At 39.7% G+C, this 72,089-nt stretch overlaps 1 long non-coding RNA gene across 3 annotated transcripts; it reads right to left on the bottom strand.

Annotated features, from left to right (window-relative positions):
* Positions 1-18,006: 18,006 nt before the first annotated feature.
* LOC134478499 (uncharacterized) lies at positions 18,007-63,076 on the bottom strand. 3 transcript variants are annotated; one of them, XR_010051144.1, is made up of 9 exons: positions 62,797-63,076; positions 29,717-30,182; positions 28,158-28,867; positions 27,231-27,361; positions 25,436-26,010; positions 24,494-24,598; positions 23,057-23,220; positions 22,034-22,216; positions 18,007-18,295 (listed from the first exon to the last, which is right to left on the bottom strand). It is a non-coding gene; the product is annotated as an uncharacterized LOC134478499 (long non-coding RNA). The 3 variants fall into 3 exon arrangements; XR_010051143.1 differs by having other exon boundaries at positions 28,158-30,182; XR_010051145.1 differs by having other exon boundaries at positions 23,057-23,171; positions 28,158-30,182.
* Positions 63,077-72,089: the final 9,013 nt, after the last annotated feature.

Here is a 72,089-nt window from a genome sequence, read left to right as displayed (position 1 = left end):
CATCTCTCTTCTCTGTTCATTTCCAAAGCCACTGCTTTCATGCAAGTGCTCCTCAGGCCTGTTCAGCCAGTCATCAAGCATGCATTTAATGCATAACACCTTAGCCAGCATTATGCTATGAGTTGAGGATGGAAGAAGAAAAGAAGATTCCCAACTCACACAGCTTGCATCCTACACAGACATTACTCAAATTCATATAAAGTGTTGGGTAGTAATTAGTATTGGGAAGAAAAATTAAGCAAGGGATGGGGAAAGAAAATAGCAAGGGGTGTTCTGGGGAAGTTTGTATGCAAACCAATCATAATGAGAGAATAAAACAACATCAGTGAATGCTGCAAAATCATTGCAACCAGAGGGAAAACTGTGCAAAGTCCCTGAGGCAGAAATGTGTGGGGTGAGTTCAAGAACCAATCAGAGGGTGAGTATGAACAGACAAGTGAGGAAGGAGAGAGGGAGGACAGGAAGTTGGGAGATGCCTGGGCCACAGGTTATGGGCTTTAGTCTATGGCTAGGAATTCAAATTTTACTCTAAGTGTGAAGTAAAGCCACTGGAATATTTTGAAAATGATTCTATGAAACCTAAATCCAGCTAAAATTTGAAAGAGGTCACCTCTGGATTTCTGTGCATAAAATAGAATAGGAAGGCTAAGGCTGAACAGAGAAATCGATTAGTAGGTATTTCAGCAATCAATCCAAAAGATAAGAAGCTGTGGATCCGTGGTACAAGAAAGAGTTTTGGAAGATGGTCAGATTCTGGGTCCAAGGCAAAGCTGTATTAATGGGATGTGTGGATGGACTGGATGAAGAGTGTGAGAGAAAGATCATTTCAAATAACAACTAGGTTCATCGTGGTGGGGTCGGAGCTGTTGACTGAGGTGGAATCCAGAGAGGTGAAGAAGGCTAATGCCACTAGGCTGGCAGCTGAGAGGGCCCTGAGGACTGGGAAGTTATTGTTTCAGTTAGGTGGATGGACAGGCTCGCATGTGCCCAAGCCACTACCTTTCCCTTTAACTCCGGTGTGTATAAACGCTTTACATCCTCCTGCAGAAGATACAGAAGATCATACATACACTCACTGAAAACGATCGCTGTTTCAATCCTAAATATTTACTGCTTTAAATCACATTGCTATGGATCCTTCTCAAAATACTCTCCCTCACTGTGAGAACACAATCCCATCTCTCTTGCCATTTCTTGAAGCAATTCTGTAAGTCCCCTTTTGCTAGTGTCTTTCATTGTGCTATTGTGGCTGCCTCGATGTCCTAAAATGGTTCAAAACATGTACGTTTCATGGGCATTTTGACTTTGGGAAAGAACAGTAAGTCACACCGTGTCAGATCTGGAGAACGAGGTGGGAGAGAGCACTTCGTGGTCAGCCTGCTCTTCTGCTGGGTGGCACTGGGCAGCGGCATCCACTGCAGATTTCATCACACTTTGCAAAGACACTCACGGAAGAGGACTTCCAGAACTCCTTCGGAAAGTGGCCAGAGTGATGGGATAAATGTGTTCCCAACGAGGGGCAGTGTTTTGAGAGGAATTAGTGACGATGGATCTCTTATTGTGATACCATTTTAGTTGGAGCATTCGCCATACATGGTGAGCACACCACACATTATGCACACACACACTCACACTCCACTCAGTGTGAAGTGGATGCTACCAGGGTTCCTAGCTACACTGTGCCTTCATTCTCTCTTTATTGTGACTGGCTCAGTCCTACGAGCACTGTGTACCTCGCTCTAGAAAGCACCACTCAGGTACATGACTGGTGGCAGCTGCTGTCAAGCTCCGCACAGCTGTTGTCCATGTAGCCATCTGAAACTTCAGGACAGACACTATATATCATTAACCTTTGTATGCTCATCCTCGTGGCCAATGTGGGTGCAGAGGAGATAAAATTGCCTGACTGTCAAAAGGAAGAATTGCAAGACAAGTTTGCCACATTCCATATTTCTCTCCTCACTGCCTCCAACATCCTTTAACTATGGGTTGGCTAAAATCACAAAATTCAACAAAAATACTCATTATTTTGCATTCTACTATGTTGTAGGCACTATGTGATGTATGCATTTGAATTTACAAGTTGGAGTGGAACTTGAGGACCAGTCATCTCAGGAATTCCATTGCGAATTTCAATCCAAACCTAACCAGAAAAGATGAATAATGCAAATCTCTTTGCTGGAAAGCAAGTGTTAGTAGACCAACTTGCACTTCTGAATACTAAAAAAATAAATAAATAAAAATAAAAAATTGGAGTGCAGGGAATGTATTTTTGGTCATAGAATTTCCTTAAGTATCATAAGCAAATATGTAGCAAAGATTAGGCTATTGGAACTCACAGCATATTCAACTTAAAGTTAGATAGCTATTTTTTTTTTAATTTTAAAGAGAAGGAAACCAAACCAAACAAAACAGAATAAAGCAAATCATAAAACAAGGCAAGCAATACAGGACTGCAAAACAGGACAGCAGGAAATCAACAATGGCTACCATAATGTCTCTTGTTTTCTTCAAAACAGCTGTCCACACTCTTCTCGGACTCCACCATGCACACACATCCTCAGAATTCTTGTGAAAATTCAGAGCTCCAATCAGCCAGTCTGGGGTTAAGCCTGAGGCTGGATATTTTGGCTCCAAGTTAATACTGTTGTTACCTGTCAAGGGTCCATACTGGAGTAGCAAGACTTCATAGGATAGTAGGTACTTACTTCTTAGCGCGGTATCTAAGCTGATAAGTTACACTTAGCATTAATCTCTAATGAAAGAGCATTGGATTTCCTATGTGGTATCACATTACAGTCACCAACTTGAAGGTGTGTGTGCCACATAAGGGGGACAATTGACTGAGTTAGTACTAACAAGGTAGAGTGTATCTGGTAGAAGAGGTGTGGGGGGTAGTTGCCCCTAAATCATAGGTGCTGCCTTAGTAGTAGCCATTTCTGGTCAGGACTGGCTCCAAACACCCTTTATATCTAACATTATAAGCATTTTTTAATTTAATAAGTGATCTTGGCAACGTAGATGACTTCTCTAGTGAGAGTTCCAGAGTACCTTGCATTCCGCAAAGCTCTGATGTTGTGGTTTTGTGCCCCGCTGGATCACAACAGAATGTTATAAGGGATGGGGCTGAGTAGAGATGGCACAGAGGCGGAAATATTGAGCAGAGAGAGAACTTGGGACCACAAACAAAGAATAGTAAATGGAAACGAATAACCTGTCATGATAGGATTGCTGAACCAGTAGTGACTGAGAAGGAAGTGAATGGAATCTGTGCAAAATAGGACTGTTACTAATGTTTACCTAACTGAGTTGTCCTGAGAATCACACCTTCATGAAATCTTTAGACACCAACTAAACAATGTAAAAGGTTAGTAAGAGGCTTAGAACTATCCCAAGAACAGAGACATACTTCGGATACTTCAAATGGGAGAAGTCCTAAGACATACATGCTGTTGGAGGACTTGGGTTAACAGTTTTGTCATCCCTTTTTGACTCCCAGGTTCTTCATATGCAAAATGAGAAGATGGAAGCAATAACATGTGAAATCTTTGCAACAAATTCAAATGGAAAGAATTATCACACCGACATCTGTTTGGCTGCATAAAAAAAGAGAATTCCTGAGTGGTGCTTTTCTGACCTGCTGGGAGGCTTGGGAGTCTGTCATGGCTGCCCAACGCAGGGACTCAGAGATATCTCCCTGGGTTCCCGAGGCTCTCCTTAGCACACTGGATTTTGTCCTTTGTTTGTCATTACATAGTCACAACATGCCTGCTTTAGATACATAGTTGCACTCAAGGAAAACAAGAAAATATGGGAGTGAATGGTGACATCAGCTATGTGTGTCCCTTTTATCACAAAGTAAATGTTTCCAAGAATTCTCCACCCCTCTCTGTAGATCTATATTTACATTTTATTAGCTGCAAGGTTGGCTAAGAAATGAAATATATATTTAACTTGTTCCCTTTCTTTCTTTCTCTCTCTCTCTCTCTCTCTCTCTCTCTCTCTCTCTCTCTCTCTCTCTCTCTCTCTCTCTCTCCTTCTTTGTTTTTTCTTAGGAGACAGTGTCCAACTATTTTGTCCAGGCTGGTCTGGAACTGCTGAGCTCAAATGGTTTTCCTGCAACTCCCTTCCAAGTAGCTGGGATTATTGGCATGCAACACATTCAGCTCCCATGTGAAGCTTTAAAAGTCTTTTATAGAACAGACACAGGTAAAGCAAAGAATGAGGGTGAAAAACACATCTATATTGCTTGCTGATAGGAATTTCTGGCATGTTACTTTAAATGAAGTCTCAATGACATTAAATGACTCACCTAAATTCATTGAGTAAAACTAAAAACAGAACCTTGCTTTGGGGATCACAAGTTGATACCACATGATCTGGTTCAAAATATGGTTTTAATTTTGTCATTATTCATAGAGCAACACAAATTGTGACATGTCTCTTATTATACTGTGATTTAATATTTAATTTCTACAAGGAAAAAGAGGAGGTTTCCAGGGCTTACCACCATCATTTTCAGGACTTTGGCATGGCTCAATACTCCTCCAAGACCTATATGACTGAAGGAATGCTAAGGTAAAAATTTAGCTGTACTGGGCTCCAAACTTCACCCACCAAAGTTCCCTACTCTATGAAGAATAGGACTTGGCTTTTGCTAGGTGCTGAATAAGTGTTTGCTGGTCACTTCATTGAATGCAAACCAAACCTCAAGTTTGACATAGTGTCCTTCTTTTATGGATGGTACTTTTTCCTGTGGGGATGTCTGTGTTAGAATCCTGTATGTCTGAGTGGTTGGTATAAGACTGTGGGCCACACTCCAATAGCAAACCCTAATTTGCTGTGATTATGTTAGATAAGATAATAGCTCTCAGGTAAGAAGTGGCTGTTCCCATAGAAGAAGGTGGTGAGTATCTTGTGCATAGGCCCTGGGAATCTCAGTACCTCACATAGATGTTGCCTATACTTACTATTTTAAGCTGCTACATGTGGTTCCTGAGATACAGAGCTTCAGTGACAACTAGTTCTTCAGAAACAATTTCTATGACAGTTCTTATCACAAGCACTGCCCCTTCTTTTCTGGCAAGTAATAGTCCCCTGCTCTAGAAAAAGATTTAAAAGCAAAATTAGGTAAGACCAGGCACACAGAGAAACACTCAAAATCTTCCCTTACACATATTTGATTTTCATCTTCGTTTCTAAAAGATGGTTACACGTTCCTCAAGAGACGACTGCTGTATATACCCATCATTAGCACTTAATATCTCAGCCCTGAGGTAAAATATCTGCATTTTAAAACAGAATAAAACAAAATAAGGAAATGTACTTACATATTATATCAAATATAAGACCATTACGGAGAACAGCCCTCCTAACAATCAATTAAAGTGGGTGGGCTTGCTACAAATATTCTGATCTGAAGTAAGTAGGTGCACTGTATGTTAAATGTTGCAAAAAAGAAACAAGTTGCAAATGCAGTTGTTTGAACGTGTCCTTTTCCCTGCACTCTTCAAGGTGATCTCCTGCTAAATTGTCACACTTGATGCTACTGAATAAAATTGAGGGATCTAGAATTTATCACTTTCCAAAACAACTCTTTAATGTGCAAAAAGTCACACCCACTGTTTACGGGCCTATCCCCGACTCAGAGAAGGGCAGCCCCTGGGCCTGTCACACCATCTCTCTGCTGACATTCATCCCTCACCATGCGCGTCCCTCGAACATCTGACCTTGCTGTGGACAAATTGCTTGCTGTCTCATGCCCAAGAGTGACATTTTACTAAACTCTCCTCCTTGGTATTTCTTCAAGGGCAAGAACCACAGCTTCCATTTCCCGTACAAACATCCTCAAGTAACAAATAATAGCCCAGATTGAAAGGACGCTATTGACCACAGTGCACATCTGGGGATCAGGTGGGATATCACTTCACAGCATCTGTGAAAACAATATTATTCCAACTTCTTGAAGACAGTTCATGACAGCTGTCCTGAGATTTAGATCCTCCTTCTTGCTAATGATCTAAACTGGGCATATAGAATTTTAAAATTTAATCAGGAAAAAGAAAGATATTTCAAATGGCAGGGCCTTGGTACCATGCAGATAAATATGTCTAATATTTCTTTAGGTTTTCTTAGGTGATTTTGCATTAATTCACCACAACCTTGGCTCAGCACCATCAGCATGGCCACTTCTCGTTCCCTCTCATTGTAAGCTACTGCCGAAGTTGAGCAACAAAGGCACCTAAGTCGGTCCTTTTTTTTTTTTTTTTTTTTTTTTTTTTTTTTTGTCTTTTTTGAGACAGTTTCACTAAGCAGTTCAGGCTGCTCTCAACTCACTTTGTAGCACAGGCTGGTCTTGAACTCACATTTATCCTCCTACCCTGGCCTTTTGAATTCTAGAATTACAGGTGTGTAGCACCATGCCCCAGCTCTAAATAGATTTCTTAAGTAGTAGATACAGTAAACAGTTATTGGGGTCTCAGAAGTGCAGAGGTCATTCAGCCCAGATACTTTCCTTTTATATTCTTACCTCTTATCTGGTTCCTCCGAACTGAGTTCTGCATTTATTACAGGGTACAAAAAGAGCAACCTATAGTGCTATGCTCTTGTTTGCAAGCTAACTTCCATGTACTTGAAAAAAGGTACTATACCAAGCCCCAAATATTCTTTATTATTAGGTCATAAAACCTAATTGTTTCAAATAGAAAGACTAAGTGGAAATACGCTAATAAGCTCCTTAGTAGGGAGAATAAATGAGAATGTACAGATTGGCAATCTGCAGCACTTGGGGTTTACTGAGATGCCCAAATTCAGTTTTTAAAAGATTCAGGCATTCAAAGCAAACAGGAAGTCATATTTTTGGCAAATGCAAAGAAATGAAATCATCCCCAGTGGTCAGAATTCTGGATTCACAAAAGCTAAGTGGACTGTAAACTTGGCAAAATGCTACTTAAGCCCCTTTTCAAAGAGGGAAAAATGTTTTAAAAGGTTAAAAAGCAAAGGCATCTTAGATGTTAAATAGAGTTTTTTCCAAAATACTTTGATGAGTTGTGTTTAAAGGAATCAGAAACACATGGATTAAGCTTTGCATAAAACAAACATAGCTTTAAGTGAGAGAAAATTATGGGCAAAGTCCAGGGAGAGCTTCCTTTAATCCCAAATATTTGCAAAGAGGGTTGTGTGTGTATGTTTCCAACACACCACGAGTTTCCTCTGTTTAGTTTAATGGTAGAGTTTACTTAGAAATTATCGTGCACCTTTTATTTTTCTGGCACAAATACAGCTGTCATTTGCTCTCTATTGCTTGTCTTCCCATATTGTAATCAATTGTTCTCTCCATCAGCCTAGTGCTCATTTACAAAGCAGACTTAAGTGGCAGATGAATGGCTCCATGCTCTTGCACATGGAGCGTGCCGTATTCCTGTGCAGTGTCTATGAACATGACCAGGTGCGTCTTTGATTTCCACAATGGCCATTTCATGGTGCTTCTGATGCCTTTCCAACCACATTGGCTAAATTGGTTTCATGTGCCATTTTCTCTAGTTGCGTGGAAAGCTGGTTTTCCTCTGGCAATGGGTGACATTTTCCTGGCCTGGTGATCACATGCTTAGGGGGTTTCTATTTTGCATAAAGGCAAATTCTGGCCAAAGGAGACTGGCTGACATGCTGGAGCCTCAAATCTGCCAGACACATAGCACAGACAGACAGCAACTGGCGCCATGCTGTGCATTCCTACTCATCTTCAGCATTCCCAGCACATTAGGGCAAGTCAAAGGTCTTCTCTTTGTTTTCAACAACTGAACGTAGGTCCCAATGATCTAAATGCTGCATTAGAGCTCAGCATTTGAGGAAACAGGGGAATTTTAATGCAATCATCTAAGTTAAATAATGGGAGCAGAGAGTTTCAAACTGGGCTGTGCATTGGAATTGCCTTAGAAACCAAAGAAAAAGACACTCATTCTTGAGTTCCACACCCCCAGAGATTCCTACATAACTCCTCTGGGTTCAGCTAGGCATCTGTGCTTCCAAAAGTGCTCAAGATGACTGTATCATGGCTTCAAGTTTGAGACCCTCACAAGCTAGGACACAGGGCAGATTATCATAGTAAAGCTAAGGATTAGGATAAAATTGTGGAGCTCAAAACTGGTTGTACATTGAAATAACCTGAAATGATTTTAAACTATTATTCTAATGCCCAAAAGCCCACCTCAAGAATTTCTGATTGAGTTATATGATCATTTGGTTTAAACTTTAAGCGTGAAATGTAGGTCATATATATATATACAGGTAGATGATAGAGTGTCAGCTTTCCATTACTGTAATGAAACACCTGACATTACAGAATGTAAAGGAGAAAATAATTACTTTGGCCCAGGTTTAGAGGTTTTGGTGTGTGGCTTACTGGTTCCATTGCTTTTAGTTCTGGGGCAAGGCAGAAACATCATGAAGGAAAGGTGTGGTGGAGCAAAGCTACTGACTCTCTGGCAACAAGAGAGCAGAGAAAGGGAAAGGACCAGAGAGGAAGTGGCCTGGGTCACATTCCCATGATCTCACCATAATCCCTGATTCACGCCCTTTCCACAGGACCCAGTCGCCTGCTTTCATCACCGCCCAACATGCCTTCACAGTATGATCTCGTGAGGGGATTATTTCACTGAAAAAGTCAGAGCTCTCATGATCTAATAATCACTTCTCAAGGGCCAATCAGCAACCAAGCTTTCAATACAATGAGCCTTGGATCCCAACCACAACAATAATATATCTGTTATATAAGCTATGTAAATACACATAAAGATAGATACAATTGTGTATCTCTTAATAACAAGGGGACTTTCTGAGAAATGTTTCTTAAGGAATGCTTGTTGCGGACTTCCGGGAGAACATGGCGGACAGATAACAGCAACTACCGGAGGCTCTCTGAAAACTAGGCTCAGAAGCCAGGTATGGTGCGGACTAAAGAGACATAAGCAGGGGGAGTTATGCTCTGCTGACTCAGGAACGAACTCGGCTGAGAGAAACCAACTTGGAATGCGGTCCTGGTGCTAAAACAGGAACAGAAAAGCCTCTCTGCTGAGGCTGGACCCCACGCCATTTGGGTTTCCCGCCGCGCGGTGGCTGGCTGCCTCTACGTCGGCTCGGCAAGGAGAGAGACGCACGGAAACTCTGAGAACGGGAGTCTGTGAACGGAGTCGAAAACAGGACAGGCAGGGAGGCATGTTCTGACTTGTGGCGAGGTGAGTGAGAGAAACTGACACTCCACCACAGTTTGACTCCAGCGGACTTTCTGGGCCCGGGCAGTCCTGCGGGAGCAGGGCGCGCTGGCGACTCCAGCCACACATTCCCCTGTCGGGCGGGATTGGTGAAAAGTACCTGGCCTGCATGACGCTGCCGGCGGACCCCGTAGGCTGGCCCAACCCAGATCCCAGAGCCTGACGGTGGCCGGGAGGGGCGGGCCCCCGCGTAGGCTGCCTGGTGTGCAGCAGTGAGTGGAAACACCTAACCGGCGCAATTCGATCAGGCTGTGGCTGACAGAGAGAGAAGCTAGGCCTCTCATATAAGCTTGCATATATAATGAACAGAGAATATGGGAAGAGGCAGCAACAAGAAAGGCTCCTCGGCCCCCAATTCTGAGAAACAGGCAATAACAGACACCGCACCATTACACATAAGGCGCCATATAGAGAGCCTCATAGACCAATTCAGGAATGAAGTTATCAACGACCTGAAGCTAGAAGTATGCAAAATAGTTAGAGAAATACTAAGCACCACCCAAGAAAAAACAGATGGTGGAATGGAAGAACAGAAAAAGAGGGGAGAAGTGTTTGATGGAGAAAACAGGGAAAGCATAGAATACGTGAAGCAGGTTCAAAGGGACTACCAAGAAACTAAGAAGTCTATCAAAGACTGGCATAACAGCTTGAAAGAAACTAAGGACAGACTATCTGAACTGGAGGGCAGAATTGTAATATGGGAGAATGAAATGAAAAACTTCTTAAAAATAACAAAGAAACAAACAGCAATAATACAAAGACAAGAAGATGATAAGAGGAGCCATAACTTAAGGATTAAGAACATAAAAGAAGAAGTAGGGACACAAACAAATGAACTACAAAAGCTACTCACAGAAATAATCCAGGAGAATTTTCCTAATTTAGCAAAAGGTAAAGATACTCAGATGTATGAGGCATACAGGACCCCAGCTACCTACAACCCAAACAGAGCAACACCCAGGCATATAATAATAAAAATTCCAGAAATTCAATACAAGAACAGAATATTAAAAGCTGTCAGAGACAAGAAGCAGACCACTTACAAGGGAGCACCCATCAGAATTACAGCAGATTTCTCTGCACAAACCATCAAATCACGAAGAGCTTGGGGGGAAATAATTCAAGCTTTGAAAGATAATAATCTCCAGCCAAGATTGAGATATCCTGCACAACTGTCCCTCGAAATTGATGGAAAAACAAGGTGCTTCCAGGATAAAGAGGAACTGGGGGAATTTGCAACCACCAATTCAACTCTACAGAGAGTATTGCAGGATATTCTAAAAAAAGAAAAATACAAAGAATCCAGAAATAATGGAGGCCACAACGAATGGAGCAGAGAACAAAGTGAAGAAGACAAACTGACAGCTACTGACAGAATAAGAGCTCAACAGAAATGAGGCAGAGAAGATTGGATGATAGGAACAGCTATTTTGGAGAAAATGACATCTTAATAGGTAATACTGATTTAGTATCATCTTGTTTTGAAGTCTCATCTAGCTTTTGTCCTTCTGTCTCCAATGGTCCAAATAGGTTGTATCTTACTGGATTTTATTATGTATGATAGTATAAGCAAAAACCTTTTAAAGACAAGGAGATTATACAGAAACCATTGTTCATTTTCTGTTAGTCGATTCTAAATACTCTGTAATGCTGTCATTCTCTTAAATGGTTTTACATTGTTTTGATATACTTAATGCTACAGTATACGAAGTTGTACTCAAGGATTTCAAGGAAAGAGATAATATGGTAACTACTTTTAGGTCAGGATTATCTGGTGGTGAAACACTATTCTGCTTAAATGGTTATGTTTTGATCTGTGCTGTTTCGTTGTTATGCCCTCTTTTATCTCAATCTCCACTCCATTATTTACTTTTTTATTTTTATCCTTTTAATTAAAGGAAAAAAATAGCAGGATATATTATAGTAACCCACTTTGACTTTCCATTACCTCGATTTAAAGCCCTGTATTACTCTCACCATCTGGTTTTTAACTGATGTTCCCTTATTCTGTTTTGCTGGATAGTATCAGGTTCGAAAATTTAGGCATCAGCTGTGAAGATAATGAGATTCATTATAACGCCCATTCTCATTGACTTTTATCTATTTTTGAAGACCTACAATGTCTCCAATGTTTTGGTTTTGTCGGTTTTATTCTTTACAGTTTTGTTCAATTGTATTGTAACTAACAATATAGGCAATTCTATTAGAGATAGCGGGAGGCATTATGGTAACCATTGTTGATCACCTTGTATTATGTTTTCACATTATCTATTATGTCCACCCTTTTGACTTGACCGATTCTGTTCTGTTATGTCACATTTGGTTTTACTCTCTTCCAAAAAAGTAATAAGAACCGTGGGAGCAATGAAACCCAAAATGTGTAATAGTCATTGTACAAAAGAGAGGAAAAGAAAGTGCTCTGTACTATATAACTGCAAGTATATTTAAGTGTATAAGATAGAAAATGATATCACAGAGTTTTATTGGATCATTGAACAGAACTGTTTGCAGTATCATTGATGGAATGTCCACTTTACAAGCTTTAATTTTGTGACTTGAACAATTATTTCTAAGATGACAATATGTAATCCATTAACTAGTAATTTCCTACTGCTCATTTTTTTTTCTGCAAATCTGTATAACTTGTACCCTTTCTCTGCTTTTTTTTCTTTTCTCCTTAAATAAAATTAAAAAAAATAAAATAAAAAAAAAATAAAATAAAAAGGAATGCTTGTTGTTATAAAACTTAGAGTATACTTAATAGACTAATGTCATAAGACGATAGAATCTTTGGGGGCCAGCATTTGTGTATAGTATGTTGCTGACCAGAACATTGCTATAAGGCACATTATTGTATGTGTGCATTGTTACATGTAACTGTGCATACATATGTGTGTGTATATATACAGATGAAGTTATAGATACAGATCTTTGCAAGAAGTCTATATACGAGGCATCTATGGTACTGAATTCCAAATTGATTTGCAGAGATCCATGCATTCTGGTACAAGGGTACAGTACTCTCTCTTAATCAGGACTGGTCTGTGTGACCAGTGGAACACAATAGAAATGATTATGCATAACCCCAAAGTTAGACCACAAAATACATTGCAACTTTCACCCTGGTCTCTTGGCTCACTGTTCTGCAAGATGGCATGTCACGTGGATTCTTAAGCAGTTCTGGACAGAGGTCTTTGTGGAGGGAACTTGAAGTTTCCAAGCAAGAATAAGCAACATTCTGTCACCTCTGTAAGCTTTGAAAGAGATTGTTCTGGACTTAATCAAGCCATCAATGGCCGCAGTCCTAGTTTGGACTGTAGCTAGTACTGCCCACCATGATTCTCCTCAACTCCTACCCAATGAATCCATGAGAGACTTTAAATCGTTAGGGTTTTAGGTGGTTACATATGCATCATTAATATAGTATTATTATTAATTATTACACCACTTCACAGTTAAGCAAATCGAGTTAAGGATAAGCTTGGTAACTTAGATAAAAACTACTACAGGGCTATTAAAAATACATTTGAGAATGAAAATTAATGACTTGTTTGCAAAATCTGTCCTTTTAAAAACTATGCAATGAAGTTGTTCATCTATACTGTTAGGTATTATTTGGTGGGGGAAGAATTACAATGGTGATAAGGCGCCAAAGAAAGTGGACTCATAAAAGCAGTTCTCATGTTGCCTAAGCATTGCTAATTGTTTTGAAATTATTAGACCATCAGAAGGCAATTCTTCCCTTAGTCATCCTCTAATTTCTTATTTCCTTTAGTGACCCACTTTGAATGAGCTCCTGGAACACCATCCATTCCATCCTGTGGCTTTTTAACTGATATCCTAAAATACGAATTATGGAGGCTGTGCTACAAGTGGATCAAAAGCTGGTTTTGGTTGTGTCCAAAACTTCTTCGGTGGTAAAGCTTTCATTTATGCAACTCTGAGAAGGAAGTAGCTGGAGAATATATTCTCAAGAAAATCTCCACATAGTCAAAGGTATTTAGGAGGCAGAAAGGTCTCTGCTCTGGCCTCAGTAATTAGCTGTATGATCTCAGGGAGATGATTGGAAGCCAGAAGCTACTCCCAGCAATTTTGATTAAGCCTCCCTGAATGGGGCCAACGTACAGGTCTCTGTAAAGTTCTCTGTGTGATTCAGACTGTGGCCAGAGTTGTAAGTGACTGATGAAATCTTGAGTCTCAGTTTCCTCATTCGTTGAGTGGAGGTAACAATCCTGAGCTCTTGTGTTTTCTATAAGGATTAAGAGTAAGTAATCAAGGCAAAACTCCAAATATAGTGCTTGGCACATAGCTGCAAGGCAATGAGTGCTACTCGTTAGTATTTGTGGTTTCTTTTAAATTCTTAAATGTGTTATACAAAAGTATATAGTTACTTAGATACATCTATTGGATTCTAGGTTTTCTTTTATATTTAGACATTCCTTCCAGTGCAGACAGCAAGTAAATACACATCTAATTTTCCTTAAATTTCTTATGATTTTATGTTAACACTTATCACATCTATCAGGAATTTAGCTTGTTAAGAAAATGTAAGGTGGGGCTAAGGATGAGTGTTTTACGACAAACAGCCAATTTTTCCCTTGACATGCATGCATTAAAAGCATTCCATCCTTCATCAATTAATCAAATCTCCTAGTAATACACTGCATTTGATTTTTCAGGTGTATGCCAGATCTATTTCTAGCATAACAACTCATAAAAAGATTGCTTTTTTATCTTAACCTTTTACAACCCTTAATTATTAGAGCTGTGTGATGACTTTACTATCAGTAAATGTGAATATTTATCAATCTTCTTATACCAGAAATGCTTCCATATTTTTGGCTGAGGTATCTTTTTAAAATATCAAAGTCTTAACCTGCCTCAAAACCATCAACTAACTGGATCACTGAATTCCACCACTAACTGAAATAAAAGGGAATTTATCTCCAAATGGAAAGAAAGTTTAGGTATTTACCTAAGATCAAAGGGGTAGAGTCCAAAATAGCCCATCAAAGACCAATATTGTATTGAACTCTAATGTTTCATCTTTCAGATCCAAGCAAGTTTGCTCTCTATATTCCAATATATCTACTTATTTTTTCACAATTAAAGCACCAATTGAATAGCCATATTGTATGTTTATCTTGTTGCCTGAAGAGCACTTGTTCCCGTACTGTGTGTCCTGGGAGTAATTCTATTTGAAAAGAAAGGACTTAATGGGGGAAAAAATGCAGCTCTTTCTGGTCACATGACAGATCTAGCCCCACTTTACTTCACTGACTTAACTTGGACTATATTTAACATGTACCCAAAGCCACCACTACAGCAAAATTTACTACCCCTTAATGAAAGAGCTGTGAATAATGACCATGTGTGTGATATTATTACAGTGGCTGGCATCTTCGACTTCTTCCAATAGGCTGTTTCTGTGAAGTGTCTAGCGTGAATTACATCATGCAGTCATTTGAAAATAAGTCTACACTTAGCACTCTTCTGTTCCAAAGACTGAACTATTCTGCCTTCCCTTGAGTTGAAGTCCCACTTAATGACTTGGAAAGTGGTAGAAATCATGGCATGAGACTGTTGAAATTTCGTCCAAAAGACATTACCACTTTTCTTTTTTGCTTTCTCTCCAGGGTTACATGGAGGCCAGTTGGAAACTCAAGTACCCCTGGAAAGAGATTCACAGGGAAATGATCTTGGGTCTCCTGCTGGGAGTTAGAGCTGGAAGTGGATCCTCTTGCCCTGACCAAGCCTAGATGAGGAAAGCTCCAGAGGAACACTCAAGACAGCTTCCTGAAGGGCCAGAATGAAAACCGCACAACTGAGACACTGCTTAAGTCCTGACTTACACAAGACAATAAAGGTTTATTATTGTTTATAAAAGCTTGGTTGGGGTGGGGGGCAGGGGATTTAGCTCAATGGCATAAGCACCTGCCTGCAAAGCGTGAGATCATGAGTTCCATTACTGGTACCAAAAAACAAAGAGCTAGATTTAGGGTAATGGATATTCAACAATAGGTAATGAAAAGACTGTATTTAATCTTCACAATAACATGAGATATTTACCATTATTAATTCTCCATTTAAAGAAGAAAAATTGAGACATAAAAGACACCCACTGACCAATACACTGAGACAGGATGTGAACCCAGCAGTCTGAAAGCAGAGCTCCCATCCTTACCCCAGCTCATGCACTCTCTTGCCTCTGCATTGGCACAAGCTGAGCTCCCAACTCAGCTTACTCTCTCATCTTTGTTCAATCTTACCAAAGCTTTTAGGCAGAGTAAAAGTAAAAGGCCAAGACTTCTGTGCAGATGAGAAAAGGGTTTGTTTGAAAAGTCAAAATCAGTATGCCATCAAACCCAAGAGAACAAGAGAAAGTGTATACAGACCATTTGACTTAGCTCCTGTGAAACTGCAATAAATTGTTTCTATAAAAACTTTATTAGGTCCTAGGTATGTAGTAAATTCAGCATACAAGCATCTTGTTCTTACTGCAACCCTAAAGGATACTTATCTTTACTTTCATAACACAAATAATTACACTGAAAGATGTCAAGATATTTCATACACAAGGAACAAGTAGATTTTATTGCAAAACTCTACCTACTTAAGAAAAAGTAATAAACAATAGCAGAGGAGTCATAAAAGAGTTGATAAACATTTGCAAGGCTTATACGTCAGTATTTAAGGTAACAAAAAGTGCAAGTCAAATTAGCAGAGAATTCTGCCTTCCTACTTTTGGCAAGTCAGAGTTATATATACATCTAAGATCTACAATGTGATGTTCTGAGAAATGTATACATTATGAAGTAATTGCCCCAATCAAAATAATTAACATACCACATTCTCATGTAGTTGAGAGGTGTGTGTGTGTGTGTGTGTGTGTGTGTGTGTGTGTGTGTGTGCGCGTGTGTGTTTTCAACACATAGATGTTACTGGGATTCAGCTCAAAAAAGATCCTCTTTCATATGTTAAGTGCAAGTAATAAATTGCTACAACATTTAAGGGGAACAATTTGCTAACATATCTAGAAATGTTTTTAAAAGCCATGCTTTGAAAAAGTAAAAATAAACATGCATACTTTGAGTCAATAATTCCTTTTCTACATATTTTTCTTAAACACTAATCAAAGGAGTCAACAACCATTTATATACTAAGATGTTCAGTGTAATTCAATTTAGAATACAAGAAAGGGGTAAAATATAATCAAGCCAACTATAAAGTACATTACCACACTTACGAAATAAAAGCCTATGCAGTTCTTAAAGACGGTATGGGAGCAGACATTTGACAGATAGTGAAGCCAAAATATCAAGAGTTATTTTAACTGGTTACTGAAGTTAGACAAGAAGTTACTCTTATGTTCCATTTTACCTAATTTAGGGAGCAGAAGTATATTCATTTCCCAGAGATGTTTAACAATATACAACAAACTAGGTGATTTAAAGCTATAGAAATCTTTCTTACAGTTCTCAGGGCCAGAAGTTCAAAATTATCGGATAGGCCCAGCGTTCCTCAGTGCTTCTGAGGGACGGTCCTTCCTCGTCTCTTCTGTTTTCTGGAAACCTCAGGCATTCCTGGGTCAGTAGCAGCATCGCTCTTATCTCCACCTCTGATCCATTTGGCAATTCTCTGGGCTTTTGTGTCTTCATAGCTGTCTTGTTACAAGAACCTCCACTGCACTGAATTAGGAGTCCAGTTTACTCTGGTATAACTTTATCTTAACCTATTTCTATACCCTATTTCTATACAATTACCCTATTTCTATACAAATCACATTCTGAGGCACTAGGGTTAAAATTTCAACATACTTGGGATAGAGCATTCAGTTCAACCCATATTACGATGAAAAATATAAGATACAAAATAGAATCATATATCTTGGCCTCTAAATAGATGTAATAATTGATGTTGCCAAGAAATGTTCTCAACTGCTCCCTTCTCTTGCAGGATTGTCTTCCATGAATCTGGGTGGCAGCTAGCCCAGGTCCCAAAAGACAGCCTACTGCTTTTGTAAGAGTGTGGCACCCACAGTTGAGTGCGACTTGGCTAAATCTATGCCCTTGCTTTGTTTTAGTATGGATTCTTGCTACTTTTGCCTTTTAGACTTTGAATTCTCAACTACTTAAATGAGAAAGTAAGACCACGAGCTTTAATCACACAGCAAGAAAAGAGTCCCTACCTCTGCCTCTCACCTTTTCAAAGCATGGAAGATAACACACGTAGCTTGTGCCTATATGGTGTTGCAAACTTGTCTTATATATCACAGACACTTTTAGTAGCATAAACCCTTCGGACAGAGGGACCTTTTTTCTAATTAATTTCTCTCCCAGAGAAGCAAGAACATCTAAAGTTGTTCATAATCCATGCAAACCATTAGACTGGCACAGAATTTATAATGATCAAAATGCACATTATGGGTATTAGGGCTGTCGGGTCAACCCTATTAAAATGGAACTATTTTTGGCTAATGTGATGTGGATATTTTTCCATCATGTACAAAGCTCAAATGACCTGTATACTACCTTTGAAAATGTCAGGAATGATAGTCTGGGCTCCATGAGAATAACGGTAATGCTTTACAACACATTTAAGATCCAGTAAATGTCTTTTTCTTTGGAAAGCTTGGTGCATGAAAAGGCTTTCAAATAAATTGTCTTATGGAATCTTTTCATGGTGCTGGCGTTCAAAAGCAGTCAACAAATATCTGTAGACTACCTTTACCAAGTACAAAGTATATTAAAACATACAGTGAATGTTTAAAATTTTTAAATAATTTATTCCATTAAAAGGCACATTGGCATTTGTCCCCTTCAAAATACTCCCCCTTACTTCAAACACACTCACCTTATTGTTCTTTGGATTTGTTGAAGAACTTCTGGGAGTTGTTTAAACTGCTTGTCTTTAGTTGTTCAGTCATGGCTGCTTCAATGTCCTGATTCAGTTTTCTATACTTTTCACTGTGTCTTTGACTTTAGGGAAGAGCCAGAAGCCACACCATGCCAGGTTCAGGGAAGCAGCTGAATGAGGACACCCCAAAATGTTTTCATTTGACAGAAATTGCTGTGAATGTTAGCTCAAGGAGGGGAGATCAAAAAGTAAGGTGAATGTTTAAATGTTTAAAATTTAATACAGTAGAAGAAAATTGCCATTAACCTCCTTCAAAATACTCCCCCTCGCTTCAAACACACTCATCTCAGTGTTCTGGGCAATGTATCTTTTACTATAGTAAGTTTTCTTTAATTTAAACATTGACTGTGTTTGTCCCTCAGCCCTTAAAATCGGCACATATTCAATATAACAGACATAACAGTCAAGGAGCTTGTTTCTGCACGTAACACATTTTTCTTGTTAAATACTAAAACAATTATTTGCTGTTTATTGTGTTCTCCTCCTGAGGTGGCTTTGCTGTCACTATACCATTTTAGGTCATAGGACCCAGCTCACAGACTCTCAAGTGGCAATACTCACAAAACTGCAGACTTTCCTGTACTCTCTATGCTCAGAACTCCATCTCACTGATACACTGTTTCCTGCTACTTCTGCTGTCTTGGTTACCTTTTTCATCACTAAGATAAAATTCCTGACACCCAAATTAAATGAGGAAAGGTTTATTTAGCTCACAGTTCATAGAGGTTTCAGTCCACAGTTAGCTAGCTTCAAGGCATAATGACATATGACAAAGAGGTATCACATAGGAAAAAACCACTTCACTGAAGGCAAAAACAGAAAAAGCAACAAGAGACCTTAACAGTGTCTTTCTGCTCCTTTTATGTTATCCAGACTACTCAGGGCAGGTAGCACTCACACCCTTAATCCTAGCACCCTTGAGCCTAGCATTACATGAATCAATCCCAGTGTAACATACTCTAGATCCAATCACCTTTGAAAAAGCTCTACCTATGATTACATGAAGTTTGGGGGTGACACCTAGACACGAGTCATAACACCTGCCTCACTGGAATGCTCTAATATTCAGTGCATTGTGTCATTTCTGAAACAGGTCGTGCCATGTGAGTCTGTCTTTTTCCAAACCATTTATTTAAGAAGGACAACTCATTTTTGATACCTAGTAGAACAGAAAAAAAACCTAATTATCCACTTGTCTTTCATTCTCCACCTTCTTTTACAGAAATCATCATCATTTCCATATTATCAAGCGTAATTATTTGTATTGTAGATACGTTTCTGTTTTTATCCTTTGTATGCTCTATTTTCTCTTAAAGGGAATTATGCTTCCAATAATGGTATAAGAGGTATTTTTAGACCTAAAAAGTAAATTTGGAGATGTTTTTTCCTTGGCAATTGTTTCCAATTCAAGCATAGATTGCTGAGATAAACTAAGTTCTCAAGCCTTAAGAAGCTATGGGATAAAAATTAGAACTCAGGTTTTGAAAACTGACTGCGTCCTGGAAAACCACTGAGACTAGGCAAAATAGTGAATCAAAAATACAATGAAATTGAGTCCGTCTCTGGAAATATTGCAGTGCCTCAAAAGTGTATATAAATTCCATCTAAGGAAACATAGCACTACCCTAAAACTTAAATAAATTCCTGAAGTTTTCATAAACAATGTCTAGCACTCAGGACAAAACAACCAGGCATGAAACAGACAGGAAATAATTGAAGAAGAGGAAGAGGAAGGAGGAGGAGAAAGGAAAGGAGAGAAACAGCATATAATAGGTTCGGACTCACATGATTACTCCCCAAATTACTCCATTGTTTCAAAAATATTTTAACATAAATTTGTTTCATTTATATCACTAGCCCATTTTAGTTCATTTAAAAGAAAGTTATAATAGATTCGGACTCACATGATTACTCCCCAAATTACTCCATTGTTTCAAAGATATTTTAATATATACTAATTTGTTTCATTTATACCACTAGTCCATTTTAGTTCATTTAGAAGAAACTTTTGTGTCATCATCTGTTTCTTATTCATGAGAATTTTTTGCCTTGTACTCTGAGTAACTACTTGGATTGGATGATAATGATATACAATATATTAACTATTATTATTCTCTTATTATATGATTATGAAATTTGTTTCATTTTCTCATAAAATGAAAACCTTAAGAATTTTCAGAGTTGTAGAACCCTTCAAAAAAATTAATAAGCAACACATAGACTATTATTATTGAGAAGTACTGTTTACTATAAAAATAGTATGATTGGCGAGAAAAACAATTCTGTATCTCTAAATATGTGCTACACAAATCAGAAATATTTTTTGAAAAATGACTAAAGTGGGATTGCTGTGATTTCAAGGGCAGCTGGGCTACATAGTGAGTTCAAGACCAACCTGAAGTACATAGCAAGACCCCATTTCAAAAACAAACAAACCAAAAAAACAAATGAATGAACGAAAACTTTCTTTCTCACCATATGTGTTTTTTTCTCACCATAAACAAATTCAAATGCCTTCAAACCATGTCAAATTTTTGTTTGCTTCTTATTTGCTATAATTTGCTTAATATTTCTCAGGTTTTTTTTCCAGGGCAGGGGATAGAATCCAGGACCTTATGCCAAACCAGTGGTCTACGCCTGAGTTCCACCACCAGCCCATCATTTGTTTTTGTTTTTAATTTTATTTTTTTTTATCAATGCCTATTTCCAGTACATAATGTTTGTATTCATCTTAGGGAATGGGAACATATGTACACGGAACTGCTTCCTTTTGTCTCCCACTTGAGGTTCTTTCTCCTCCATCCTTCCTTTGTTCACAGGAATTCATTCTCATGTGCTTACAGAACCGGAGCATGGAGGTGAAGTTTCCAAGTCTTTGCATTTCTGAAAATGCACAACGCTTACTTCTAGCATCTTGTCTCTATTGTTCTGAAATTTTAGTGTGTCTGCTCCTGCTTTTTTCTTTACTTTATTTTTTGTAATTTTTCCAACTCATCACTTACTCTGAAAACTGATAATATTACAGCTTTCACCTCTTACATTACCCCTCATCATTCCCCCCTCTTCTCATTTTAAGAATTCTAATAAACAGATAATTGGACTACACTGAAAGAGTCTTTCAATCTCATGTTTTCTCAGTTTTGCCTTTCTTCATCTTTCTATTTCTACCATCACTTTTCTTTTTTCTTACTTATTATCATATTTCACTATTTAAAAATGCTTCTTTTCTAAATGCTCCTTTGGTGACACTACAGCATCTGTATTTTAAGAGTGTAGTATTTTCGCCTGTTATTTTGAATATAAAATGCAAACAGCAAGCGAATTTGCTCTTCTATTATCTCTTTTTCTTTTACTTATATTATTTGTCATCAATAGCATTTTTTCTTATTAGTGTTTATTCTTACTGCTGGTTTTCACGAAATTACCAGTCATCCTTGCTCGTCTAATATTTGTGAATGAAAAGTGTGTATTGTTTAACAGTAGAATGTGTGAGCTTTCTCTGCCATTCAATCAATGGCTGTCTGAGCCTATTATGAAATCTACTAGTGCTTCCTACCATAATAGTCTGAATATATTCTTCTGATAATGCTTTTAATTACACTCATTATATCACAGCCTTGTTTCTCCCTTATTCACCTAAACTAGCAACACAGTTTTCTTCAGTTTTTATGGCTAATGCCAAGAAAAAGAAATGAGTCATAGTAAAGAAAATCAATTTTAACAACTAACTAAAGAAAGAAAAAAGGATTGGGAAAAAAACTATACAATTTCTAGGATGTTTTCTAAATGTACTAGAATTAATGCTTTTAGAAAATTAAGGATAGTAAATTCCTTTTACACTGACTTACCTTAAGTTATTTCTCTCTCTTTATTGGAAGATACAATAATGGTTTAAATTATTATCATCTGTAATCTGTGTTGTCTTCTTAAGACGCTTCATTGGTCCTTGTGTTTTATGTTAAGAAAAAGACATTGATCAGTTCTCCTATTTCTGTTGCAAAGAGGAAATCGTGTGCCCAATAGATTGGCATCTAGAAGGATCAATAATCAGAAATCGGATCAGGACCCTCCAGGTTTGTGATAATATTTTTAAATTAGACACATGAGAAACAAAAATATTTTAAAAGCGTAGCATTGCCACATAATCTGATTCTACCATTGATTTTAATGTAAAACTATTTTCAAATACATTAAAATATAATTAGAAGATATCCCAAGGATATAGTTTTCCTAATCACACAAGTAATCTCCCTATCTGCCCCTCAGCAAATTTTTAGAGACCACAGATTATTTTTAATGGACTGTGTAAATAAACCATTTTTACAACCTCATAAAAGACTTTATGATCATAATGATGTACTTATCATTTCTTTTAAATTCCATTGAAATATTGCAGTTCATGAAGAGTAAGACACAAGAAAGGGGAGTGGGGAGAAGTAGGGGAGAGGGGTGGCGAGGAGGAGGGGAGGGAGAGAACCCACAAACACACTGTCCTTAGCCTGAGACCCCACAGCCTGCCCAGGGGAGCACCCATCTGCAGTACTTCTTAGGTCACCAGGTAAGCATCCCTAGGCCTGTCCCTTTCCACTCATGCTTTCCGAGCTTCAAAGAATGACGTTTCCCACTGGAAAACACTGAAGTCCTCTTTTTTAAAAAGGTGAGGGAGCCACAAAATAGATCTAGTTATAAGGGTAGACCTTAGTTTAGAACAATAGCTTTCAAACAATAAAGCATTGGAATCACCAGCAGGGTTCTTCAGATCATAGCTTGGTTATTTTATAAAACACAAGTTTAACTATAGACATGTTCACTTTAATGTTTCAAAAGTAGAGAGTTACTGACTTTATCCAGAAGATAGTTTCTTTACGTACTATTTCAGCAACACCCCAGTGACGGCTAACTGTGTTCCAGTGTTCAATTTGAAGAGCTGCATTTTATGTTCCTTGAAACTCTTTTGCAAGGTGAGTTGTTATAACAATAAACGAACTGAAAGACCAAAATAATTCTTGCTTTCAGAAAGCTTCCCAAATTACAGCTGATTATGAAAAAAGAAAATACTATATCAGAAAGCAAATATTAGATACTGTTTATTCATTTTATAAAAGGCAGAACCAATCTGAAAAAGTAATGGAGGATACATATTTTTACAACTCAGCAATCAATCAATTCCTTTATTTTTCTTGTGGAGATATGCACTGATTGTATAGTAAACAGTTGATTTTTGATATAATTAAATAGAATAGCAAAATACAATAAAATTACAATGAATAAAGAAAAACACACACTTAGATTGTTGCTTTCAAATTTCCCCCAAGTTTCTGACTCAACATATGTGAGGCAGGGTCCAAGATTTAGCATTTCTAATGTGTCATAGGATGCCACTGCTTCTGGTGGAAGGCCACATTACGGAAAGCAGGGTGTGAGGATTGTAAGTGTGACAGATACTGGCAACAGTTGAAAGATGGAGGAAGAGGAGAGGGAAGAGATGGAAAGGGGAGGAATGGAAGATGAAAAGAATTAAGATGTGTTACGTACATAAACACACTCCCCACAATGAAGGTAATCATTATGTAGAACAAGTATGTGCTAATCAAAATAAAGATCAAAAACTGGCAATTGAATTCCCTAAAGTAATAACAGATTTCTACCCAGTTGACCACTGGGTAGGCAGGTTGGGCGCTAGGGGAAAAGGTCAGATTTGGAGATTTGCATTTGGATGTCAACATATAAGAAATGTTTTATGTAAATGAAGTCAGGGTGATGGATTAGGTCATTCTGGTAAATACACACAGTGCTCAAAAACAGAAAAAGAAGAAAGCAAACTAATCTTACTGAATATTTTCTAGCCATATCTGTTTTTTGAACAAACACTAGAATTGCTTTCTATTTTTGGTTCAGTAGATCTAACGCCTTTTCACCCAGGATCTACAATGTGTAGTGCTCTTTGTAGATGAAACAGTGTTAACCAGTTATGTTAAGGACATCTTCGCACTATCAAATAATCATAGTTAGTAGTTCTGGTTGTTTCTTCTGTATTGAGCACTATGTTTTTACTTATTTTAGTACATGTTTACAATATATGATCTTAAATTCCTAAATTTTTTTTCTTAATTACTTATACTTTGAGTTTGCAATGCAAGAAAAATTATGTGATACTTAAGGTTATATGAATAATTCATTTCCCTTCACATTCTGGTTTCGAGTTATGACAAACACTATTCTAAAAACAAGTGTCAATCAACTTCCATTACTGTAAGAAATAGTTGAACTAATTAATTTATAAAGAGCAAAGGTTTATTTGGGCTCACAATTTTGGAAATTCAGTCCATAGTTGGTTGTCCTTCTTCCTCTGGACCGAGGGTAGGACAGCTCTTCGTGACAGAAGCATGAGGTTGAGCCAAACTCCTCACCTCCTGGGAAAGGTAGAAAAAAGAGGAAAACAGAGAAAAAGAGCTTAAGAGGGGCCTCACATCTCCTTCAAGGACACACATTCAAAAACCTAAACCTTCCCAGCATCTTTCTGGCTATTAAAGGTCCCACCAACTCCCAATAGCACTTTGCTGGGGACAAGCTTTTCACAGATGGGCCTTTGCGGACATTTTCAACCCAAAGAATAGGAAGCAGACATATAAATGTAATAGGTTATAAAGGCACATTTAGTGCTATGCAATATGTATTATTAATAATAATAATAATATCACCTCTTTTTTGCACATGAAGAAACCAGGAAACGGAGGAAATAACCTCCCCCAGCGGTGCCCTGCTGAGGGCCAGGGCTGGCTTTCCATTCAACCTGAGTTTCTCTCTTAGCTCTGCATTCTTAGTCATTACCCTGAACAGCTGCTCCATCTGAGTAACAACTATGTGATACATGCCACCAAAAAATTAAGGCCTGAAGCACACACGTGCCTTAAAAATAAAGCAAAGAAGCAAGTTGTCAAATTCCAGATGATTGATTGGCTTGTTCACTGTCACTGTTTTACACAATTAAGTGACACAGCAAACAGCAACAGTCAGCCAAGACCAAATACATAGGTTAATAAAACATAAAACACTTAGAATGGGACTTCACCTACTAGCTTATTTCAGTTGAACAAACAAACACATTATTTTACACTACTAGTGCAACACCCATTCAATCTGGGGTTCTCTGGAGCCCCTCAAAAGCAGAGCATGGAAATCCAGAGGCCACCATGGCACATACACCCTTCTGCCCACCCGACCTGAGCACTCTGTGGGGACCAGTTCACCTGTGTCCACTGCTCCCAAGAGGCCCCGGCTGCATCCAAGAAGAGGTTTATTAGCCTTTAAGGTTACTTTCTGTTTCTTTGTTTGATACCAGGATTGTTTTTCTACTGATCCATGAACACCATGGCTCCTTTCCAATATTTGTTGGCCTAGTGCTCCTGTGGGGTGAAATTTATCTCAAAGATCAGATGAGGCTGACTTTCTTCTGGAAACTCTGCAGATGGCTCTTGCTCCTAAGTATCTCTTCTTTTAAACATTATGATTCTGATCTCTCCTTATGTATCTCTTCTTTTAAACATTATGATTCTGACTAATAAGTTAGACTTGATTGGTAAATTGAGTCACTTGCTAAAGTCATTATTTTCCTTGCAAGATGAAGATGAAGTGTTTTGAGGATCTGGACCAAGCTTTACTTCTTTATACATCAAAGAGTTTTTAATACCCGGCTGAGTACAAGTTCTTCAGGTAATTGTAATGCCTTGGTTTTTCTGAAGTGGATGGATTTGGAGACATTGACTCTACTTCCTTTGATTTTGCCAAAAATTCAGAACCATAAAATGCCACCAAAGCCCAATCACTACGAGGAAAAATAAAATATCAATCTCTTATCAGTTCTAATACAATGTTTAAAATGATTAGACAGGAGAAACAAACACCACATACTATCATGAAACGAGCTTATAACAAATATATGATTTCTACATAATACTTGATATTATCCTAAGCATTTTCAAAAGGGAACTATTTTGCCAGATATGTGTATGCATAAGTAACCTAGAGAAGCTATTTTACTTTCCAAAGTAAAAGAGAAACCAAATAGACCTTTGTTAATCTATTTAATTCCAGCAGAATCGTAATCATGTTATGTCACTGGGTCCGGATTATTTAAGGGTGACTGGAATCTTATGCTAATAGAAAATATGGCACATATGGTGAACAGAAAATGGAAAAAGTTAAGTTTGCTAAATGTTACAGAAATTCAGTCCAATCCCCAAAATTCTTCCTTATTACTGCATTTTATGAAAGGGACCCACACTAGCTGTTCTCAACAATTGTCAAATGTTGCAATCACCATCTCTTTGATGATTCTGACCTAGAGTTTCTGAGGAATTAATTTGCCTCCTGTTATGGTTGATACATTGTGTCAACTTAGGAAATTTAGACTCAGCAGAAAGCCAAAGTTCTTTGTAAATACCTTCCTCCTGCACAAGAGCAGGGCAAGATTTTATGAATGCTACCCTCATCTGGAGGAGGGGTGGCCTGTGTACAATACAGAGGAGGAAAAGAGCTTGCTTGTCCTCTTTTGGCTGGTTGCTGCCTTAAAGTGTTGCCCATGCCACCCTGCCTTGGAACCAACTGATTATGATCTGAAACCTCTACAAACTGTGAGCTAAATAAACCTTTCCTTCCCTCATTTTGAGTGTTGGGTATTATTTTTCCCCAATGAGAGAAAAGCAACCAAGTCGCCTTCTGAAGCCTTCTTTCTCTCTTTTTCCTCTCTTCTTTCCACCTTTCCAGTGAAGCAAAGAGTTTGAACTACACACTTAAGTCACAAAGAGCCGTCCTTCCATGGGCCCAGAGGAAGAGGAGCAACCAACAATGGACTGAACTTCCAAAATTGTGAGCCAAATTAAGCATTTGCTCCTTATAAATTAATTGGCTCAACTATTTCTTACAGTAATAGAAATTGATTGACACTAATTTTTAGAATAGTGTTTGTCCTTATTTTGGTAGCCATTAGGTTGAAAACAGTTAAATTTAAACTGGAAAAATAAAATCAAGAAGCTAAATGATTACCAGTAATCTTGAGGATTTGCTTTGTCAATAAACATCCACCTCTTTCCATCATGATTCTATTCAAAATTCTGTGGATTGTGCAAGCCGTTTTCTGGGTTATCTTCTATGTATCTACTTATATTCATGATTATCTGTGACAGAAAAACACCCAGATGAGCTATTAGTCTTGGCTGATTTCTGAACAGTAGCAATATATGATCAAAAGGAAGCTGTAGAAACACATTCATTAGAACATTTCTTCAAACAAAGTAGTTTAAACTCACTTCTTTAATGAAATCTTTCTAGTTTCACCATCTAGAATATTCTTTCCTAAATCTGAAATTCCAAATCATCTGCAACCATTTGATATTTAAAGATTAATTTTCTATCTAACCATGGCTCTTCAAGAGCTATTTTAGAGGTAGGCACAGACTATCTTTAGCTTTTTTTGTATTGAAACTTTGTAGTATAGTGGCTTCACTGCATACACATAATAAATACACATAATAAACACATAATAATAATAATAATAGAGGGTTTTAAAGTTTTATGTCAGGCAACAGACATCTCTATAGACTGGTGAGTTTAGAATTCTTTAACTGAATTATATGTAAATATATCAGAATGCTCTAAATTAAGGAAGTCATATAAAAATGGAATCTTAGCTTTGGCATTAAAAAGCTTTGTAATATAGGTTTCAACTCACATAAACATATCCTTCTTGAATATTCTTCAAAATAGGCATTGAGCCTTTACTAAAAACTTCCAATAAATGAAAAAGAGCTGTTAAAAATGTTTTGAGCTGTTAAATTTTAAGAAGTCCTACCTTTTGCAACTTGTCCAAAAAGCAAAACACCATTTCCAAACTGTATGTTAGAAAGTACTCTGGATTTTTCACATATTTATTAAAATCTACAACCCCTTTTTGAAACACAGATGATATGGTACCTGTCCACATGCTTCTTAATCAAATAAACTTGCTTGAAGCGTTGAGAAGAGTTCAAAAGCCTTTTGAACAGCTTGAGATTTATAGCTGCCAGTTAGTTGTGACAGTTACGCAGCACCAAGACAATACCTACAATAATCCTGTAAGTGCTCTAGACGTGAGGGAACAATGCCCCTTCTTGGCAAGGCATCTCGGTTAGCTCTGTGAAGCCACAGGTAGAATGCAAATTTGGAAAATTGCGCTGCCAATATGCTTTGACTGGAGAAAAAATCTGACGTGAGATGCTTATCAGACATCCTTCTATTGTCTCCTTAACAATGGAGAGCCGGTCCACCTGCCGCCATTTTGGCATGCCATTCTGGACAGAACAAAGGTGCCATGTATCAATGAGAAGAAGAATTCAGGAATGCACCGAGGCTTAGCACTCTGCAGGAAGGTGACACAGAAGTGTCTGGCTCCTATGAAACAGCCAAGACAATGATGAAGATGGGATCCAATTCTTATTCATTTTATGACCTCTTGTTCATTTTAAATCATTTGAAAAAAAAACATATCTACTTCAGGTACACGGTAGTGAGGACACCATCCACCCTGAGAAGTTTATGGTTGCTGTTACTGTTCTGGCCACCAAGTAGTTTAGAGGAATACTTGTTCCAGCCATAACTGTTTTATGACAACCCTATTAGGAAAGCTGAATGAGAAAGGATGGAACCTGGGAAAGATAAAGAACTCATAAGCAGGGCACATTTTGGTTTTGATACCCCCGTGGTACTAAGGCATCACAAGATGTCTCACCCCATTTTGTTTTGTTGTTAGTAAGGTTTGGGTTCCCTCAAAGCAGATTTATAACCAAAGAACTGTCAGTGCTGAGTGCTGCTTTCTGTTGTTTTCAGGAAGTACGACTTGTCACTCAATTTCAAATCTCAACCCAGCAAGGAAGAAACATGTTAGGCCACACCAGTGATGCATTTTGGTATGGCACTTTAGTATCCCTCTGCTAGTCAGCTTCCTGTTAGTGCAATAAAAAGCTTCAAAACAATCAACCTATGGGGAAGGCAAGTTTGGTGCCATGATTTCTGCAATTTCAGCCCATGGTCACTTGGTCTCATTTCTCTGGGCCTATGTGGGAAAGGCATCATGGCAGCAAAGACAAGCCTTTCACCTCACAGCACCTAGGAAGTAAAAAGAGAAACAGGGGACTCAGGGTCTCATATCTCCTTCAAGGACATTCCACCATTGACCTAACTCTCCTCCTAAAGTTTACACAGCCTCCCAAAGGTGCCACAGGCTGGCACCCATGCCTTTGCCACAAGGGCTTTTGGTGGTACTCAAGTCAGTCTATAGCAGGTCCTGATGGGAACATCAGTTTTCTTGCTCTATCTATAATAAGCACTCAGACACACTCTTAATGCTTGTAAGACTCAAGAGGGAGAAAGTCACACATGGTTTCCAACTGGAGGATTTTTAGCCAATCAGACAAATAACAAAATTATTTTCTCTACTGTATTTTTATCAAAGGCAATTAGTTATGGCTCTTTTCAAACAATATTTTTCAACATACCTGGGACTTGTAAGAAATAAAGATGAAAACATAGGCCCCGTGCTTGGCAAAAGAATGTATTTCCATGACAAAGAAACAATTTCAGTGTACCATAGCAAGTTCTATGGTAGCAGGCGCCCGCTGGTGCTAAGGAGAGGAGCATGTGGCTCAGACAAGGCCGTGCAAGGGAAGGCCGTGCTTATGGATGAATTCTGGTGCCCATGTCTTCTCTCTTTCCTGTCTCTAGGAGGTAGGGTTTAATGACAAAAGGATGAAGATTCTTAAGGAACTTCTGACAACTTTATGTATTAAAATAGCATCTCACCTCTTGGCCCCTACATCCACCCCAATGGCTCACCATCCTTCCCTTATATGATCCCTCACAATTTCTCTCTTTCCTCTTGAATCTCTCTTCCTTTGAGGATTGCTCATTGCCTTCTCTTCTCCTTATCTTCTACAGCAGAGGCAACTCTGAACTCAAGGAATGCTGTTAAAAAGAAGAAGAGATGGCATTTCACCTAGTGATTCACACTGGCTCTGATTAGTTCCTTAGAAGACTTCCTTTCTTTGTAAGGAAGCATTTCTGCCCTCTTCTCAATAGCGATAGCGTTAAGCTGCCTAGAGATGTGTTGGGGGCTAACAGAGATGGCTATTGCTATTGACAGAGTGGAACAGGGTTGCAGAATTTGAAATACTGGTGAATTTTCTCTGAGAAATGACTTGCCATAGCCCAGCCATGGTTACATCAAGAGTGAACATCTTAAATGTAATGTCCCAAATTTTGATTCTGGTTATTTAATCCCAAGGGCCCAAGCAAGCAGGAGAATCTCCTCTTGGTGTGGTTTGCTTGGTCTCAAACACATTAGCCACCAGGTGAATGCCTGAGTGTGCTGGGGCTGCCGGGATGAGCGGAGCAGACTCATCACGGGGCCTTCTTCACCCACGCTGCAGGTCCCAGGCAGCCCAGCCACATCCTGCTTATCTACAGGCTCAGAAGGAAGGGAGTAGACAGGTGCTGACAGCATTAGAAGCTGATACTTCAAAGAGCTGGACATATGATAAATGAACTTCATGAATAACAAATCACAGTAGAGACCAATGCAACTTGATACCAGTGCCACCTGGGGCCCTGAAGACACCCAACGTCCATGGTTCTCCTCATGGACATTTTGGATCCAGACCCTCCTCAAAGGATGTACTTTCCTAGAATAAATCCTTACTGCAGCCCTTCCTGATCTTTCTCCATAACCAAAAGTTAATTAAGTAACTAGCTGAGGTTGACAGGTACTTGTTAAACCTCCTGTGCTGGCTTTGAGGACACAGGGCAGATTTTGGACACTTCAGAAAGCAGCATTCAGCAGAGAGACAGACATATAAACATGTCATGGCATTAAGGTGTGATCTGTAGTAGGGACTGAAGTAGCTGTGGTGAAAACCTAACGGTTGATCGGAGTCTTGGGTATTAATGTACTAACAGTAAACTGACATGTCTTCAGGTTTTCTTTTTTTTTCTTTCCTTCCTTCTCTCCTACCTTCCTTCTTTTCGTTTCTTTCTAGCATGGCACACTGAGAGAAGGTTTTCTTTTTGGCTCGGTACAGTAGCTGAAATGAAAAAACCCAATACTAATATCTATTTGTACCTTCAGAACCAAGCCCAAAAAAGATTAAATGAAACTGTCTCTTCAGAACTAGAAGAACCACTTTCAAGTTAAAGGGGCTCCTCCAGAGCTTGGAGGGGAGCAGTAACTACGCCCTGGTGTGATGTCCCTGTTTCAGGGGTGTTACACATGCTCTCTTATGCACCCTATTACCTTGAACTCCCTACAACCAGACCCGCAGTTACCCACTGCTCTATGATGGAGATACACCATCAAAACTGCATCGTTAGGCACTTTGTCTGCTGCGGAAACTCTGAATATTGTAGAATCTACATGGCCTCTAGGTCACGCATATGTGACCTCCTGATGCAATGGAGAGATATGAAAAACTTGATACCTTTGAAATTACAGGTGGTAAAATGTGGCATGTTTTTATATATATTCAATGTATTTGTTATATATATATATATATATTTGTATATATCTATGCAAAAGATCAAAATATTGGTAGATGTTTAAATTTTTTAAAATATCACAACAAAAGACACATCGCCTTAATTCCCGTCAAAATATTTCCCCTCACTTTAAACAAACATGCATCGTTTTTGTGCTTTCTGAAGTAGTTCTGAAAGTCCTCTTTTGGAAAAGTCTATAGTGACCACCTCCATGTCCTGAATCAGTTGAACACATTTACGGCAATTTGGGGCAAATAAAAACATTAGGGTGTATTCCTGTCCACCTCATTCTCTGACCACGGGCTTCTGTGATATCTAGCTGTTCCCCAAAATCAAAATGACCTTGAAAGCTAGTACAATTTTTAAATTTTAAATAGTCACTGTATATTTTTTCGCACAGCAGATGCTACCTAGGAAGGTTAGCAAAGGCATAAACCAGTGGCATAACTAACACTGTCATAATACCCATCACACATAATTAAGCAGGCTATACTTTCATATGAGAGGCAGGACAGCAGGGCGGCCTGCACCAGCCTCACCACCAACATATGAGTGCTGCACTGTGCCGTGACATTAAGATGACAACGTCACTAAATGATGGACATGCTTCAACTTCATTTTAAGCTGAAGGGGCTGCTGTCTACACGAGGTCCGTCCCTGACTGAACTTCATTATGCAAAACACGACTACAGTGTTACTTTTGTACCCATTTTATAGAAGAGAAAAACAGGCACAGCTCATTCAGGAATTTACCCATATACTTCCCTGATCAGCCCAGGTTCTTCCCTGGAAACAGAAACAAGCCAAAAAATATATCTATAAATAAATAAATTAGGGATTTTTGTTGGGAGCATTGCAACCCAGAGCTGGAAGCAACTAGTGACGGCTTCTGGTTTAAATTCACACCTTTCGACAGTTGCTTCTGAAGTGGATCTTATCCAAAAAGGAGCAATCTTGTGACTTCAGGGAGTCTGGAAAAGCCCCTTCACCTCCGAATTATACATGGTTACTTTTCCAGGGGACAGAATCATCCCTGTAACCATTTAAGAAGAGCATAAGCATGATAATTCGGTTTAGCAGGGCAGTGATTAACCAAATCCATACTCAAAACATCAAGCAAAGATCAGAACCTTCCTGAGAACAAGTGTGGGTTGGAAGAAAGTCAGAAAACATGGAGAAGCCTGAAGAGGTTGCACAGAGCACAGAAGATGGCAGGAAGGAGGAGGCGGAACAAACCTCACAAAGGATTCCTTCTGACCGGGCAGCCTGGCTGATCATGGGGCTTTTGCTGAGGGCAGCGGCAACCAGGGCGTCCTCAAGTCTGTTGCCCTAATTAGCTTCAGAGCCTGGCCCACAACCCCCCTGACAGTAGTTCAGCCCACTGTCCCCTTGGGACTCATAAGAGCACGAGGCCTCCAGGCCACGTCTCCTCTTGACATTATCCTCTTTTTGGAAGAAGATATATAAGTGGTCAGAGCCAAACAGCACTTGGCAAGCCAAACCATTTTTAAAAGGAGATGGCCAGGCAGAGTCCTTTCAGATGCTAGAATTCATATCCTCCACCCCATTGCGTAAATCCCAGTTAATTCTTAAAATCTCCAAAAGCTCATCACAGCGCCTGTCTAGAGATCAACAATGTAATTTTCACCTATAGCTTCCCAGTCCCCAAGTTAATTTGTATCTCCTACCATAGTTCTTTAGCAGACAGAAACTCCCAACATATATTGAATGGTATACCACCTTCGGATAACATGCATCCTCTGTCAATTTGATCTATTTAAGTAATGTGCCCAGCAAGAGAAATGTAAAAACATTCTTGGGCTTGCTCTAGGAAGACATGGAAACCATGTGATAAAATTGGGCAGATATTCATGGTTTTCAACTAAAAAAGTTCATGCTCTGTAGTATGTTGAGACTTGGAGTCATTAGTCTCAGCTCATCTGCTCGTCACAGAACCCAAGTGGTTCTTAGATATTGCCAAAACACTGTGATGTGTTTGGTCTTGTTTTCTCCAATTTTATGTCAAAGTGTTTGTTTTCCCAGTGGAAAATGAGTCATAGGTTTTGCTGCGTAATTAGGAGATGTTCTAAAAAAAAAAAAAAAAGATTTGAGACCTATAATTTTAAGGTGTAGAAGAAATCAGTTTTTAATACCTTGTGCTTGATTTTAAAATGTTTCCAATAGACCCAAAGGATTGTAAATACTACACGAAATAAAAGTTTCTATCATAGCTCACCTTCTATACCTATCTCTGTCTCCACTACTAAGGGGCTGAACAGATACCAACTATTTTTCAGCTACTCGAGAGACATATTAAAGGGAATAATCACTTTAACTTTAAATATTTTAGTCTCATTATAAAAGTAATATCTTTCCATGTTCAAAAATCTTAGAAAAGACAGTAAAACCCAAAGGCATAAATATTAATGGCTAGTCATTTTACCACTTGCCCTTGGTACATTGGCATATTTCATGAGTCCTTACTTTAAACAAATACAGGCATAAATATACACTTTGGTTACAAAGTTAGAATCATTCTGTACCTGCTGTTTTGCAAGTTGCTTTTCCTGAGCAATATATCAAGAATACTTCCCCAGCTATGAGATGTTATTTTCATACAACATCATTTTTTTATGGGTGCAAAATAAAATAAACTACGATATAAATATATCAGAGCTTATCTGAGCAGTTCTCTTGGGTACAGGATCTTGTTTTTATAAAAACAAATTCATGTCATCTTGGTAGCTAAATCTTTTCCTTAATCCAGTTTCTTTTAACAATTAAATTCTCAGAGCGAATCATAGTGTTGAAGGTCATGAACTGAATTTTTGAAACACAAAGTCTAATGCCCTTTGATAAGGCATCGGTCCTTTTTTTGGGATGTAGATGTTGAATGGTAGAAAGCCCAGTTGCCTGACTCAGCTGAAAAGTCCGTTCTGGAGCAGGCTGGATGAGAACTGGCTGGGCTGGCCTGCGTGGGGAAGGCAATTCCAAACAGTCCTGCCAAGGACCTTAAACTATAAGAATTGTGCCTAGCAACCACTGTGAGGAACTAGAATCCATTAGTAATGGTTTTGGGTTGGCAGACAGGACACCTGGGTTTAAGTCCAAAGCAACACAACGAACCTGTGATAAAATTGGACAGATATTCTGTGTTTCTCAACTCGAACATTCCTGATCTATCACGTGAACTTTTAGGCAGGGCTCCATCTACCCACCAGCACAAGCATGTTTGCAGGCTGTGGGTGCAGGCTCTACAGAGTACAGAGTCTAAGTTCCCTAAGAACAGGTGACCCTAAGAGAAGGCTCAGAATGACCTTTGAGACAAGAGATGTTCCATATTTCATGAGTGGATATTCATCTTTGAAAATTACAAAACAAAAGCTGCGTGCCCAACGTGGTGTTCCTCTGACACGGGGCATGCTAAAATGACTGCCTGTAAACATAGCGTTTTGCACAAGTATTTAGGTCTGTGATCCAAATCGAGGTGAGAAGCCAAATCCTATTCAGAGTGCAGGCTTATTCCAAGTCAGCAGCTCCCTTCCTCATCCCGAACAGAGACATCATGTTCTTTATTTTAATCATTGCAACTGGGAAACGGCCCAAGAATGACACAGCCTGTTAGCCAGGTCACAGAAGCTGTTTGATGGAAGTGGATATAAATTGGGATCCCCTTTTATTGCTTGCTATCTGTGCTAATTTATTATTCTCACCTAACAGTTTCTCAGGGGTGGGTAAGGCTGAAGTTGCGACTTGTTCAGAGGTAATCTATATTCATTTATCAGCTCTCACAGGGCTTGTTCTATGCTTGGTGGTTTGTGTCAGAGACAGGAGAAACATGTTTAATTTTTCTTTCCAACATGAGAATCTTCATTTATTTCTTGAGAGCTTACTAAGTGATGGAGACTGGGGAAAACATTTTACTTAGATTACCTGGCTTAGTCATTAAAATAACTCCATCCAAGGTTCAATTATTCTGATTTTGAAGGTAAGGCAACTGACAGAAAGAGTCTAAGGAATTTCACCAGAGCCAAACAATGAGAGGCTGGCAGAATTGGGTCTGTCTGACTCCACACACAATTACTGTTTAGGATGTTTTAAAAGGACTTAGAATAAAAACACCAAGTGTCTACATACTTTTCACTTGTCTCTGAGACAAAATACCCAATGCCCAAAGGTAAGGAAGGAAAGGTTTATTTCTTGCAGTTCTTGGAGGTTTCGGTCCATACTCAGTTGACTCCAGGCAGCGTGGCATGGCTGGGCAGCCATTCATGGCTGCTACAAACAGCAAGGCAGAAACCAGCAAGAGAGAGAGACAGGCCTTCTTCCTGCCGTTACATCATATCCTGGCTCCACCCCTAGGCGGGTGTAGCGCTCACACCACCAATCCCAGCACTAGACAACGAACCAATCAAAAATGCATAATTGCCTGCGACTTGGGGGCTCCTGAAATAAACCATGACACCAACTGTTCCCAGGCAAGTGATATCAGTACCCATGATAAAATACATTTTATTTTCTCAAGAGTGTAAGATCCTTAAAATTATTACTGATTTATCCATGTAGAAGTCTTGTGCTGCTTCAGTAAGATTTTAGATCCCCAAATCCACATTAGTATAAAATATTTTAACATTTAACCACAAAACTGACATTTGGGCATTTTGTCCAATATTTCTTAAGATGCTTGACCTCTACATTCTTTTAGAAATCAACTTTATATTGTGTTTCCCTATGCTTGTGTCCACACACATATATGCATCAAAACTGCACAAAGCAATACTTCCTACTACAGGGATGCCATCTATTTTCTATTCTGTTTCATTTTATTTCCTTTAAAAAATGCCCACTTACAATTCAAAATTTTGTGACCTACTAATTGGGAGCTGTGATTCGACACACAGTGCTGCAGATGAGGGGTTTGCCCAGTGCCAGACACTTGCTCTGGGCTTCCCAGTTTACTCCATCATCAATCCCACTTCCGCTCTTCACCCTTCCCCCATGCTCATCTGCCAACAGCAAAATCCAATGCTTCTTACCAAATATTTAACTTCTCAAAAGTCTCCTTCGTTTCTTACTCCAAGGGAAGTCTGCCCTCTAATGCTGCAAAAGCACCATTGATTATAAAGATTTCCTTCTTAGAAAAGGAACATAAAAAGATAATTTCTAATGTAAAATGATTACACAGAACCTTAGAATTCACTTAATCTAAAAATCATAATTAAAAATAAGGGAACTGAGTGTGGTGGCACACACCTGTAATCTCAGCACTTGGGAGGCTGAGGCAGGAGGATTGCTGTGAGTTCAAGGCCAGCCTGGGCTATAAAGTGAGTTCAAGGCCAGCCTGAACTGCATAGTAAAACTCTGTCTCAAAAAGACAATAAATAAATAAATGTAAAAGAAACTGAGGCCCAGAGAGAAATCTTCCATTACGATCCAAGAGCCGGTGGTTGCAGGTGGGAAGGCGTGATGGCTATATCCTGGCTTAGACCAGAGCATGCTCCCTGCGAACCTGAAAACTCTTGGAAACCGTAACACAGAGCAATCAGAAGCGAGATGCTATAGGTCGAGGCCTGTATTGGGTGATGGAAAACAAAATCTAATCCTTATTTGGAGGAAGAGCCTGTAATTTAGGCTCCCAGGAGCAGGCCAGGAGAATGAATATATCCTTGATTCTGAACACGTTGGCTAACATTTAGTCAGACTAAGAGACTCCAAGAAGTAAGTTGATAGATTGCTGTGGAAACAATAATAAAAGGACATTTCCTTGCATCTCATTCTGAGTTGAACATGGTCCAGAGGGGAAGTAAGAGCCTGACTTTCCACATCTTTCTGCTGCAAGTTGCTCGGGCACCTCACCCCCGTCCTCAGCCCACTTCTGTACTGATCAAACCATATTATAAATGTGTACTTCTCTGCTATTTTATGATGGAAACCATAACCAAGTCCATCTTATTAATAATTGCTTCTCCAGTATTCTTATAGATATTTCTTGTGAATAAAACAAAAAATAATAAATGATTAATAAACTGCTATTCACACTGTTTCTATTGTGTTAGGTGTATGTAGAAAAGACCTTTCATTTTACCTGCTTCCGACAGCTTAAACATCCTCTTTGGTTTAAAAGAATTCTCATATTGCCCCCTAAGAAACAGAAATTGCCCTACTGTGCTCCTGTCTATTTTATACATACTCACTAGATTAACCCAGGTGGGGCTTCTGTGTTCTGCCTTTTAATGTAGTAAAGAATAAGTAGCAGGTACGAAGTCTTGGTCCAGATGTAGAATTTGGGAAAAAAAAAAAATTGCTCAACAACCTAGAAACCTACAATCGGAGCCCCACCACAATCTCTAAGTCATTGGCTGTTTTTCTCTTGGGTCACTGGGTCGCTAAGTATCTGAGGACGTTTACAAGGGATATACGGACATGGGGACATAATGGAAACTTCTATGAAGAAGGGGCAGTCCCAGGACTACTCCCTCAAAAACATTAAAAATTACAAAAATTCCTGGGGCCCACCAAGCTGCCCTTCCTTGTGACCAAAACAATGGACACTCTTGAGACAGATCCTTATGGACCGCCATCCCAAGAGCACCTGTGGGGACCTGAAGACTTGTCTTAATTATTTGGGATAAAGCGACATGGAGTAAAATTAATGCAACACTGATTAAAGTGAAAAATATTCCACTGTGTGGCATCTACAGTAAAGATTGTCTGGTGTAGCCTTTGTACAGCCAGAACTAATCTGTCCCTCCTCCCTGATAGAGCTTTAGAAAGGCGAAAGGAATTCGGTATTATCAATGTGTTGGTTTATCAGATATGAATTCATTTGTTTTTCTCAAAACCACTTATCAGCATGAACAGAGCAGCCTGGCCTAAGCGTGAATTGTGCTCCAAATACCATTTCTGAGTTCACCGGGGGGGCTCAAGCATTTTTTATCTTCCAGTTTGTTTCCCCCGTTTGTTTGTGTTTTTTTAACCTCTTACCTACTGGGGTGGCTTTCTGGGTCAGGATCCCTGTAAAGACATTCGGAATGAGCTCTGGCTGCTGAAGGAAATGCCCAGCGCAGGCTGTCTGGTGACCAGACCAGAGGCTAGGATTTCAGCTCTGCTATGCAAACACTGGACAGTGGAAGTGAGATGAATTGCCTGGAGATGGCTGCTGCGGAGCAGCAGGTCCCTTCAGCCACCACTGTTTTCTTTCTTTGTCTGGGTACAATGGAGAATTCCCAGCGTGAGATCTGGGGCTCAGACCCAGCCATTCTGCATGTTAAGCTGAATCAGGAGAGAGAGAAAACGGTTTCTTCTAGCCTAACCTCACTACCTGCCCCACCTGCACAACGCATATTGGGCTGACCCAGGCAGCCCAGCAAGGACCTGTTCTACCCAGATTCCTTTGTGTCTGCTGTCCATTCATCTTGCTCTGAGAAGTCAAGACACATTTTTCATTGTACGCCTCTCTGGCTGCAGTTATGCATAGAAGCTTTACATCTGCTTCCTGCAAATAGATGTATGTGGAAGGCTTAATCCGACAAGGTCTGCCTGTTTCTCCATCCCTTCAACAGAAAAGTAAGCCATAAGAATTGAAAGGACAATACTTTTAAGTGTTTAGAAGTTTCCCTAATGGTGAAATAAATGATAAAGGATGTCGGCTGGGATTTCTTACTAGAAATATTTTAATGGTTAGAGGAGAAAAGAAAAACATTTTTTTTGGTTTCATAATTTCATGTTTATAAGATCTACATTCATGCATACCTAACACATGTCAGCAAAGGTGAGTCAGAAATGGAACCAAACATAAGATTGTCAGTCATTTCTTGTAACTCACAGCGACTCTTTGTTCGCAGGCTGACACTAAGTATTTGTAGAAACAGCACTGGAAAGGATGTCAAAATTGTAAGGCCACCTCTGTCCCAAGCTTAGACTCACAATATCTAAGAAAGTTTGTTCAGTCTTTCTTATGAAAACTTCCCAAGGAAGTGACTTCACAACCCTCCTTAATAAGCTCTTCCAGTTGTGGGCTGTCTGAGGTTAGTAGCTCAGCAAGGAACTCAAAGTCTAGGTCAAGCCTAGCAAACCTGATGATGACATGAGAATGTGTTGGTGGCCAGAGGCCAGCGTGAGCTCGCAATCAGGAACCCAGCTCATCAGGTCAAAAGAGTTCACAGTGTCTATCTCTACCGGAAGTCAGAGCAAGTGAGAAATCCAAGGATCTGAAAAGATCAGCTGCAGGTAATTGAGAAGTCAGGTCTGGGCAAGGGAAATGCTGGAAAGCAAAGAAAACATTGAAGTAAAGGTGGATAATGGTAACATAAACCCACTTTCTAAACAAGAGTCCATCACAAATAGGGATTGCTTTGATGGTCCTCGGTGTGAGCTTGGCGTGGACTTTGGGTTAGGACAAAGAGGAGAAGGAATTTCATAATGGTCCATAAGAACTAGCAGGAAAGTGGCATTAAACACTGAACAACCGTGGGACCTCACTGGAAATGTGAGGCCATTTCCCTTCCCTAAACCTCACATAAAGACATTCTCAATAGTTTCCCTTCCCTTGAAGCTACTGAAGTCACAGCACCAAGTTGTGACATGCTTAGATTGTTCGAGAATGGCCTCTGTCCCAGCGCATGACACCCGCTGACTCCACTGAACCTGGGAAGCTGACGAGGACAGAGAAAGCAGCCTCACATTGAAATTCTAAATAAATTCACTTGGAATTCACCTTTCAGGTCAGTTTCTGGTGAGGGCTAATATGCCTCCTCTGCACACAAGCAAAACTTAAATATCCTCCTCTTTCTTAAATGTTGAGAGACTGTGGTCATATACTCATGAAAAAGACATGCTTCTCTACAAACCATATTGAAAACACCAGGATAGTTTTCTGTGTCTCCTAAAATTAAATTGATTAATTATTGGCTCCTGAATCTCCTATCAAAAGTCTTAAAATGAAAGTTTTCCACCTGTGGCTTTTGTTTTGATAGTCACTAAGTCTCATAGAAGAGATCATCAATGACTGTTCCCTAGGATTTCTAAAGGACTTGACAATAGTTGAGAAATTCTCTACCTGAATTATAATAGAGTCCTACAAAAGCACCAACTCTTGACATTGCTGGAGGTTTTCTGGTGTCTGGTTGGCCAGGAGTCCAGCAAAATGGGACAACAGAAATGTTGGAAGTGAGATGGATGGCCAGGAGAAGGCCCCCAGAGCAGAAGATCGGGGCCTCTCTTCACACCGCCATTATTGTCTTTCTCCACCTGAGCACAGACAAAAATGTCCAGCCTGAAAGGCAAGATTCAGGTCCAGCAGCTCCACATGCTAAGGCAGTTCACAGTCAGCTGCTACACCTTCAGTCACGCACACTGGAGTGCCTACGACTCCCACGGCACGTCCTTTGTCTATGTATGGTCCTACCTTGCATATCTACCATCCTGCCTAGAATCTGCATGGGGTGACTGAATAAATGCTGTAACTATGCAGATACAAAAGGATAAAGCCTAAACCGTTTCCTCCTAGATCTCTACCCTCTCTCCAGGCTGCCTTTCCCTCTGACTTCCCAGCCCTGCTCTTTATTTTCTTTAATCTGCTAGCCTAATCTCTTCACTGTCTGCCTGGCAGATCTTCATCTCTAGGTGTCTACTCCTAACACCACCCTGATAGCACAGTCCTAGATCAGGGATGGCGAGTCTTTTAGAGGCATGAGTGCCCAAACTGCTGTCACAAAGTGCCAGCACTGCAATTCAACCTGAATCCTGAGGTTTTAGTTTGGAAAAAAAAAAAAAAATTCATACATTAATATCTTTTGCCTTAAAAGAAAAGCATGGTAACAGAGATTTCAACAATATAAATAGCTTTTAATTGAAAGGTAAAATTTGCATTTGGCATGCTTCTGCATAACTGATGGGCTCTCTGCTGCTGTGTGCATGCTGATAATTTACCAAACCTTGTCGGGGTGGCTTGGCTCACTCACCCACAGAGAGGGCTCTGCATGCGCAGTCACACACGTGCCCTCGGTTCACCACCGCTGCCCTAACTTTTACCCAGTTATTTCAGTTCATGCTCACCTTCAATGCTCAGATCAAACGCAGTTTCTACCACACAGACTTTCCGCAGCTGAACTCTTTAAATTTACTATTCATGGTCATGTTCTCACTTGACGTGTATCATTTCCCACTTAGATTTTAAAGTTCTTGGGACAGAGACCCTGTCTTTGATACTCAGTTTTAATCTAATATTTTATTTATTGATTCAGTAGTTTAACTGAGAAACACAGTGCTTATCATGCGCAAACATGATGCTCCTGTCGTCGGGGAAATAAGCTCTTGTCTTCAAGGGTCTTAGAGTTAGCAAAAAAGCTCTTTCCACAACCAGTTCCACCATACAGCCACTGATGAGTTACTAACTGCCATTGAAAGAAGCCACATTTTCTCTAAACCCAGAATTTGCCTTGCATCAGAATTCTGAAGGCGTGAACTCAGTTTTTAAAACTTAACACATGCATAATGCCGTAAAAGTTAAACTTCTGCCCACTGAACAAATCAAAATTTTTACCTGAGAAAAATCAGGAACAACAAAAGAATGATGCCAATTACTCAGTAGGCTGCTGATAGCTTGACTGTGCTTTAAGAGCTGCTAAAAAGTGAGATGCATTGCAGGCGTCTGCTTAGGGCCAAAGAGAAGTAACTATCTGAACTGTGGGGATTTTTTTCAGTATTTCAGTGGTGTCCTGGAAATGTGTAACTTCAGGAATGTCCTGCGCATTTTTGTACAACTGATGATAATTAGTGCATGACCTCTTTCCTGAAGGCCTTCCTTGCTGATAAAAGAGTGTTCCTAACAAAATAGAGGAAATAACTTAGAGACAGCATCATCCTTACGAGACCTTGCTTCCTCCACTACCTCCGCGAGAGAACAAGATTGATTACCAACAGCAAAAGACTCTGCTATCAGCCCCCTTAATGTGACAATTGTCTGTGTTGTTTCACAATAACTTTCACCATCTTTTTGCAGAAGTTTTGTTTTCTGGTAAAACCACTTTTCAATCCGCCCCTCAGTTTTTTTCCCTTTCCAAAACATGGACTGAGTATTTCATCAGACAGAAATGGTTTCCAATGCACGTAACTTTCTAAAGTTGCTTCTGCCTATGGCAGTATTTCTCTTCCATTGTTATCCATAAAATACCTTCTTACCTCAATGTATTCATGTTGCTCCCTGAATTATTGCATGGTGCCTTTAAATTTAATTTTTTCCAAGGTGAGTAGCTTTATTCCTCTCTGGCTGGTTGCTTTTTCTATGCACTAGAGAACTGATGAAATAATTTACTGAGACACATATTATTTTGAATTCTGCATCCTCAGGTTTATTCATGCTAAGCTTTTTATTCTTACAGTGTCTTTGTATATCCTAAGAAACACATTTATCAGAAGAAACTTCTCTTTAAAATTTTTTTGGAATTTTAAAATGTCAGTTTTTCAAAATTAAGTGTTTTATGTGCTCAAAATCCAAAATATTTCAGCTGAAATATTTTTCCATTCTTTTAAATATGATACAGATATATCACCATGATAGTACTGAACCCTTCCAAAATGTTATGGCCCCAGGCAAATCAAATCTCTTTTACCAAATGTAGGAAAATTGTAATAGTTTATGCAATAGCATATCATATAACTTGTTTGTTTATTTACCTAATAAATATTTATTAAGCCTTAATAATGTTCCTGGTAGGATGCAGGTACTTGAGAGGAATATTAAAAAAATGGTCTATGGAAGTATGGGGGATTAACTAATGGTCAACTTGTAACACCCATCTGAAGATTGTTGTCAACAGCACAAAAGGAGAATGAGAGAGGAAGATGGTACACCGTTGATTCCTTGGAGAAACTTGTCACTCTGGCTTTTCTGCTAAGAACTCAGCTGTTCTCATCATGGAAGGAGGTCACTGTTGCTGAGGATGGCTGTGGTTTTCTTTGGGGGAGTTCTGATTCTTATCAAGCGTCACTTCCTGCTTCTGGTACAGATCCTTTATCCAGCTAGCACAGACTTTCCAATTTCCATCACTGAACTTTGGGCCTTTCTAATGCAGATCTTTGATACAGACTTGCACGAGACATTGTCGGGGCCTGAGGCCTCCAACTGGACTCATGGAGGACATTGCCATGGGCTATCAACTCCAGTTGGACTGGTGCAGGGCACTGCTGTGAGAACCAGGTATTCAGCTCGATTCTTTGAGTCTCTAGTGCATGGACAGATTTCCTAAACTCTTCTACATTTGACTTTTTGGTTGAATACTATAAAATAACCCTATAAATTAGGTGTCCTGTATTAAATCTTCTCGCTTATAAACCCTAACTACAATAGGAACTTATCTTCTGCTAGAGAATGACAGGTATAAAAATGTAAATCAAATAGCATACTAGGTGTACACAGGTGCCTCAGAAATGAATGAAGCAAGGGAAAAGGATTACAGTGATTTTGGGGACCAATGTGGGTCTCACCAAGAGTGCCAGTGTTCAGAAAAAAGACATCAATGGTGTGACAATCTGGAAGCAACATAAGCCTGAGGTACGATGGCCTGTGTTGTTGGAAAGGAAAGAAGCAAAGGAGAGGCCACAGAGTCCAGAAAATACAGGGAGCACTGGGGGGGCGGGGTCCAGAACAGACCCTGCAGGCCTCTGATGGCCACTGTGAGATGCTACAGCAGTAGGTGTAGAGCCGAGATGCAGTATTTTTGACCTACCCAGTTTCATAGTACCTATTCCCTTCTTTTTACAGTGGAGTCACAACCTGATAAACCCTTAGCATGCTGAAAATATCCCAAGTCAAAAAAGCAATGTATAATCAAAATCTGGTTGATTTTTAAATAAACATTTTAAAAACATTACAGTAAAAGGCACATTGTCATCAATCTCCCGCAAAATACTCCCTGTCGCTTCAAACACACTCATCCCATCATTCTTGCCAGTTTTCTGAAACAATTGTGAAAGCCTACGTTTGTGAGGGTCTTTTTTTTTATGGTTTCCTGAGTGTCCTGAAGCACTTCAAAACTTTACAGCAGTTTCTGTGGAATAAAAACATCCCCATCCACATTAGTCATTGCATCTGGCATCAGCTGACTTCCGGCTCGTTCCCAAAGTCAAAATAATCACGAAAGGTGCACATTTTGATCTGATTCAGAACATCCTTGTAGCCACATAGTGCAACTAAAAACCCAGGAGAGGAGACATACAGAAGTGCTTCAGAAAGTGTCACAAGCAGTGGGATAAATGTGTTTGAAGCAAAAGAAAGTCTTATGAGGGGGTTTGCATGTTTTACTGTAACACATTTAAACATTCATCCTATGTTTTATGCACCCCAGACACCCGCAGCTGCCTCCATATTCTAAAACAGTGTCAGGTGTTTGCCCCCCTGGTGGGGTGGGGCTGACTGAGGGCTGTGGTCACAGCCACCGCCCAGGATTACCAGGGAAGATCAAGTAAATCTTCATCAGATTATGGGGAAAAAGATTCAGATTCAAACTTCCGAGGATGATTTGTAGTGAGCGTATGTGGCTTTCACACCATCTTAAAGTGAAATATAACTAATTCAATCGTCTTAAGTGGGACCTCCTGCATATTTGGACTGACTTCATTTCTGTTTTAAAGGGGAAAATCAGAATAATGATGGCATCGAAATTAGAAGAATTTCCAAAGAGAGAATCACGATAAGGGATACAAAGTAAATCAATTCCTTCTTATTTATTGTTTAACAATTTAAAATTTTTCTGGGCACAGTTTGTCTGAGAACTTAATTCTGTTATGTTTTTTGATTGTGTACTTCTATCAACACAAAGATAATGAAAAATAAATGTACGTGCGGCTCATTGCAGATAAAAACAAACAATAGAGCCCATGAGAGGTATTTTTTTACTAGAGGGGACAGGTATAAAAGATAAATAAAATAGCAGAGGAGGAGGCTGAGGCAAGAGGATTCAAAGTTCACGAACCACTGAGATGTTTTCTCAGAATTTAAAAAGCTAAGATGGGCAGTGGTTGGGGGTACAGCTCAGTGGTAGAGTGTTTGTCTAGCATGCAGAAGGCTTGGGTTCAATCCTCGGTACAGAGGGAATAAAGAACTAAAGAAGTCAGTACATATGATCATTTTGGACAACTAGACTCCACAAACAAAAAGCGGTGACCCTTCACAATGAGAAGTACAAACAACCAATAAGTATCTGAGAAAAAGTTCATCATCCTGAAATGCAAATTAAAATAATGCTGAGATCATATCTCACCTGGTCAGAACTATCATCAGGAACACAAAAAACGGCACAAGATGACAAGGCTGTGGGGACAAAGGAGCCCTTTTGCACTGTTGGTGGGAATGCAAACCATTGCACCCATCTGGAAGTCATCATGGAGATGCCTCAAAAACCAAAATATAGGAATTCCACTTGGCACAGCCATATCACACATGCAAAACAGGTGAAATGTTCATTCAATGCAAATGCTCATATCAACTCCTGATTTTTAAAAAAGCACAAGCACAGATCGGCAGATATTTCCTTGAGAAATCGTAACATTTGACCAAAAGTACTAATAAAGGCTTTTACCTATAATTAAATTATAGCCTAAATGGCGCTTGTGAGCTTACCTTAGGGGAGAGATAGACATAAGGCTAAAACATTCTATGGAAAGTGGGTGGAAACACATCCACTCCTCTAACCTCTAGTGATCACGATGATATGTAGAAGTCGTTTGTTCAGCTTCTGGATATGAGGGGGAAGATGAAGCCTTCCTTTGTCTGGCTTATTTCACACAATGTGACATCTTCCTAGTTCCATCCTTTTTGTTGCAAGTGTTAGAACTTCATTATTTTTTATGCCTAAATGATGTTTTACTGTGCATATATCTGACAGATATTTATTTCATCCATTCATCCAGGTGTAGGCACCTAGACGGGTTCCGTATTTTAGCTGTTGTGAACAGTGTTGCAGTAAGCATGGGGACCTCTCTGGTGTGCTGATTCTCTTTCCTTTAGATACATTCCCAGAAAGGGAGTAACCGGATCCACAATATCCAGTGATCACCCAGAGAGCTCTCCATCAAGACCAAGTATGAATTTACTTGTGAAGGCAGAAACTAGTTAGTTATAAAAACTAGAGCAAGCGGCAGGTCTTAGGTCATGAGCAAATTATTCAGTGGGGCATGCAGACCATAAGACATCACCGAGCTAACTTGTTTCTCGAAGTTGTCTCGAGCTTATGAGGTTAACAGCTCTAGGAGGTGATGCTGTGAAGAACAGATGAGGAAAATCAAAAGCAACCACATATCAGTCCTCTGGGAATCTGAACCCATAGCAACGGCACAGATGGCCACACAGTGCTGTACATTCTTTATAGCAAGTGAAATCAGCTAGTGGGTACAGGGTACAGGGCAATCTGATGACCTCCACGGAAATAGCCCGGACCAACCCAACCAAACCTGCTGTGTTTCTACCCCGGACAACTGTAATGGAACCATGACATTTCTCACCCTGATAATCAAGCCTCCAAACGAAGGCAGGATGGACTGGAGGCCATTTTGTGGAAAATGCAGGGATTTCCTACATATTGGGAAAGTTACCAGTGCCAAAATGGAGTCATTTATGTCAAACCCTACAAAGTGGAGCCAGAAGGCCAAAATGAAAGGGTGCTTATACATAATAGGCCTGTGACAAGAACTACCCAGGCAATTCCGCAAAGCTAGAATATTCCAGATAAGTATTTACATGGCTTCCGGATGAGTATACAGAGAAAGAACTTTGCCTAACAATGGCGCTTTTCACCAATAAGCTAATGCCAGTTTTCTGCCATCAGCCCTTGTAGGCAATCATTTTTGTGTCAGAACAATTTGTATGTACTTTTTTTCTTTTTTTGCTTTTAAAAACTTCCCTGTGCCCCCAGTTTCTTCGCTGCACCTGCAGTCCACCAGGGCATGCATGCCCTGAGTTGGAATCTCCTGTTGTTCTCCAACACAGTCTTCTTCAGACAGTTCACATTTCTTCTGTTCATTTCACCTTGACATTGTTTGCATTGTTTCAGTTCAACACCTGGGAAATGCAGCTGACCTGAATAAACCAGATTCTGGAAGACAGGAGCGTGACACAGACAACCAGGAAGGTGATCCACTTCAGACTTGCTGATTGGCTGCCAAATTTGCACGCAGCCTTGATGAACCAGGCATAAAGGAGGAGCTGGGGCTGGGTGGATGCTCCGCGGCAATAAGAGGTGTCGGCTCCCAGGTTCCCACAGCGTGGGAAGCTGCAGGAGTTGCAGACCTGCCTCCCCCTGCCGAGTGGGTTGAACCTGCAAGAGTGGCCACTCTGCCCTGGGGAAGAAAGGTTGTGGCTGGACCTGCGGGGACATGGAGAGGTGAGGAGCCAGGGTGCATGGTTTTCCTGGAGCAGTGCCGTACAGCCAGATCAGGGAAACAGTCCAGATGTCTGGAAGGCTGGGTCTGCTTTACTCTGGGACCCCTTCGTGTCTTCTCACTAGAGGGAGTAAGAACACTCAAGGAGCCCTCTTCAGAGAGAGGGTAAATGGCTTACATTCCAGTATTGGGTTCTCCATGGCTTTGGTGGACGTGTGCTGGCTGCATCTGATGAACAAGCCTCGCAGCTCTCCTTAAAGGCTGTTTTGAAGTAGTTTGGTCCATTTAAAAGCAATTGAAAACATCCTGAATATTAGTTCCACAACTGGCAAGTTCCAAGAGAGGAATGGAAGCGTGAGGCCAAATCCACCTCTTCTACAGGATTCTACCCCAAACACACTGCTGTCTTTGTCACTTCCCTCATTGCTGGGATAACCTGACACCCTTAGCTTCAGGAGAAGAGGTCTCTTTTGGCTCATACGTTGTGAGTTTCAGTCTTAACATGTCAGCTGGCTCCAGACAGAAGCAGCTCGCTGGAAGACCCTGAGTAGAGGAAAGCTGCTCACCCACCACATGGTGGCCAGGAGGCAGAGAGAAGGAAAGCTGCAGGGAAGGAGCTAAACCCTTCCAAGCTTTACCCCCGTGAGCTGCCTCTTTTAACCAGGTCTCCTACCTCCTACCTCCTAACCCCTCCATCCGCGGGGCCACCCCCAAACCAAACCACCTCCCAAACACCTAAGGCATAAGGGCCAAATATAGATCTAAACCACAGCAACGAGAATCACAGATTGAAGAAATGCTGTGTAGCATGGGGCACAAGGAGCAAGAGGGCAAGAAAAGCATCCCAGGTGGAAAGAAATAATGACCTTGCCTTGCAAGCTGGAGCTGGAACTCGGCAGTCGAAGATGACGTGTCCCATTCCACACCTTGCCTGAGCAGCACAGCAGCGGAAATGTGAAGGCCAGGCTACCAAGTGTCACGCCACTGCGCTGTCTCATTCTTCGGGTGTGGGCTGGGGCTTGGGACCCTCGCCGTCTAGCGCTGACCAGTTGCAACCCGCTTTGCAAATCCATGGTGCTTCCAGAAGTTTGGAGGGAAAGTGGACTCCTACATTCTCTTCTCTGGGCAAAGATCCTCTTCCATTCATCAATCACTCAGTGTGTATCTGTTTACTGTTATGTCTTTATTTTGGATTCATGAATCACAGTTATAAATGTCTAAGGGGATAGAATGTGATTTTTACCTTTAGACAATTTAACATGATGATGCAAGCTAATTAACACATCCAATCAACTCACATACCTATATTTTTATGGTAAGATATTTGAAATATATTCTATTAGCTATATTGAAATTTATAATACAGTATATTATTTAGGACCATAGTCATCCTGCTGTGTAATGAATTGAAAAACCTTTTTCTCCTGTCTGCCTGAAACCAGTAGCATTTAATTAACAATTTTCCATTGCTTCCCTGTGCATCCCTCCATCCTCTGGTAACCACCACTCCACGCCCAGGAGCTCAGCCTTCTTAGATTCCACACATAAGCAATCATATCATGTCTGTCTTTCTGAGTCTGCTGTATTTCATTTAGCATGATATCCTCCAAATTCATTTATTTTTAAATTGTTTTTAAAAATAAGACACAGGTCAAAGTATCTATTTTCATATTCTTTAAGAATTCATATTCTTTAAGAATATGAAAATTCTTGAGACAGGACCAACTATTGTTAGAAAGACAAAATCTTTAGTATTAAAGTACAAATGATTGTGTTACAAGTAGATTCACTGAACAAATACTTCATCCTTTTAAAAATTTTCAATGAGAAACATCAAATATTTGAACAAATTAAGAAAAAACGAGCGATAAGTATCAATGCCTTCTCTCATCTTAAATGGCAACAATACATGTAAAGGTATTTCTTAGTTTAAAAGACCTAATATTTCTATTATATAATGGCCAAAAGATCCAGAAAACACAATTGAACAAAGAAAATAATTCACAGGCAGATTAAGTTCAGGGTCTCTAGTGCTTTCAGAATTTTGAATGAATTTTGCATAAATAACGGATATCCCTTCCTTCAGGGCCAACACAGATCGAAGCTGGGACCCAGATATTCAAGAGAAGAGGCCGGCAGATTTCAGGCCAAAATCACCCCTTCACAGGGCTGCTCTGCAAGACACTGCTTCCAAAGTGTTCCTCGCACTTGTAATCATCGCTGTGTGTGCACCAAGAATCACTTCCTTGTACTCCTAAAGAGCTCCGTATTCACACGAAGGTGTTCTACATAAAATATGGAAAGTATAGGGGCTGGGGATTTAGCTCAGCAGCATAAGCGCCTGCCTTGCAAGCAGGCAGCCGTGAGTTCGATCCCTGGTACCGATAAAAAATAAAAAGACAAAAAAAAAAAAAGAAAAATATGAAAAGTGTGATGGTCACAATCTTGGGTACTTCAACCTGTCAGGCACTTTTCTCAATTACCCTGTATTACCCTCGTTCTCAAACACTTTGGTTTGCAAACAATCTGGCTTGTACACAAAAGCACTCAGCAAAATTATGTTTTCATTCTCAAACTCCACACAGGTGACAAACATGACCATCTCCCTCACAGAAACACAAACACAGCCATCTTCCCCAAAATCATAGAAAAATTAATAAAAATCAAGTACATAGATCAAGGTACCACTGCATATCTTTTGTGACTTTGTATCAATGTTTTAAAAAATTATTATCACATTTTTGAAAAATCTTCACTGAATGAATTGTGATGTCTTTTGTATTTTTTGAAATTTAACTTCGCTTGTTTCTGACTGATTTTAGGGGACTGCTTTTGAGACCCAGGATTTGGGGCTCTGTTCTTTCAAAAAGTTGAAAGACCCAATGGGTCTTACTCCCGTCTGATCCCCAATTTTCTTGTCCAATTTTGATCACTGCATATTAATCTCTCCCATCTCCTCAGTTTGTAACCACTTCATACATGCTGTCACTTTCTCAAACTCAAATTAAACAATTGACCTTAATAAGAATATTTTGTTTCTTCCTTTGCTGATATATTAAATAACATTCATTTCTGTATCTACTCCATTTCTGACATTAGAATCAAGAGTTCATAGCAAATAAGATTCATCACAGACTAGAGGTCCCATTGGACCCAGCTATCTCCCTTCTTGGAATCTTCCCAAAAGAATTAAAAGCATCATACCACAGTGGTATATGTGTACCCTATTTATAGAAGCACAGTTTGTAATAGCTGTATCTTGGAAATAGTTCACATGCCCATTAGCTGAGGAATGGATAAAAAAAGATGTGACTATTTTTGTACAGTGGAGTACTACTCTGCCATATAGAAGAACAAACGAGACATTTATAGCTAAATAAATGGACCTTGAACCCATACTCTTAAGTGAAATAAATCGGATACACGTGTAAATATCTCATTGTCTTCTGGTGTTAGAAATAAAAAATGTAAATAAGAACCAAACTCTATAATAGATACTGTGAAATAGGAAGAAATATTCAAAAGGAAACGGGAACTAAGAAAGGGAGAGGAGGAAAAGGAAAGAAGAAAAAAGAAAAAAATGAGAAAAGAAGGATAAAGTGGAAACAACCCATTGTGAATAAGGAGGAGAAGAAAGGCTAAAGGGAGAGGAAGAGAATGGAAGAAAAGAAATCAAAATACATCATGCACAGATACAGAGTCCTTATGATGAGTGTGGATCATGATGTATATCTACATGGTACCGATCAACTTAATTATAATTTAAAAAGAAAAATTTAAAAAGAGCATGACAGGAAACACAACTTGTAAAAGTTTGACATCATGAAGAATAGAAAAGAAATTGTACATCATCATATTTTAAAACTTGATTAAATTCCAATTTGTGATGGAAGAAAAAACTTCAGCCTGCAAAAGAATCAAGAGATATAATGCATTGATAATGGCTCCACAGTTGTTGCAAATATGATCCCTCCTTTTTGAAGCTATTTCAGCGTGTGTGTGTGTGTGTGTGTGTGTGTGTGTGTGTGTGTGTCCTTTTTTATTCCACTAGTGGAGGATGAACCTAGGGCCCCATCGATGCTTGGGAATGTGTGCTCTGACTGAACCATGTCCCCAGGCCTGATTTCCATATTTAAAAGGGTGACTGATATTCTTTTGTGTGTCTATGGATCCACTGACAGGTGCGTAGTTTGCTTTCTTATCCTGGCTGCAGTGAGCCTGGGTATGAAGTCACCTGTTTGACATCATGACTTCGGTCCTGTTGGATACATATGCAAAGTTGGAAATGCTGGACCATATTATAAACCTGTTGCTAGCTTTTTTGAGGGAGCACTATTCTGTCTCTCCCAGCAGCTGCTTCATTTTATATTCTCATCAGTAGCACACGAGGGTTCCAATCTCTCCCTCCCATCATCTCCAACCCCTTTTTCTTTCATTTTGTTGCTGTCCTTGTTGGTAATAGCCATGCAGACAGATATGAAGAACACTTCCAAAGTTCACCCTGCAAATTTTTATGTGACTTTAAAAAATAATCATGCTTCAGAGTTTAAGCACATGTTAACAATTTTCAGTATAAAAATCAAACTTCAAAACTCAGCAACTTGCACTAAAAATGTGGAGACTACCAGAACTGTAATATAGTGTGGAGAAAAGACTTCAGTAATTAGAGTCACATGGATACATTCAGGTCCTAGTTGTGCTGCATAATAACTGCATAGGATGTGATAAAACACAAGCTTCCCTGGCTGTCACAAGATGGTTATATCTTAAAGATCATGCATGTAGAAGGTCTTTGGAAAAGTATGACACATGATAAAATATGACAGATATCAATATCAGGGTGATACCTGAGCAAGTGAATTGTGTATGGCTTTTGGAATAAATGTCTCCATTTTATTTCCACGTATGGTCAGTTTTGCCTGACAATGCATTCCCAGAATTGGGGGCAAAGGTAGGGTGCAGGGAAGCTCACCTCAAACTGCTTGACAAGCCAAACAGTACCAGGCATTATCAAACTCTATGGTGAATGCTTAGATGAAAACTTTATTCCAGTAAAAGGCACAGTCTCATTAATTCTCCTCGAAGTACTCCCCAATTCTAGGAACACAATTGTCTCTTTGTTCTTGCCACTTGCTGAAGCAGTTCGGGAAGCCCTATTTCATAAGTGTGACTTTTAAAAAATAGAGTAAATGCTGCTGCCAAGTGCCATCCGGCAGAAAGCCAGGCTCAGAGAAAGATTCCTGTGAGTCTTCATTGGCTGTAGTCACTGCATCTGCACATCTGACTTCTGGCTCTTCCCCAAAGTCAAAATGACCATGACAGGTAAATGTTTTCAATCGATTCAGGACCTCGAGGCAGCCACAACAGTGACATCAAAGACACTCAAAAAGAGGACTTCCAGAGCTGCTTCAGAGAGTGATGGAGACCTTCACCATGTCTATGAATCACACTTCATATATCCTAAGTACAAATTGAGATTAATAAAATATGAGGTAGCTAGCTCAGTTTAATAACTATATATTGAGGATCAGCTATATGGCAAAAATGAATAGATGAGTCCAACATAGCTCCGTCATTTAAGGATATGAGCATCAGAGCAAAAAACAGAATGCAAAGGAAAAAGAAGGGCACCCGGCAGCCATGCACAAATTTATTTGGTCCATAAATGTTTACCATGCATTTTTCTCTTTTGTCCAAGTCATTACTAACTTGAAGGAGCTTATTGTTTACATAAGCCTCTAAATATGTCAACAAATAAATCCAATAGGCTATCATGACTGTTATTACAGATAAGTCCAGGTCTTAATGAACTCTAGACCTTTATGCCAGATGCAGGACACGAACTCTGGACTTAACGTATTCAACTCTCTATGCAAAATCATCACTGAAATATTCAGTGCGCAGCTCAAATTTCACACATCCAAAACTGAAGCTCTCTTCCTGATGCATTCCACAGGGCAGGAATTAGCAATGCTAACTTCCTAATCACTCAAGCTGAAAGTCATTCTAACCTCCTCTCTGTGTCTCTCTCTTTTGTTCCCCCTGCCGTCTCTCTTGTCTCTGGCCTTTCGTCTCTCTTGATCTCTCTATCTCTTCCCTACTCTGCCTCGGTGTGTTCGTATTTTCCTGTCTACTCTGCTTTCAGAATATCTCCTGAATACAAACACTTCTCACCACCGTGTATGCTTCTTGATCCCCACCAGCTTTTTCCTAGACTAGTCCAGCCTCTTATCTGACTTCTCCTCTTACTTATTGTCTTTATCTCTGCATGCTCTAAGAGAACAGAGACTTTATCTCTAGTGATAAAAGTGTGCGATATACAGTGTCTATAAAGACCTCTTCAAGGAACACTGTAAGAAGTGGCATAATTTCTACATGATTTTGAAGATTAAAAGGACAAATAAAGAAGTTAATTTTTAAGCTCTATTTGGAGAAGTAATTGCGGGAGGCCTTCCCTCTCATTTCCAAGAGGAATGTCCCAAGGCATTCACAGGTGCTCTGAACAGGGCAAAACCCTAGATATAATATATTTTCCCTACATGTGCACACCTGTGGTAAAGTGTAACTTACAAATGAGGCACAGTAAAATATAACAACAATAATCAATAACAAAAGATAAAAATTAGAACAATACACTGTAATACCAGTTTGCACTTTGAGGCTATTATCAATAAAATAAGGATTACTTGAACATGCTGATTAAATAACCAAAAAGGCTACTAAATGATTAACAAACAGGTAGCTGATACAACCAGGACATCCTGAATGCAGGGGTGACTCATATCACAGGCTGGTGGAGCAGGACAGTGCCAATGTTTATCATGCTACATGGGATGGCATGCATTTTAAAACCTCCCAATTCTTTATTTCTGGAATTTTCCATGTAATAATTTTGACCCTTGGAGATGACAAATAACTGAATCCCTGGCTAGGGGAGGCAACTGTATATGTTTACCAAGTGGACAAGGCCAAGAACAGCCTGCTAAGCGGGCGATGAGTAGGTGGAAAAGCACCTTGGCCTGCATGAATCAGCCCAGCTAGTTCTTGGATGGCAACCAATGCCATGTGCCTAATGTGTCAAGAAAAGGAGAGGAGGCAGGCAGACCTAGAGCTCAAAGGATCTTCTGGGTCATTCTTGGGACTTTGGGAGTTAGCCGTGTAGGTAAGCAGGGTGTATCAAAAGACTTTAAAGGATGAAAAGGTGCATTCAGTTTTGCATTTTCAAAAGTAGTTTGAATTGGTAACTGTGAGGTTGATGAAAGAACCAAGGTGGGAAATTGTTGCTTGCAACATACGTGCCAAATTCTAAAGCTATAGCAGAAGACATGATGAGGACCAGAGAGGTGTTAAAGAGAATTTATGGGGCAAGGAACATGCAGGCTGAGAGAAAAAGAATAAACCAGGAGGCCACAGAGACACCTGGCTTGACACATGTCAAGACCAGGGCTGCACAAGGAAGAGTGTCCTGGGGAGACAGAAGACGCCAGAATATCAGTGCGGTTCTTGTAAAACATCTAGCACACTAGAACAAGTAATGAAGGGGGATGTAGCAGAAACACTAACCGCAAAGGTGTGTGCTGAGTTTCAGAAAATCGAAGAGGGTAGTGCATTGCCCAGAACCTCAGCAAGCATCCACCATTGTGTTAGGACTGCAGGAGAAGGAGGACGAGCAGTCACTGGAGCCAGAGGGCTCCCGATAGGCACTGGATCCTTAGGTACAGCGATGCCACCCAGCTCCTGGATGCCGTTTAGAGAGATAAACACCCCCAAATACACATGCTTCTGGCCCTCCTTAACCCTCCCGGGCCCTCTTATTAGCCAAGCCCAGCAAGAAGACAGATGACTAAGTCACTGACGTGATCCATGAAAGGGAGCCTTTGCAAATTCAGAGTAAGAGGAGGAAGGGAAAGCAGATTCCCCGGGCACTGGAAAATATCCAGCCTTCCATTTCTACCCCTTGGTGTGTACTCCTGTGCTTTGGATGAAAAAACTTGGAAGTCCAAAAAAATCCTCCAACTGCTATACCGTTTCTACATAAATTTAGTCATACTCCACCAGAAACCTGAAGCATTACTCAGCGTCTGTGGTCTTCCTGGCATGTGTGAGGTGAATGTGTCCCTGCAAATGTCATGATGATCACTGCTCTTTTCTCTGTGTTAACATGGAATAAGTCCACTTTGATGGGGAGTATTGGTCTCAAGTATACTGTAATCCTTGGCTTTAATTGGCTAGTATTTTGTAAAAGATGATTGTTTATCTGTTTGTGAGGAAGACTGAACTGTAATGATCTATGTCCTGATTAGCTTTCAAAGTCATAGTTATTTCACCTGGGAAAATTGTTTCTTCTGTTGCTTTCATATCTTTTCATTGCCAGGTAAATGGATGCATCTTGAGACCACGGTCTTAAGTGAAAGAAATCAGAGAAATATGTCATTGTCTCTCTGGTGTGAGAAACTGAAAGTGTAAACAAAATATATAATAGATATTGTGAAATAGGAAGAAATTTTTCAAAAGGAAAGAGAAACTAAAAGGGAATGAGAAACACATAAGAAAGATAAAGCAGGAAAAAACTTTGTAAATAAGGAGAAGAAGAGAGATTCAAGGGAGGGGAGGGGAATGAGGAGAAAAAAGAGGAATCATATATATCACGTATGGATACAAATTCCCTGTGATGACTGTGATTGTGATGAATATCTGAATCATACCAATAAACTTAATAAAAATAAAACAGATTGGAGCCTAATTTACAAATAATAATACACAGGTGTGATAAGCACTCCATTAGATAAGTTTTGACAATTGCATGTGTGCAAGGAAGATATGGAACATGTTTTCACTCTTGGAATTATTTCACTGCCTTTGTGATCACCCCACAGCACCCAAAGACAAATCATTTCTGATTTTTAGCAAAGTGAAGAGTTTTGCCTGCTCTTGGTCTTCATATAAATGGAACGACACAGTGTACATTCTTTTATGTGTGACTCTTCACATAATGTCTGTGAAACTCACCCACATTGTTAACATGTTCCTGCTATTCATTCTTCTTCTATCACGTGGCATACTCACATTGTATGAATCTGAAGTGACTTGTACTTTATTCTCTTATTCATAGGTATTGTGTTATTAGCCCTTATAAATTAGGCCATTTGCAGGGGATATGGCTCAGCAGCGCAGAGCCTGCCTGACAAATGCAAGGTCCTGAGTTCAATTCCCAGTACCACACAATGTATCTCTTATAAAGTTTCTACATCTATCATATTCTAATTTTTATTGTCTTAATTTATATGATACTGTAAAAAATATATGATCTGCATAAAAACACAAGACCTTTGTCAAGTATACATGGAGAATATTTTCTCCGTGATTGTTGTTCGATATTCATTTTCTGAATGTGTCCTACATTGAGCAGAATTTTCAGTTTTGATAAAAATCTGGTTTTATGGTTAGAACTTCTTCTCTTCTAAGAAATAGTTGCCTGTCTCCTCCTCCTCTGTTCATTCTCTGGTGTACTACATGCAAGGTTGGCATTATTTCTTCCTTTACTATTTGGAGGAATTCAAAGATGAAGCCACTTGTGGATTTTAAGAAAGAATTCAGGGTTTTGAGTAGGCATGGAACTCCTCAGACTTTATTTTTGTATAGTCTTTAATTTTTCAGGATTTCACATATTTTATCCAAATTAAACAATTGCTGCAATAGGGTTACAATAACATTTTCTTCTTTTTAAACAGCTCTAGAATCCCTTTTTAACATCCCCTTTGGTCACTAGTACTTATGTTTGAGACTTCTCTCCTTTCTTTGGTCATTCTTATAGAAGTTTGCTGACTGTGTTATTCTTTTCTTCCCTAGCTACAAGTTTTTGTCTTTGGTGATCGTCTCAAATGTGTCATATATTTATATCTTGTTTTTATTTTCCAGCATTTTTGTTACTTCTTGCATTTCTTGCCTTTTCTATTCACTTTTGAAAACAGTGTAGTACCTCCACTATGACTCTGAATCTATTTCATCACATAATTTGGTCTATATTGCTTTATATACATTGGAGTATGTTTCTGGCATGCATGAATATTTAGAGCCGTAATTTCTTTCTTCCTAGATTTAGCACTTTATCATGGTAAAATGGTGCTCTAGATTTAGTAAGTTTTCTTGTTGCAAAATATGTTTTGTCTGATATTAGACTCATTAGCTTTCTTTTTGCTGATGTTCTATATCTCTCCCCATTCTTTTACTTTCAAATTTTATGCTCTAGGAGTTGTTACGTGTTTGTCTACTATTGATTCTTACAATACTATCACTATTTACCATTCAATTTTCCCTCTATTAACTTTGTCACTTTAAACTGTCTTATCCATTAGTGATCGTAATAGGCACCCATTGCTTCTCAGAGTAGTAATGTAAATGGTTACTATTACTGATTTTCTGATAGCGCCAGAAACTTTTGCATCCCACTTACTAACAGTGGTACATTATCACTGCCACACACTTTTGGTTCTGCATATAACTGAAACTACACCAGACATTAAAATTACTGTTTTGTGCAGTCAGCGTTTGTTTAAATCTCCATCTATTTTTCCATTGTGTTCTTCTTGATTTCCTCCAACATTTCCATTTTCCATCTGGAATCATTTTCCTTAGATCTGAAGCTCAGGCTCTGTGTTTCCTAATGCAGTCTGGTTTGGGCTGGTTCCCATGGTCTAACTTTGCCTGCAAATATGTATTTCACCTTCACTTCTGAAGGATGCTTTTATTGGAGATGGAATTCTAGATTGGCCATTGTTTTCTTGCAACCTTCGGAAAGTGTTATTCAAATGCCTTCTGGATTTCATTGCTTCTGATGAGACTGTGACATGTAGCTTTATTATACAGTTGTTCCTTTAGAGTGAATGGGTCTTCCCCCACCTCTGGGCACTTTAAGGTTTTCAGACGCAGGTAATTTGAGTGCATTCTGCCTCTTGGTGTCTATCTTGTATGGGATTTACTATGTTTTAAAATAGCCACTTAATTTCTTTTTTATAGACTTGGCCTATTTCCGAGTTACTTTTCTCATTGCTGAGACCAAAGGCTTGACACCCAAAATTAAAGGAGGAAACGTTTATTGTAGCTCACAGCTTGGAGAGGTTTCAGTGCATAGTTATCTAGCTCCAAGGAGAAATAGTTCATGGTAAGCAGAAGGGACCAAAGCAGCAGCAAATTACAAGCAGCAATAGCAGCCCTTTTCCTGTCCCTTATGCTCTGTCTAGGTCACATGGTCTTAGGGGAGGGAGAACTCAAACCCACAGCTCCCATCATCTACCCTCAAAACCATACCAAGCCAATAAGTGGGCTTCTTTACTAATCACATGCTCCTAATCCCAGCCTCACACCTTCTAGATCAGCCAGCTCTGAATCATTCCACCTGTGTCTTCATGAGACTTTGGGAGAGTATCTACCAGAAGCCACAACAGCCTGTTAAAATTACCTAAACTTGCATTGATTTTGTTCTTGTTGGCCTATTTTCTTCAGCATAATAGTCACAGCATTAATAAAGTACCTGTCTGTTCTCAATATATTACCCGTATCTCTGTGGCTCTTCTATGGTTTTTCTCTTATCAAGCAGTTGTTATTACTTCATTGCGTGATAGGTTTCTAAACTGTGTTCCAGATACTTTTAGAACTGTTTTCTAGAAGATGTGTTAAGAACCATTTCCACTTGAGATATTAGCTTCCAACAGAGAGTATGGTTCCTTTCCTCTGTAAGGTCAGATGAGGTTCTGCTCAGTCATAAATTCCATGGGTCCCTGCTGGGCTGCAGTGCAGTAAGGGACAGTTCATTTCCAGTTTGCCTCAAAGGGCAGCACTGGACCTCTGGCCTTTTGATTGACAGCTCAACGGTTTCCATGTTCTCAGCACTGAAAGACTTAGATCCAGCCCTGCCTTACACAGGTTCAAGCCTAGCTCTCCCTCCCCACTGGCCTAGTGCCTTCAAAATCTGCCAGAGGACTTGAGGGGCAGAGTGGCTTTGTGGTGAGGCTAATGCCCACTTTCTTCCCCAAGCACAAGACCCTGAGAGGGTGCCCATTGGTATCGCCTATCCTACACGGCCAGGTGTCACACAGCACCAGAACCCAGCAAGAATCCTAAGGGGAAATGGAACTATGGTCCATTTGTGCCCCTGTGGATTTCTGCCTTGTCCTGCCACAGCTCTGTTTTCCCCCAGTTAAGCCCAGTCTGTAGCTTTTGCCTAGAATTAACAAATTCCACTGGAGTAAAAACATGAGAAAATATAAAATGGAAACAACTGGAGGAGAGGTGAATGGGAAAAAGAGGAATCAAGATGTATCACATATTGGTATAAATTCCCTATGATGAATGTGAGCTTTATGTATATCTAAGCTGTACCAATAAACTTACCTTTTAAAATGTGTGTATGAAGTTCAAGGAGCAGCTACCCCAAAGTCAGTCACTTAACGTTGGTCACACAGACCTCAGGCTCGGGCCTGTGCCAGGACCCCAAGCTCTGTCTCTTTCTGATCACGTCTACCTCTCTCTTCCTCTACTAATATAATCCTGAATTTTGTGGCATTAACTTGCTTTTACTTATTGTTCCTAGAAATGGCACAATATATATATATCCCTATAAAATGCCGCCGAAGTTTGCATTCTTAGTTTTGATCTTTGTATAAACAGAATTGTCCTATTTATGTTTATTTATAACTAGCTTCTTCCTTTTACTGTTCTGCTCATGAGATCTATTCTGCTGACGTGTGTTGCTGTGGCTCCCTCTCTTTGTTCATGGCTACATAAATCCCACTTTGTGAATACACCATAGTTTATTTGCTGAAAAGAAATGGTTAGATACCATCTAGCAAGCTGCTCTATCGAATCTGGAGGCACCAATTCTATTTATCTAATTTTATAGATGTCTTCATGGTTTCATTAGAAATCACTAACATGAAATTTTCATATTGTTATTATTTGTTTTGCTGTTACATATTTTAAACGAACATTAACCAGAACATCTGAATACTGCAATCAAAGTTTATCACGATAAGCTTTAACTTGTAAAGGGAGCTGCATAGACAGACACGTGGGAGACCTGCAAAGGAGATCCCTAACCAAAGCCACAGGAGTCCACGTTTAGGATGCGATAAAGGGAATGTTTGAAATTCTTGAAAAATGCACTATTAAAAAAGTAGTGCTTAGACAACTAGAGAGAAAGAAAAAATTTTATGCTTTTACTTTGTATTAAAATAGATTCCAGACTCACACATATTCAAACATGAAACTAAAAGGAAAAGAAAACCATATAACATATATAATTATATATTATATTGTTCTATATTATATAATATTATATTATATTATATAGTTATATAATGTTATATTATATGGTTATATAATATTATATTATATAGTTATATAATTTGTAATTTATTAAATGTTATAATTAATTATATATACTTAATTATAGTTTTATACATTATAATTAATTATAAATATATAAAATATATAATTATATATATAATTCCTCTTCTCCTAGAAAGAATATATGTATATATAATTGGAGAGCATATATGAAATTTATTATATATAATTATATTATCTATAATATATTCTTCTGGAAAAAATATATATTATTAATTATATATAATTGTGTTATACTATATAATTAATTATAATTATTACATAATTATAATTATAATTATAATTATGTTATTCTATAATTAATTATAATATATGTTATACTATATAATTAATAGGGTATGTTATACTGTATGTTATAATTATGTTATACTATATTTAATTATAACATATAATATTATATTGCATAATTAATTATAATATAACTATATGTAATTTCTCATCTTCTGGAGAGAATATACATAGTTATATATATTATATAATTTAATTATATGCATATAATATGTTATATAATTATATACATATATGTATTCTCTCCAAAAGACGAGGAATACCTAAGTATGAATCTAAGCCCATATTGAATCAAAAGCCATAAGACAAAGTAATCACTAATCTGAAAATTTTTTCCTGATAAACTATAATAAGCAAAGTCATGAACAACAAATTATGAACATAATATTCTTAATTCATGCTAATTTCCTTAATATATAAAAAATTCATATGATCAGTTCATATGATATATAAGTTCGTATGACCAAGATTGACAAACAAATGAAAAATAAAAATCAAAGGATCTAATCAGTCACTACAGATTCTTCAAGAGAGAAACATGGTTATCTCATTCATCACAAGAGGGGTACCAATAAAAGTTCCACTAAGATGCATTTCCAGCTGTCAGGTTTCACAAGGATCAGGCAGCATACTTATCCTGTTTGGTGTTAACACTGAAGAACAATCACTCTTATTGATTCTGTGAGTGTAAACTGGTACAGGATCCAGGTAGACTGACCAAGTTCAGTTTCCCTTCCACAAACACTTAAGATTACGTCACTTTGGGAGAGCGGCGTGCCTGCCAGCAGGCTACAGCTTAGCTGAGGAACCAATCAATGCTGAAATGAGCATCTATAATAACAGGCGAGGAGTTTCAGGAGCAGGCCGCTGCTAAACACTAGGCAAATATCAGGAAAAGCTTTTCGCAGGTACATGGAAGTTGAATCCTTAAACATAGGAATTAGTTACATATGAGGTCACTTTACCTTTTCCGTCTTACCTCATATCTTAGGAAACCACATTTCCCAGGCCTTTGATTCTCTAGAATCAGTAAGAAACGGGGAGACTGGATGGCAAGTGGAAAAAAGCTGAGATTCACAGTTCTCTTTCCTTGTGCTCAGCAGGTGCCCAAGCAGTGGCTGAATGCCCTCCATGGCGTTAAGATTTCTAAGCCCTGACTCCAGCTCCTGCACTGATTTTAGCATCTACCTTGCTTCTGAGTTCAGATAACGCCATGACCTCCCTGTGGAGGTGACGCCTAGGGACAGACGGCAGTTTTCCTTGTTCTTGGCCATCCCTGAGCCACCTCATCTCTCTTGCCTGCTTTCCATCACTGACGTAACGGATTCCCGGCATTCAATTTCTTTTTCTCTGAAACTACATAGTTTCATTTTCCTGTGCAGACGCTGACTGATCCGCCAGATACAGAAGTGCTCCAAGAGAGACAAACGTGTCCCAAAGTAAGCTTAGCTAGAGAAAATGAAGAAAGAAATACAGTGGAGGGAGGTGGGGAAAAGGGGAAGTGGAATAATTCTAGAGGAAGTGTGTCCAGGTGAGATCCTTGATGAGATGTTTTTCAGAGAAGGTAGCCCAGCGGTGACACAGCCAGTGAAGCAGCCCAGCCTGGGTGAGGCGGTCGGGAGGCTCCAGTAGTAATTTAGACAGACGACGGTGGGGATCTGAATGGAGGCAGGGCAGTGGGACAGACACTGGAGGCACAGGGGAATATTTAGGAATAATGACCAGGAACAGTTGGGACTTTTTCCTCCAATATCTCTTCATGGTTTGCACAGAGAACAGATAGCTTCCCAGCACTCTCATTCGGGACTTCTCTACTAAGTCCTTAGAACCCAGATCCAATAAAACAGGTGGCCTGTTAGACCTATTTCCCTGTTCAATTTCAAGCTATTGATAACAGAGCGCACAAGAAATTCGATGAAATTAATGTCGCACTTCTGAATCCAGCTAGTGCTACTGCGCCAGACCCAAATGAAACCTCTGTTTTGTTCATCACTTTATTGAGGCTGGTTACACAAAGAGACCCTTGTACAATCCAGACACATCCATAATAAAGGAATTCTAGGGCTGCTCCTACAAAGCACAGTTTTAGGATCTATTGCTGTGTCTCCAAACCAGTTTCCAATTATTTATTGAAATGATTGTAGGAAATTGAATTAAAATGTAAAACAATTTAAAAAAAAAAGAAAAGAACAAATGTAGATTAGAGCTATTTACAGCTCAGTTTAGAAAGGAAGGAAAAGGGGGCTTCTAAAAAGAATGGGCTATAAATTTCTGTCAAGTTCCTAAAGTTTGAGAGCTGGAGGATGGTTGTTTACAAGTTTTTTTCTCCCTTTCATCATAAACTGCTAGACAAAGGTAATTGGGGAAGACGGAGAAGAGGGAACAGAAATCACAATAGTCCTGGTTTTCCACTGTTAATTAGTCAAAGTGCACCTTCCCACAGGCTCTGGAGTGCTTGGTTCCTTTTGTAAAGACAATGCAGGGGCCTGCTCAAGGACACAGACGGGGCACGTGACTGAGTTCAAACCTTGGCTCCACAATTTGGTAATATCACTGCTACTACCACCACTGATGGTGCAAGTTACTTAACAGCTCCATGCCTCAGTTTCCCTCCCTATAAAATAGAATAACAGAAAGATCAGGAAAAAAAAGTATCGTAAAACTAAATGCATAGCAGTAAGTTTAACCAAGAAGGCAAAAGACTAGTGAGCTAAAACTTGAAAAATCTTGTTAAAGGAAACTGTGAAAGACACACACACACAAATGAAAAGACATCTTGTGTTCTTCACTTTGGAGACACAATATTGTTAAGGTGTCAGTATGTTAAGGTATCAGTATGATCCAAAGTGATCAACAGATTCAATAAAACCCTCAGTGAAATATCTAATAGCATTTTTTGCAGAAATAACTCTACCTTAAAATTCATATGAAATATCAAGGACTCCAAGTAGCCAAACCTGTCTTAAAAAACATTAAAGTTGGAGTTACTGTCTAAATTTAAAATTTACTATAAAGTAACAGCAACAAAAGTAATGTGCCCTAAAATAAAGACAAGCACATGGGAGCCAATGGCATTGAATAGACAGCCCAGAAATAAACCATCTCGTTTAGGGAAAGATGAACTTGAGAGGTTGCCAAGGTAACTCAGTAGGAAAGGACAGTCTCTTAGCAGCTGGGGACAGGAAAACTGGATATCCTTACACAAAAGAATGAGGTAGGCCAGGTTTGGTGGCATAGGACCATAATCCAGAGCTGACTCAGGAGGATCATCACAAGTTCGAGACCAGCCTGTGGCAGCAAAAAGGGATCTTATGAAAGAAAAACTTAACTGTAAGATGGATCATAAACCTAAACCTGAGGGAAACTTACATAACTCTTAGAGGAGCGAGATTAAATGCAGGTAAAGCCCCCAGACACAGACCTGGACCTGGATGCATGAATGGCTCCATGGGGCAGAGAATAGACCACTACGCAACAGCCAGTGTATCCCCTACTCTTAATGAAAACAAGATCAAACATTGGAGAAAATGACATCTAGGGATGAAGAGATCGCTGAAGTTCAAAACGCTGAAGAACCGAATCCAATCTTAAAGTCCATGCTATTAACGGTAGAACACGAGTATGATGTAAATCGATTCCACTGTGGGGAAACTTACTACTCCGCTTATGTCTTGCAAAATCGAAGTGCCTGGCCGTTTCTTTAGAGTCAGTGCACTTCTTTGCAGTATCTGCTGGTGTGTTTGTTTCCATTCCCTTTCAAGAGAATTTCTCACTGTATTTGAAGACCTGAGTCGTAAGCCCTTTGACCGACATCTTGCCATTCACAGCCAGCAGAAGATGGACTCAGCCAGAAACTCAGCAGGGCTGCATGGCAAACCTGTTAGAAAGAAACTCATCTGTGATGAATCAGCTTCGTGGAAGATACAGAGTGGTAACAATCCTCTCCTGTTCTGCGTGTTTCACAAAATACACAGAGCTTTCTGTGAACAGGGAGTCCCGAGGAATGTAAGTAGATAAAGAGCCACTGGCATGAGGGTCTAAGACCACTTTGTACAAAAAGCAATTATTTATGTTTCAAGGTGGAGAGAACACTAAACAAAGCAGGTCTTATATCTATGATCAACTGTCCAGAGGACGTGTCTTTTGTTTGCAAAACTACAGATCAAACTCCATTTCTAGAAAAGATACGAGCTTGAACAGGAAGATGGATTTTATACATATTGCTTTAGAAGCGAGAACTAAGACCATCACATAAAAGTTAAACTGGTACAGAATCAGGCCCAAGTTAAGGAAGATCCAGTGTACAATAAGAACCCACAAAAAAACAAGTTTTGCTGAAGATCTACACCCTCCGTGCTGCACTGAGGATGGAGGGCTGCTCTCCTAGGAGGCTTGGATTAGGTGAGAAGATCATCCAGGTACCCAGTACTAAGATCCTGCCACTTCTACAATTTCTCATAACTAGGTCCTTAACTTTACCAGAATGGTGAGATACTGTGACCCAATCCAACTGCTGGATTTTAAATACTATCTAGGGGTTTACAACAGGAGAGATTTCATCCCTATCTCTTAGGCTTGGCATTGACTGGCCAAGGGACAAATTGAGGTGATATCCCTGGCTCTCCTCTACTCATTCTGCTATCTACTTTTGATTAGAATTTCTAGATACTTTAAGCAGCAGAGTGTCTCAGCTCCAGACATCGTAGAGATTTCCAGACCTTGGAAAGATGGGCAAGCGATGGATAATTAAGCCAAAACTTTCCTTTTCCACACATAGACCAGGACAAAAAATGTTCCAGAGAGCCTGGGATTTACCTCATGGAATAAGCACCTGCCTGGCAAGCCTGAAGTCATGAGTTTGATTCCCCAGTACCTAAAAAAAAAAATTTTCAGAACCACAGTCAAATATAGCCTGTGCCCTTGTCACAAAATATCACCACGTGCCTTTTGGCTATTTCCCTATTTACTGTTCTATAATAAGTAGAGAAAGAGGTGCCCCTGCCACACACACTCACCAACATACACAGCTTGCGGGCATTCTCAGCACCAGAGGAAGTTACAGTGGTAAAAGCCAATTTTTCAAAATGCAAATTAAATAAATACTTGGAGAGAGGTTGAAAATGAATCATATTCCTAAGGTATACGCCTGAGAATGACTTGCAGTTCATTTACTGACCACTTAGAGAAATTTAAAGCAATGCCACATGCCCTTGTCCAGAACTGAAAAAGAGGGGAACAGCATGGCAGAGGAGGCTGAAGCCTCGATGTGAAGGACCGATGTCCAGGCCCGCTCCTCTGCCCCTGCCATCCTCGGGTTGTCCCAGGCTGCAGAAATCAGCCTCTCTGTGCTTTCATTTGCTTAACACTGAGGGATAGAGCAACATCACTTCTCCTGCACCAGGGCTTTTTGAGACTTGATAAATTTTGCATTTCTCCTCTTAATCCCACTAATTTCTTCAGTTAGATACTTTGAGAGGTTTCTTCAGAAGTCCACAAGGCCTGGGAATATCTCTGACTCCTGTATCAACCAAGGGAAATCAATATAATTCTCTCTGTCTCTATCTCTGTCTCTCTCTGTCTCTCTGTCTCTCTGTCTCTGTGTGTGTGTGTGTGTGTGTGTGTGTGTGCATGTGTCTGTGTGTGTGGTCTGTTTAAATTGAGGGGTTCCACAAGATTCCTGGTGTGTTTACCATCCAAGCCTCATGGTTGGCAGAGGACAAGACGCGGCCCTTGGTGAGTCAAGGCCTCTGATATGGTATCAGGTCAGTCATGAACAAGCTCCAAGGTCACCTCCATTTCCGAGGCGTTTATGGCATTTCTCTGTTGATAATTTACCTTGCTTGCTATCTCAGTGAATTGTAATGACCTGAAAAGATAATACTGAAAAACTGATGATTTGCCATTTTGTAGGACCACAGCAACTTCCTTAGGCAAAGCCATAGATTTTCCTACTGTTCTTTGAGCTCTTTTCTAGAAAGTTCTGAATTTTGGGTGGTTATACCATACTTCTTCAGTCAAAATTAGTTTTGGAAAAATTTTCTGGTAAGAAATGATCAAAACTATTCCATTCTATCTATTTTGTTGCTTATCTCACCTAACAAAAAATTTAAAGTAGACAGATCCCTAATCATCATTTTTCAACTAACACCTGTTACCCTTCCTGTGTTAGAGTAGGTGGTAAAAATAACTTACATAGAAAATGACAGATGTGATTCATGGCTTCTTTGCACTTGCACTAGAGGGAGAAATTATTGAGAAAATGAGAAGGAAACAAATAGTTATTAGTCATCATAATTCTAGGAAATAAGGTAATGGTATGATAAAGAAGCATAGAAAAAGGGGTAAAAATTACTCTTTGGGGGTGGCTAGGGGAAATGTGAAGAGTAGAGGAGAGGGCATCCTTAATGGGAAGTTCTAGGGAGATGAATCCTTGGGAAAAACTAGATATATGAAGGTCCTGGGTTGGCACTAAAGGGATTTTATTGTTTGCTATTCAAAGTGTGGTCTATAGACCAACACCATCAACAGTCCCATTCCCTAAGAATCTTAGACAAATACAGGTTTCCAAACCCCACCTCAGAGCTACTGAATCAAAACTTGTACTTTTAACAAGTGTCTTGGATACTTTTACTTTCCTGTCCTTGCTGGGACAAATTACTCAGCACTCAAAATGAAGGAAGGAAAGGTTTATTTAGCTCACTGTTTGTGGAGGTTTCAGTCCATAATCAGCTGGCTCTAAGGTGGGGTGGCATGGCCCAGGGGTAACGCTTCAAGGCAGCAGCCAGAGCAAAAGTGGAAAGCAAGAGAAAGCCTCTTTTCTCTTCTGTTGTATGGAGGCCACCCCACCGCACCTCCAGAGCAGATGTAACACTCACAAAATCTCCTTGCCCTCCTTTGTACAGAATGAGGATATTTACAAAGAACCCTGGCTCCCTGCTGAGTCTCTCAGTTAAACTTCTAAACTGCTCAAGTTGACACAATGTATCAACCATAACACCAGGTGCTTCATTTAAAGTGAAACGTGTTAATCACCTTAATCACCTTTCAATCACTGTGACAAAATACCTGCAAAAGTGAGTGTAAAGGAGGAAAGATTTCTTTTGGCTCATAATTCCATTTGGCTCATGATCCATTTGGAGAAAAGAACCCACGTATGACTATTTCAGAGCCATTGATTTAGATACTCACTAATTTGGGCTTTTTTGTGAATACATTACAATTGTAAGGGATCATCTCCTCGAATGCCTTGATGTGGGTGAGGAAATGCAATCTTGAGCTGGACTGGCATGAAGACAGCCTGCTTTTCAGATATTTTTGCCCAAAAGGGAGGAGCCTACACCAGAGTAAAAAGCCTCTTTTGAGGCAGTCTGGTAACATTCTTGACTAATGATCTTGGGACAGAATGTCCCTGCTCTGGCATCATCAGGGAAGACTTGAGAGAGGGGAGGTGTGAAAGGGTACAGGATGTGATCCAGTGGAAGACATGCACAGTACAGGTCTATGGGGAAGCCCCCGGGTACTTCCTGCACCTGAGCATCGTGAGAAATATGTTGCCAAGAAGGGACCCAGTGAGGAGCACAACACAGGCACAGCTCCCATGTCAAGGGCCATTAGTGACCATGGGCACAGTCAGTTTCCCATTGCCCAAGAAGGGCCCTGGGAGAATTACAAAGCACTAAGCAACCCCAGAAATCACCACAGGAGGTTTCAAAAGATTGCCAGGAGAAGTGTCATTCATTTCCTTCTAGCTGGGCCCTGGACTTCTTAGGCTTCTCCATAAAGTCATGAAGTTGGTTAATAATGTAAATTGACATCATGGAGGAAGGAAGTGGAAATGAAATCAGGTGACACGAATCTCCTTGAAGAACTTCCTCCACCTCATGTGAAAAACCAAAGTTTTCAATTCTTAATAGTAAAATGAGCAACATCCTGGCACAGAGGAGATGCCGTCAGCCCCAAAAATAGCTTTATTAACCATGTCAGGCTTTTCAAGAAACCACTGACAAAGCAGAACAAACATCTTTCCGGTTAGAGGCTGACATTCAAGCAGTTAGGCACTGAATTTAAGCCCGGTGTTTTACGAGACATAAAACTCCTAACCCCTACATCTACACCGACGAGAAGAATTACAAGGGCTAAAGAATATAAGCGACTGTAGGCCACTTCTCAGATACAAATGCCTTTGAAGACACGGTCACTCAAATCTAATGTGAAAGGAAACGCTGAGAAGCAGCCTCGTCTTTGGGAGTGAATAGTTTTCCTAACATAAACCACTGCTATCTGGTGGACTTGTGCTATGAATGCCTTAAAGAAATGCAAGCCAGTTCCTCTGGTGGCGAGGCACTCAGGTACCCACATGAGTACGCCCTTGAGGTGTGGCTGTTGGTCAGTTCCATATCAGCTCCTGGGCAGCCTAAAGAGACCAAAGCAAGTTCATGAATATGCTGCTTGGCTGGGTGTTTAACTCAGAACCGTAAACTTCAAATGGACCTTAATGCTACCAGGCAGGGATGCTCAATGAATAGATTCCATTTCTTCTTCTACCATCCTTGATGGTTATTTGCCACCCTTTTTTCCTCCTGAAAGGTTTGACTTCTCCTCCACATCTACCTAAGCTTATGCCTTGCTTCCTATTTTATTTTGTTTTAAGTAGGCATCTACCCAACTGCTGATACCTGTGCCCATCCGTCCACTGTGCCACCTCTGTGTGGCTGCAGATAAACTGTTAGTGCTGCTATCCCAGACCAGCCACACTACTTAAGCTGAAGACCGAGTTCCTGATTCTTATGGCTAAGCCCGAGTCCATGCATCATCACACATTGCTCTGTTGTAGGACTCCTGTTAGTATGTAGACCTCCTCATCAGCTCTCCCATAACCTGCTAACCTCTGCACATCTACTCAGTAGGAGCCCAGCGGAGGTGCCCAGCTCCCAGGGAAACTGTAGGAGCACAGGGCCTCACTGCAGAATCTCCAGCAGCAGGGCCCCTTGGGTGGAGCTGCAGAGGGAGAGCAGAGACCTGCTTTGCTGCCAGCTCTCTCCCAACCACTTGATTCTTTTGCTGCTCTTGAGAGCAAAGCTTCTCAAAAGACCTGCAAAGGGGTCTGACCCATTCTTGTCTCCACATTTCTCACGCTCTTCTGACCAACCCTAATTGGTTTTTGTCTTTACTATGATATATTATCTATCCTCACCAAGGCTGTAGAGACTTGATTATCCTGAGATCTAGAAGTCAATTCTCAGTCTTAGCCCGTTCAGACAATCAGAAGTCTTAAACCATTTTCTTCATTTAACCTCCGCAACTCTTAGGTCTCCTGCTACCTTACGGAGAACTTAGTAAGATTTGCGCTTCTTCCTTCTCGTCAGCTCTGTCGTTCAGTATGGGAATGACTCAAGCTCTACTCTCTTGACCTATAGTCACTCTTCAGGGGCTTTGATCTAATTTCATGCCACTAAGCGTCTCCTCTGAACTTCGACCTTCTATAGCCTCCTCCTTACGTTATATCTCTGTCTGGATTGCAGCTAAGCAAATTAAACTTAATGTGTCTAAATTCAGATGTCCAATTCCCGTCTCTTATCTGTTCTTTTTCCCAGTCTCTATTAAACAGTAATGCAACTATTGCAATTGCTTGTCAAAAACCTTAGACCTGAACTCCATCTTTTCTCTTTCTCTAATGTCCCAATCCCCATGTCTAATCATGCAGTGAATTTCATAGGCATTATCTTAAACATATACCCTGAATGTATCTGACAGTTCCCTACCACTTTTATCAGCCTTTTGAAAGTCATCATCATCGTTGATGACTGAACACCTTGATTATGTAATCATAAGTGATATGATCTAGCTCCTTTAGTATTTGTATGCTTATTTCTCCACAGAAGAGCTAAATTGAACATTTGAAGCATGTGTTCCTCTTCTTCTTAAAACTCTCTAATGACTCAAATCTTTCAATACTCAACAAGGTTCCCCAGGGTCCCTGCCATCTCCCAAGCCCACACCTATCTGATTCCATCCTCCGCTACATTTCCACTGGGTCTCTCTGCTCCAGCCACGACACCAAGGAGATTCTGCTGATGGTCCACACTTGCTATTCCAAGACGCAAGGACTTAGATATATTAGGGACTACATATCATTTTTAAAAGCTGGCCAGTCTGTAACTGACAAGTGGAGACGTGTACCCAAATGAGTGGCATGGGAGCTATAAGAGGCAAAAGAGCAGCCACCTTCCCCGTTTTGGCCATACCCCAAAGAAAAAGTCAAGACTGTTTCAA

Source organism: Cavia porcellus, unplaced genomic scaffold (assembly GCF_034190915.1).
Source record: "Cavia porcellus strain 051 isolate PalLab524CR breed Dunkin Hartley unplaced genomic scaffold, mCavPor4.1 scaffold_13, whole genome shotgun sequence".
Lineage (NCBI taxonomy): Eukaryota > Metazoa > Chordata > Mammalia > Rodentia > Caviidae > Cavia > Cavia porcellus.
Note: the sequence above shows the minus strand (reverse complement) of the source record. Positions and strands in the feature narration are given on the sequence as shown.